Here is a 72089-nt window from a genome sequence, read left to right as displayed (position 1 = left end):
GTGTTTCATCTTGAAGTTATAACATGAGAAGCATCGTGTCTGTCCGCTGATACACACCGTGTTGTTCTTGTTGAGCTGAGATTCTTTGTTCATGTTCACAGAATGTTCACTGAAGTCAGTAAACACGTGTTGACGCCATGTTTCATGTATTTGGTAAACAGGTGTTCAAATGTGTATTTTCTCCACCTAGTGGTATGACGTGTGAAGTTCAACACAATATTAGGGTTTATACATTTGTATAATCGATGATATTAATATATATAGGACATTTAATTATTAATTCTCATCAAGATTTGTAAAAATGGAAATAGTAGTTTTCATAGTTTACATAAATTTGTTTATATTTATTCAGCTCTATTATTGATTAAAAACTAATATATTGCTGGTTAAAAACAAAGACAAAATGTTTGAAAATAATAATATGATAAAAAAATCACAGACTATTGCCAACAGTTAAAATCAAAAGGTGATCATTTATTAATGAGAAATAACATTGAATAGCAAGACAAGGAATTCATATAAACAATAAAAAATCATAAAACATTTTAATTACATTTCTGTTATGTAAAAATAACATCAGTAAATGACATTAAATCCTCTTCATAAAAGCCTCTCTAAATGTTTATATGAACAGGAAAGTTTCTAGACTAATACATATAAACTCACATAACATTTTATATAGGCTAAGTTAACACCGAGGCTTTGAAGCTTGTATCAAAAAAACAATTAATCTCACAGTGAAGCCCTTTATCAGAGCTTGACTTGTTTTATCATAACCACGTGAAGCTTGTTTTTACACACACTCACGTGAATGCTTAGTATTGTGATTCAAGACAAGGTAGGGAGTGAAAGAAGTAAATATTGAACCAGAAGATATAACATGTTTATATCTGGGCTATGTATTGGGCACACCAGACTAAACCAACATTTACACATGATAGAAACGGGTGTGAGCAGTGTGGGGTGACAGAAACAGTGGAGCATGTGTTACTACATCGTGAGTATATATTAGTGAGAGAACTCAACTTGTTGAAGATCTTAAAGAACTGAAAGTCCAACTAACAATTAAAGAATTATTTCAGATTGAATAGAAAGAATCTAAATGATACCTTATTTTATTAAGCTTTCTGAGAGAGTCACGTTTGTTAAATATACATATGTATAAGGGTTTATATATATAATTTTTACGATTATTAAGCCTGCATGGTAGTTTTTTCCACTTCCTCCTCCTTGGTCTTCACATTCAATCCCAGTAGATGGTGGATATGTACAGTAAAACTGTACAGTAAAATGACTTGCAAATAAATACAGTAATAGTCAGGGTCAGTCTGAAAAGGAAAGTATTGAAAGAATGAGCAAACCTATGAAGGAACACCTTTTATGAGTGTTTGAACATGTGACATGGTGTAAGTCACAGAATGCACTTTGATATTTGGGATGAGTTTGCCTTCACTTTTCTCCAAAACTGTACAGTAAAATGACTTGCAAATAAGTACAGTAATAACCAGGGTCAGTCTGAAAAGGAATCTATTGAACGAATGAGCAAACCTATGTAGGAACCCTAACCCTATCAATTAATCTAATTATGGTCTCAGGATTGGATTAAAAAAATCGATTAAATCACCCCCCCCCCAGAAAGATAAAGACATTCCGTTTAAAAACCTTTTTATTCAAAAAGTTATTTTTACCAAATCAATCTTACTGAAACTTGGCTTGCCAAAATCACTTCAGAATTAAAAACATCAAACAGAGCAATCAACGGTAATGTTACTGGCTAACGTAACTGTACAAAAAAGCTGGCTCCACCGTTTCCACTGTGTAAGGAGATGATAGTGAGTGCGACAGTTTGAAAAGCGCGCGTTCGGTCAGAGAATTCGCCCAGTGTCCGTCGCGAGTCCGCGGGTTGACAGTGCGTTGTGCGGAGGTGGAGCATGTTCTGTGCGTATGACTGAATTGATTCTGAGAGAAGTCTTTTGCTATGTGGGCAGACTCTAGTACCAAAAAACGAAAATACAAATAGACAAAGACCAGTCTAACCCCTAACCCAAAAAAAAATATGCCGTGCTACATGACCCGCATGCCAAAATACTGCCAGTAAGACATAGCAGGGCATGTTGTCACACTTTTGACACTTTCAGACCCCCTTAAATTTTTCACTCTATGTTGTAGTGCAGCAATTTGCTAAAATCATTTAAGTTCATTTTTTCCCTCATTAATGTACACACAGCACCCCATATTGACAGAAAAAAACACAGAATTTTTACATTTTTGCAGATTTATTAAAAAAGAAACACTGAAATATCGCATGTTCCTAAGTATTCAGACCCTTTGCTATGACACTCATATATTTAACTCAGGTGCTGTCTATTTCTTCTGATCATCCTTGAGATGGTTCTACACCTTCATTTGAGTCCAGCTGTATTTGATTATACTGATTGGACTTGATTAGGAAAGCCAGACCTGTATATATAAGACCTGTCCAAAAGGAGTAAACAGGGTTTGTATGTTCACTGAAATGTTACAGGAAGTCAACAAAGTGGGTGGTTGTTTCCTATGTGATTGCTCTGTTCTGTTGAAGTGATAGTGAAACACTTGGCCTATACAGGGTTTTTAATAATACATGGCCTTCACTACGCATATGTGTTTCATGGAGAAAAATAATATCGGAGTTCAAATTCTTAAGATGAGAAAACACTCTTGAACATTTAATTGGTCCTCACAAGCCTTCGAAGATTCCAACTAACCAGTTTAACAGACAGTCCCCTACTACTTATGCTCGTGTTAAACCCAGATATTTCTATAATTTAAAAAGAAAAACCATAAAGAAATCAATGCAAACTGAAAAGAGAAAAGTAATCGTTTCCCTCCATACAGGTATAAACTCAACTCAACTTTATTTATATAGCGCTTTTAACAGTTTTCATTGTAACAAAGCAGCTGTACATGAGACACATTTAATACAAGTAAAACAGCTACAGACACATACCTGTAAAAACAAGAAAAAGGTGAAAACAACAAAAGACAGACATACAAATGCTCCACACACACAATATGCACACATACTTACACACATTGACATAGACGCACAAACACACTCGCACACACAAACAGTGAAAGCACACATTTGAAATAAAGGAGAGAGAACCACAGGTCAAATATGAAATGGACTATAAATTCTTATATGCAATATTCATTATGTAAAACTTCTGAATTCTAAAGCAGCCCCCCCGGGCAGACAAATAGTGCAAAAATAAGCAAACAGTGACGAGGAACCCAAAACTCCAATCAAGAAAAAAAAAACTCAGGAGAACCCAGGCCCAACCAGGGGATTCCAGTTACCCTCTGGCAAAAGCTGCTGCCTCTGCACAAGCTCAACAGTGCTTGCACAACAAGGCTAAATAAAAAATAAATAAACTTAATAAGGTAAATGATGTATGGAGGGTACGGTGGCTTAGTGGTTAGCACGTTAGCCTCACACCTCCAGAGTTGGGGGTTCGATTGACATGCATGGTAGGTTGATTGGCATCTCTGGAAAAAATTGTCTGTAGGGTGTGAGTGCGTGAGTGAATGAGTGAGTGTGTGTGCCCTGCGATGGGTTGGCACTCCATCCAGGGTGTATCCTGCCTTGATGCCCGATGACTCCTGAGATAGGCGCAGGCTCCCCGTGACCTGAGGTAGTTCGGATAAAGCGGTAGAAAATGGATGGATGGAGGTAAATGATAGATTTAAGATTATCATTAAGAATCTAACAGCATTTGAAATGTTGTAGGAAAACCGTGTCAAGTCTCTGCGTCCTTTATCCAGCTCTATCGTCTCAGGTCTTGTCAGGTCACCGGCATGAACTGCCTCCTGTGGTAACCTTGGCACAAAGAGACAAGACTGGCTGAGAGTAGAGTACTGTTCTGCACTCTTTGATGCAACAAGTACATCATTTGTTGTTGGATGTGTTCCTGATTCTGGTTGATCTAAATAATGCGGCCTAAATCCTCTAAGGATTAATATTATGGAGGTGTAGTGTATGCAAGATTAAACAAATTAGTCTTTAGTCTAGATTTAAACTGACAGAGTGTGTCTGCCTCCCGGACCGTGCAGGGAAGAATATTCCAAAGTTTAGGCGCTAGATAAGAAAAGGATCTACCACCTGCACTTGATTTTGAAATTCTAGGTATTACCAACTGACAGGACGCCTGAGAGCGTAATGCACGCGGAGGTCTGTAACACAATAGAAGTTCATTCAAATACTTCGGCGCTATACATGGCGCTATAAAGCCATGTAGGGCTTTATAGGTAATAAGCAAGATCTTAAAGTTAATGCGATGCTTTATAGGTAACCAGTGCAAGGTTGACAGAACCGGGGTTATATGCTCATACTTTTTTGTATGTGTAAGAACTCGAGCTGCCGCGTTTTGAACAAGTTGCAGTTTTTGTAATAGTCCCGCAGGGCAACCACCTAGAAGTGCATTACAGTAATCTAGTCTTGATGTCATGAATGCATTAATTAATTTCTCTGCATCTGACAGTGACAGCATATGACTTAGTTTAGATATATTCTTAAAATGGAAAAAAACAATTTTAGAGGTGTTGGCGAAATGGCTTTCAAATGACAGAGTACTATCAAATACAACGCCAAGATTCTTAGCTGACGACGAAGAAGTATTCTTAGTTGTTAAGTAAGGTAGTTTTCAGTCCAGTAAGTAACATTTCTGTTTTTCCGAGTTCAGTGGTAAAAAATTGTTACTCATCCAGTTTTTTAAGTCAACTATGCATTCCTTTATTCGATGAAACTGCTGGGTTTCATGAGGCTTCGAGGAAATGTAAAGTTGAGTATCATCAGCATAACAGTGAAAGCTAATTCCGTGTCGCTTTGCTATATCTCCTAGAGGTAGCATGTATTATGTGAAGAGCAGAGGCCCTAAGACTGAGCCCTGTGGTACACCGTACTTGAGTTGTGATTTGCGGGACGCCTCATTGTTTATTGCTATAAATTGAAAACGGTCGGATAAATAAGACTTAAACCATTTCAATGCTATTCTGTTAATGCCGACGTAATTTTCGAGTCTACAGGTATGTAGAAGTATGCTGTGGTCAATGGTGTCAAATGCAGCACTGAGGTCTAGCAGCACCAATAACGAAATACAGCCACGGTCAGACGCTAAAAGCAGATCATTTGTAACTCTTATCAAAGCAGTCTCTGTACTGTGACATGCTCGAAATCCAGACTGGAATTCATCATTAATGTCATTCTTTTGGAGGAAGGAGCATAACTGAGTTGAAACTACTTTTTCCAGAACTTTAGATATAAAAGGTAAATTCGATATAGGCCTGTAATTCACTAGTTCTTTAGGGTCGAGTTTTTTTTTTTTTAAAAGAGGCCTTATAACAGCCACCTTAAATGCTTTAGGCACATGTCCTAATGTCAGAGATGAGTTAATAATACTAAGAAGAGGATCTATAATTTCTGGGAGCATTTCTTTCAGTAGTTTTGTAGGTATAGGGTCTAGCATGCATGTTGTTGATTTGGATGATCTAATGATTTTAGACAGTTCATCGTGATCTACTGTAAAAAATAATTGCAATTTCTCCTTAGGGGTGCTGTAGTTAGTTTGTTCAGCTGATTTCACTACAGGTTGCATTGTTATAATTTTTTCTCTTATATCTTGTATTTTACTAGTGAAGTAGTTCATAAATTCATCACTGTTATGATGATAATTAGAATCTGAAGTTGCTGACGACTTATTTTTTGTTAATTTAGCCACTGTGTTAAATAAAAACCTAGGGTTGTGATGGTTTTCCTCTATTAGTGTTGAAAAGTAGCCGAATCTAGAAGTTTTTATGGCATTCCTGTATTTTCGAGTACTATCCTTGCCTGCTGTACGTAATACCTGTAATTACTTTTCTTAAAGTTTGTGTGTAAACTGTGTCTAATGTCTCAGAGAAGGTAGAGTTAAAATTTTCAATAGAAATGCCAATATCGTCAACGTTTTTACTCATGCTAGATATTTGATACAATTCAGGCAGATTATCGAGAAACGCATCTTTGGTAGTTGAAGTAATCGTTCTACCATATTTGTAACAAGGAGTTTGATTTGCAGCCGTAGGCCATTGAAGCAAACATAATATCACATAATGATCCGAAATGTCTTCACTCTGCTGAACGATTTTAACATCATCCACATTTATACCATAAGAAATTGTTAAATCTAAAGTATGATTACGAAGGTGAGTGGGTCCTGACACATGTTGACTAACGCCCATTGAGTTAAGAGTGTCTTTGAAAGCCAGTCCCAAGGCATCGGTATCATTGTCTACATGGATATTAAAGTCACCGACGACAAGGACTCTATCTGCAGCCAGTACTTGTTCTGATAAGAACCCACCAAATTCTTTAATAAAATCTGTGTGGTGCCCTGGAGGCCTATATACAATAGCTAGAATAAATTTTAAAACTGTTTTGTCCTTAGTATTAGGTGTCGATACGTGAAGTACCATGACTTCAAAAGAATTGTATTTAAAATTAGACTTCTGAGAGGTGATAAGATAATTATTGTTAAGTGCAGCGACACCTCCCCCTCTACCTTTTAGACGAGGCTCGTGTTTATAGTAATAATCTTGGGGAACGGATTCATTTAGAGTAATATAATCATCTGGCTTTAGCCATGTTTCTGTCAAACAGAGCGTGTCTATTTTATGATCAGTTATCATATTGTTAACAAAAAGTGCTTTATTTGAGAGAGATCTAATATTAAGCAATCCGAGTCGTAACAGTTGATTATCTGTATTTTGTTCATGTTTGATTTGTTTAACGTTTATTATCATAACCACCTGTACATTAATGTTCACAGTATATAGCCTTCTGTTTATATTGTTCATAGTACATACCGACTGTCATATTTTCATAGTACATGCCCATTGTAAAGTATTTCCCTAATATTGTATTCTGTATTTATTCACACTGTATATCTGCACTTGCTAATTGCACTTCTGGTTAGACCTAAACTACATTTCGTTACACTGTACTTGTATATGTGTAATGACAATAAAGTTGAATCTAATCTAATCTAATTAAATTACTTTCAAGAGGTTTACGCATTATTATTATTTTTTTTTTTTAAGTGAACTATTTGTCAGATATGGTAACCCATACCCGAAATGTGACCTCTGCATTTAACCCATCCAGTGATTAGTGAGCACACACACAGCAAGTGGTGAACACACGTAGACCCGGAGCAGTGGGCAGCTATCACTGCAGCGCCGGGGGAGCGTATAGGGGTTAGGTGCCTTGCTCAAGGGCACCGCAATCGTAACCTGCCGGCCCTGAGGATCGAACCGGCAACCTTCTAGTCACAAGTCCGACTCTCTAACCATTAGGCCACGATTGCCCCATTTGCTTATGTTTGCTAATCCGGGGGACAGACACAGTCTCTATTTTATGTTGTTTGTAAGAAGGGATTTTTACATGTTGTATATTTTGTGTATTCGGTGACGCGAGACGGCAAGCAGACAGTTGGTTAAGCCATTCTGTCTCCTTCCTGACCTGGGCCCTAGGTAGTCAGACTTTAGCATTATTAAGACTATGTACCAAATATCTAGAGAGGAGGTAAAAACCATCCCAGGAGGGATGGAGACCATCTCGTTTCAACAGGTCAGGTCTGCTCTCAAAACTCTTCCAGTTATTTATAAAATCTATATTATTCTGCAGGCACCACTCAGACAAACAGCCATTTAGTGATGATAATCTGCTATAAATCTCATCACCACGGTTAGCAGGTAGGGGACCAGAGAATATTACAGTGTCTGACATCCTGCTTGTGAGCTCACACACCTCTTTAATATTATCTTTAGTGATCTCTGATTGACGGAGTCTAACATCATTTGTGCCGACGTGAATAACAATCTTACTGAATTTACAACAAGCCTTAGCCAGCACATTTAAATTTGACTTGATGTATGGTGCTCTGGCTCCTGGTAAACATTTGACTATCGTGGCTGGTGCCTCTATGTTAACGTTCGAGACTTTAAACGGAACAGTTAAGTGACCTTTTGTCTTGCGACTATGCCGTCTCAGCGTGACAAAGTTTCCCAGCTGCAGGGGATATTCAACCGGAACTGAAATGTGTGCGCTAACATTGCTCGCATCCAAAGTGTTTTCTACTGTCCTCACAGTCTTACTATCCTCAAATAAAGATTGGATGCAAGACTCTAATTCTAAGATCTTGTCCTTCAGCCTAACTACTTCCCTGCATTTATTACATGTAAAACCCTCGCCGCTAAACATGTGACATGAGTTGTAAGTAACAACAAAAGGAATACAAGCCATGACTCACTGGGTATGAGGTGCAATCCTAACTTACCAAGGTTGCTTGATGAGTCTCAGTATATACGCTTAAAGAGAAACAGTTAGCACACAAGACAAATAGGGGGAGATGATATTCCACAGTGTAAACAGAAGGAAAGCTAAAACGCTAATACTATGCTACCGGCTTTAGGCTCTTTTTCATGATATTGGGAAGAAGAGATTATTACATGTACATTTTGTGTATTCTATTGTATTACTAAGATTTGTTATTAGGTGTTCGAATGCAAAGCGTCAAATATCTTTTGCATTAAAACTATTTTTATGAGGACCACGAGGGCGAAAATGAAAGGCGACAATAGGAAGCAAAAGCCGAATCCCGGATATTTTGGGCGATCTCGAAATCCCTGAAAAAGAGTACGTATGGTCACCCTAACTAACGTAGTACCCTTCCTTCACTGTTTTTCATTTGCAAAGGTAAATGGCTCCAGTCTCTATATCACCATGACAGCAACATAGCCTTATTTCCTGGGCCTAATGGCCGTTTTAGCACTTTAGACCTCATTGCAAGAGGACATTACGAGGTGCACTGCGAAAGCAGCGTGGAAGACTCATCTACCGGCAGTGTGCCAGCAACACACCCTACCCTCACTCTTAGTCCTGCTTGACCTTAGTGCTGCCTTCGATACTGTAGACCATAAAATACTACTAGATCGTTTACACCATTATATCGGTATTAGGGAAAGGCACTGCAATGGTTCAGATCTTACTTAACAGACCGATATCAATACGTCCATTTAAATGGGAAATCGTCAAATCTTACGCAAGTCAATTATGGACTACCTCAGGGATAGGTTTTAGGACCCTTGCTTTTCTCCATATACATGCTGCCCCTCGGCAACATTATTAGAAAACATGGAATTAGCTTCCACTGTTATGCAGATGATACTCCGCTATATATCTCATCAAGACCAGATGATTCCTTTAAGCTATCCAAACTGGCAGAGTGCATCGAGGACATAAAACATTGGATGACTAGTAATTTCCTCCTTTTAAACTCTAGCAAAACAGAAATATTACTTATAGCACCAAAATCAAGTAAACAGAATATCTCCGACTACAGCCTGCAAATTGAAGGCTGCACTGTTACTCCAACAAATACAGTTTAAGACCTAGGCGTTATATTAGACGGCAACCTGTCATTTAAAAATCACATCTCAAATATCACAAAAACAGCCTTCTTCCACCTTAGAAATGTTGCCAAATTACGAAATAGTTTATGTGTTGCAGACGCAGAAAAGCTTATTCATGCATTTGTGACCTCACGGCTTGACTATTGTAATGCTCTACTTAGTGGTTGTCCTGTATCATCAATAAACAAACTACAGTTAGTTCAGAATGCAGCTGCCAGAGTTCTTACTAGGTCAAGAAAATACGATCACATAACCCCAGTTTTAGCATCGCTTCACTGGCTACCCATTAAGTATCGTATTGATTTTAAAATTCTTTTAATTACTTACAAAGCCCTGAACGGTTTAGCACCTACTTACTTAACTGAGCTTTTATCACATTACAACCCATCACGCTCGCTAAGATCTCAAAACTTAGGACTTTTGATAACACCTAGAATAACTAAATCCACCAAAGGGGGACGAGCTTTCTCATACGTAGCACTTAAACTCTGGAATAGCCTTCCTGATTCTATTCGAGGGTCAGACACACTCTCCCAATTTAAATCTAGATTAAAGACACATCTTTTCAGCCAAGCTTTCACTTAATGCATAGTTAATGAACAGCAGCTACGCTAATTATTCTCTTTATTCTCTTTCTGCCTCTGCCTCGGGATGCCCATCCCGAGGTAGGAAGAAGTTCCACCATGTCCAGGCGACCGACAGATGCCCATCCCCAATCTGAGATTACACCAGATACATCTGCAGACTGACTGACCATCCCAGCTCCATCTAAGGCAATTCCACCAGCTGTCAAGAGAAATATGACCATCGGACCATCCCAGCTCAGACCACTACATCCCCAACCAAGAGCAAAGACGGACTATTTGTCTTATTAATGCTGAAGTTACAATATTTGGTATTAAATGCTAAACCTAAACCACACGTCAGCAGTCTGAGTGCAGCTATGACACGTCAGAGGGGATCTGGCCCTCCCGGTTGAGCCTGGTTTCTCCCGAGGTTTTTTTCTCCATTAATCAATCATTGGAGTTTGGGTTCCTCGCCACAGCAGGGCAGCGTTGGCCTGCTCACCGGGAGACTGCATTCATTCATTTATTTATTTACTTAGAAATTACATGTTATTTATTAGAATGAACTTACTCGTTGTATAAATACCATGCACTGTGCTGTGTTTTAACTTTTCTGTTTTTCCTTTTTGCCCCTGTAAAGCTGCTTTAAACAATACACATTGTGAAAAGCGCTATATAAATAAACTTGAATTGAATTGAATTTTACATTTTGCATTAGAAGCTAAACGTCCTCTTCAAATTGAAATAAGGAGACAGGACATATAGTGATGCCCAATTAGTTTCAACATGTCACAACCTGATGGAAAGTGAATCATCAGGACACACATAGCCCACGAATATATAATATAAATGTTAATAATTAGTGCCGTTATTGTGTACTGTCTGAAGATCTGTCAATTAAGCACATTTAATTAGCAAAAAAAACTTAGAGAGGGGTAAGAATTATTTATGTAAATAACTTACATCAATAATGTTATTTATTTACATGTTACGGTGTCTTAAATTAGGATTAAAAAAAACCCTATCAAATCCATTCCAGACTTGATGATAACTGACAGGGACGGGAGGGTAAACTGATCCTTCTCCTGGTTAGACTTCAAATTGGCAGAAAATACATCTCATACTCGCACAGAGAGACACGTTTTAAAACTGTTACCGATGTAAGGCAGTGTATTGAGTTGCCCACCAGATGTCCCCATAACAATGTTTTCTTAGAATAGTTCCAAGTGCCGTTCGCGCTATTTGAGCTTTTTGATGTACCGTAGTGTTGATACATGAGTAGTGCGCCATCTTTTCTTCAGTTCATGTTATCAACACTACAGGTAAGCCACGTTAACGTTAGTGGAAGAGGGGCAATTTAAAATATATTTGTTTTTATCGCACTAAAGTTCATTTTATTGAGATACTTTGTGTTTTAAACTGCTAACGATCTAAATGCAGCATAATGTAGAGGGTTAAAATGTTTTGTTTTGCCTTTGAAATGTGATTTACCCATGTTGGCTAATGCAAAGCTATGTATGATAATATAAGTAGCACGAGCTTGCTGTCGAATTGCCTGTGCATTGTAATGTACTTTGCTAGTTGAAAACTTAAGTTGAGTTCATGTTATCAACACTACAGATGCCGTGCTGTGGAATAAACGGTCGAGCCACGATCCCGAACCCCTTTGTTTCTGAGTCCCCGCTCTCTACCACCACCCACGAACACACACAACACAACGCAGAGTAGCAGAGGCGGTGCTAGGGCCCAGTAAGCGTGCGGAGAGAGAGAAAGAGGGTTACACCTACAACACTTTGATTGTTCTACATGAACAATAACACTTTATAACTGAAAGAATGTAAACTTCTTATGTCCCCTTGTCTAAACAATATTCTACGGTTGAAGAGTCTAATCGATGGAACACACAGAGTTTCTGGATCCTGGAGACAAAGTTTGACACAGACACAAGTGCTTGTTCAATCAGAGTCCCAAGTTTATTATTTTAGGACTTATACTTATAAGTTTGCCTCAGGAGGCATCATATAAAACCACCAAAACAGTGGAAAATCACGAGACTTTCTGTTTAGTCTTATTCCTCCTGAACAATCAGATATGATTACATATTCAATATTACAATAACAGAACAATCGTGTCATGACTTGTAGGGGAAACAGAGGGTCGGAGACTCAAATGCAGGAAATCTGTTTATTCTTGTACAGTTCACAAACAATGTTAGAGGAGAATGAAGATCTGAGTCTCTTCGTGAGTGTGTGGGGAGAAGCCTCTACCCACAGACACTCACGGTAAGAATTCGAGGATAATCCGAATTGGATCTCTTGAGTCCTCCAGGGTGAACACTCAGCGGGGAGGAGTCTCGACCCGCCGGTAGAATCCAGATGCCTCTGATGTACTTTAAAGAAGAGGTGCTGGTAGTGTGAAAAGCGGAGATCCGGAGCGCCAGAGAACACTAGGAGATATAGATAGTAAATAATAACGAGACAAAAACACTGGAGCTGTGACGAATCCGAGGAGCGGAACAATAGAGAAACTAGATAATATAACAAGACTTTAACAGCACTAGACACGCTAGACTGAGGCAGTCAGAGCTGGCATATAACACGCAACGGTCTGACGCTGGACGAGAGCACAAGAGGGATTTAAATAGAAGGGAACTATAAGCGGGAAATAATGATAAGACAGTAAATAATTAGAAACCAGGGGAGAGTACTAATGGGGACAAGCTACAGGAGTGTGGGTGATGAGGTGATGGAAACCCGGTGAGGGGAAAGCCTGATGAGGAGACACGGGGGGCGGGGCCAGTGACGTAGATACCAAACACGTGGAGGATGACAGAACGATTCTCCACGAAAAGACAAAACAAAACACACAAGACCATGACAAAGACTGGGATCCTGACAAATCGTCCATAGACATCATTAGGAACCTTGAGATGGAGAACAACAGATGCTTATATCAACATAAGACATAATACAAATTTCAACGAGGTTAAACAACAAGAAAGTAAGGAGCAAATATTATGAATAGAAGTGAATAATAAGATAAAGGAATGAATACATATGATGAATATTGGAATAAACACAGATGCAGTATTTGTGGAGGACAGGACGAAATCCAGATTCTCACAATAACCTTTACAGTTAACTGAAATATACCTGTAGATTAAACCATTTTGTTGTTTGATGAGACTTAAAACAGATATATTTATTATATTGTTGTACCTTTAAGAGCTAGTGCACACAGAGCACATGGTCACATGCTCCACTGTTTTTATTTAAAGCAAACAAAATGGATTTATTATCGTGATGTTGAGCCTATTCGCTAATTAACTACATAAAATAAGTTAAATTGGTTCAACGTGTGTCAGGAGTATAGTTTAAATTTGAGCTTTAAAGCTTCAGTGATGTCTAAATGGAGGTTTTTGTTATTTTCATGAAATACGACTCAAGATGTCCAGGTTATGTTTAACAGCCTGTGCTTTGTATTAAGTACATTTATATTATTCTAGGTGTATGTATAAACATGATGTCTGTATGCTCTTGTGGTTATTGTGTTCTAGTTAATGTTGTTAATTTGATTTGTTAGGTTAGTATGAATGAAGTTCCAAAGTTGGTACCAAGATGGTGGATGTCCGGGGCTCGAATCTGAGACGCAGACGGGATACTTTGATGTCAAGTTATGGGAGAGCCACATTGTAATGGTGCAGCCTGGTCACTCATGAATACACATGAATTTGGAGGATCTCTATATTTAACAACAAGCACTTCTACTGAAATGAAAGAAGAAGTGTGAATCTGAAGTAGGGTCATTTCCACCAGCTGAAGTTGAGAAGGAAGTCGTGACTACATTGACTTCCCAAATCACTGGAGATGAGATTGTGGTGTCCAGAAGGTGCACGAGATGTCTGCCTACTTAATTTAAACACAACACCGCAATTCCATCGTTGTGAAAGGTGTGGCTTCCTTTAGAAATCTGATATGTACCAACGTACAGCAAGTGTCAGAGTGGCGTTTGTGGAATCTGTGGATGAAATGGACGTGGTTGTGTCCAATTTAGTCACCAAGCAGTATTTGTAAAAAGAGGGACTTCTTGATTTACTTGCTGAAAGTCAAAATATTGAGGAACATTTGCTTTCTGTAGACATCTGGAAAGTTACAAATTGAGAGTGATGTGGTTGTTGTCATTGGACATGGAAGAGGTGTAGCACCACAAATGTTTGTGTCAGATGAGGAGGAAACTCATGGTTGTGTTAAATGTTTCTGATACCAGATTGTCATGAATAGTAACTGTTCATGATTGTGGTGTTTTAGTTACAAATGTTGGTTTTGAATTTCAAAAGCTGTATTTATTAATGTAGTTAAAAGAATACTTGTGAGTTTTACAATTAGGTTGTGAGTATTGAGTAGGTTTTATTTGTGTTGTATCCTCTTCTGAAAGCACTACAATTATTAAGAAAAGTCATTTTTGTATTCTATGGAAAATGTTATTCTATGCATGTATTCTTTTTTAATGCAAAAGGTTTAATTTAACAGGTACATGATTATTTTTTACTGTAACGAATTGCTGTAAAAACTACAGCGTTATTTTACAGAAGCTGACTGTTTTTTAAATAATACAGAATATTGCTGTAAAGGTCACGTGACGGATTAACTCATATGTACAGAATATTGCTGTAAATTTAAAATCTACGATGGCGGGATGATCTTCATTAGTCGAGATTGGGGTAGTGAGCAAAATGAATGATTCACACCTGTTGTAAGTGACTTATTAAGTATTTTTTTCCATATTTTTTAACTATCATACTGGTAACGTCATATAGAGGTATCTATATTCGTGTTTCATATTGGTAACCCCGGATTCAACCTCCATCCGCGGTGACCGAAGGAGTCTTGCGCGGGGTTTCAGCAGCGCCGTCGCGGTAAGATTTCAAATGTTCTCCGTTTCTATAGCACCTGAGGACAGAAGTTGTTCATGATTTTTAGAGTTTTTCTTCACACCAGGAGCGAAGTCGGTATGTGACGAGCTACACTTCATTGTATTAGTAAGTTGACGGATGTTTTTTTAATGTTGAACATCGCGCCCGCCGTAAAAACGGTAAAAGTTACATGCTTCGACTGTTGGGATTTACTGGAGTTTAGTGTTGAAGATCACACTCGGTCATGATTATTTTGTGGTGAAATTCAAATGTGCTAATGCAGTTATCCGTTAAATCGACCGCCCAAATTAAAACGAGTCACCAAAGCTTCCGGTAAGTCGATGTTCACGGAGGATAGCCCGGTAAAATGATTAATGTACGTTACCAGATAGATATACAGTATATGTAACGGAGGCCAGATGAGAGCCAACGACGTTAGCGACACCCTCATTGTATAGCAGGACTGTCTCCCAAATAGGACCCTTCAAGGGTGGGAGTGAGACGGCCCGTTACAAATACCAGTGTGACAATTTCTTGACCGTGACATCCCTAACGTTAATGGCTTACATTTCTGTATAAGTACGGTTTTAAGTGTAAGTTACTCTGTGTAATTTGCTTAGAGTTTGTTTGTAGAGTCACTTATACTAAAATGTAGTTTAAAAGTAAAAAGCGTAAAGATAAAATTGTATAGTCACTATTAATTATTGTTACATGTGGTATTGTTTGTTTTAGGACACAGTTTGGGCCACTGGATGCTGACTACTGAAGGTTAGGTTGTGTGTGACGGTGTTCAGCACAGCTTCATGTCTGGCCTTGTCACTCTGTTCATAGCATGTTACATATTCAATCTTGAGTACCAGGATGGGTTAGCGTGTATCTTGGAGTCCACTGTAAGGTATAAGTTGAACAACTTCCTTACCTGCATTTTATAGATATGTTAATGTTATATACCTGTCAAGAATATTAAAAAAATATTTCTCAACGAGAGATGGATTTTTTAAGTGCAAATTATTTAGAAGTCTCCCCTATTTAACACTAGCAAGCTGATGATTTAATTCATGTGTTTTAATATAATAAATTTTGTACATTTAATATATAACATTTAGTTTTTCCTGACTCTTTGTAGATATTAATCCAGAGAGTTGAACAAGAAGAAGCGTAATCTAAAATGCAAGGATACAGAAGAAACAGGTTGCAGTGAACCCATATGTTGCCGCTCTTCTAAACACAATGATGAATTTTCAGTGAAATCGATGAAAAGTAAGAAACACACACACACACACATACAGATCTCATCTTTGAATTACATTTTAATATTCACTGTCTTTGACTGTATATGTTGTCCTCTGTTTTTCCTCTGACTATTAATATCTTACATTATTCTCTTTTTTCTTTTCCATAGTTCCAGCTACTTGTTGTGCTCTGATGGGTCAAGATGTGGACCGTTTTACAGACTCACTTGGGCCTTGTTTTGCTATGTTGTTACATGATGGTTATGTTGGTTAACGTGTTGTTTAAACATTCCTTGTTTAAAGAGCCATGTTGGCTACTATGACGTTGTAACTGAATAAAAATATTTCATGTACAAGAAGGTACAAAATTTGTCTGTAATGTATTTTTGTATCAATTAAAAAATAAATAAACACTGTATATCCAGTATGCAAAACATGATGATTATGTATTTCTTCTAAATATAGTAAATTAAAATCAAGCAATTGGTTGTAAAAAATACAGCATTATACTGTTGCTATTCAAAATTACAGTTTTTTCCTGTATTATGCAATTACAGAAAATGCATGTAAATTAAATTACAGTACTGTGGCTGTAAAATTTACAGTAACTGGCTGGGAACCCTGCTGCCAGTAATTTACTGTAAATTTTACAGGATTTTTTTACAGTGTAGTTTGTGACAGTGTTCACGAAGACCAAGTCTTATTTTAGTTTGGTAGTAGTGCAAGATTTATTATTATTATTACATATCTTCATCTTTGTTCTTGTCTCTCTCTTATATTTAAAGTGTTCTTAAAATACAGTTTCTTAGTTGGTTGTTTACTACATGTTTCATTGTTAAATATACTTTCTTTGACAGAGTTTTGATTGAATACTGTGGTTAGACCTCTAGGCTGTCTGTCCGGTTTCTTCTCTAGTTGTCACAGATAGAACTATTATAAATAACTGACATTTGATTACATTACATTGTGTCTTTTGACTGAATTAATAGATAAGAACAAATGAGTGGTTGATTTTTCTGGTTTTAATGATATAATGAGTTTATAATGTTTGTCAACCTTTGTAAACAATATTATTTTTGATTTAACGAGCCAAGGAGGGTTTTATTCTATTAATTAATGTTATAACAGTTCAATCATTTTATTGTAAAGATATTAAGAATGCATTTGAACACTTTTAGTCAATATGGTTTAGTGTGTTTAGCTTTAATGGGCCTTGTAATGGTTAAAGCAGCAGATAGACACACTTTTACATTTCTTCATTTGACAGACACTTTTTCAACAAGCTAAACAATACTGTTAGTCTACAAGGCCATGATTAAACAATTTAAACAATTTGTTGCGGAATTTTCATGATATTTAACCTTATCTTTTTTAAATCATTGAACTCTCATATATCTGGTTATATTTGGAATAATAAACACCAGCGGGTTGGACTTTATAAACTTTGTAATCCAAAGGATCGAGTGGGTCTTGCGTTGCTCATTTTTCAGTTTTATTTCTGGTCAGCTCAATTTATTTCCTAGATTTATGCTTTATTGGAGTATTCAGATTCTTCAGTGTAGGATTCTTTAAAACCACTATGAGAACAAGATTTAGGGGTATCATTCAGTCCAGCAGAGTGGATCATGATCTGTGATGGTATTTTCCTACATGAACTTCAATATCTTTACATTAACAAAATAAAAAAAATCCACAGTATTTACTTTACTCCTGCGACCTGTGACTTGTCTCACACTCTCTCAGATTTCGTCTTTGATCATTTACAATGTGTGAACAAGAACAGATTTCCCCTGATTATGGATATTTGTCTGTGATTTCTTAAAACCTGTCGGCGACTGAAAATCAGGCCCAAAATCCTTCAGTGTGAACTCTCCATTAGAGACCTTCTGCACATTATTTGGATGAAGACTTTTGTAAAAACAATAGCAACAAATAATTCAAATCATTTTTCAGGAACTCATAGATGACTTCTAGAGTATTTGTTGTGCTTGAAGATACACAGCATAGAGCTGATGTCTGTAGTCACAGGACATATGTGACCCAGTCTGAGAAACTCATGCAATTGAGAAACAAAGTTTGAAGTTCAAAGTAAATGATTCATTCAATAAATATAAACAATAGAAAGATTATATTGTGTATATTTGTTTGTGACTAAAAGAGTTGTGTCAGTGTATTTAAGTGCTGAAGTACAAGATCTTCTGATTGTGTACAGCTGCTGCTCATCATCATCATCATCAGATCTTCTGTGTTCTCATTGGTGAAGGAAGAACTGATGACGTCACACATTCATTTCCTCATTAAACTGGACATTGGAGAGCAGCTGTGTCTCATACAAACACTATTAGATTGAAGCTTTATAAGGACACCTCATAGCACATGTCTGGTTCTTCTGAGAGCACATCATTCAACCAGAATCTATAAGTTGTTCCTCTGTGTCAGAATACCTCACAAACAGCTTAAGAAAGAAAACTGTGGGAATATGTGATTTCAGTAGTGTCATAAAACACATGAGCAGTGGGGTAGAAATGAGAGTTACAAGGTTTCACCATTATGAACTTTTTCCAAAATCAGTATCTTACATAAGTACATTTTCCTATTTCAGTGTATGCCAACACATATAATGAAGTCATTTTGTATTTATTTATATCAAATGGTCACTGGGTTCACTTCTAATAAAGAAACTCTGAGAATTGAGAAGATATACTTGTAGAGAACTAAAGCAGAAGGTGGGCTGGGTCTGTCTCATCATCCAACATTAAAGGAGGAATATCCATCGTATGTCATAAATGATCACAGATAGAGTTTAAAGTTCTGGGGTTAAAGCAAAAACCAATCCTGAGCCTGAACTTTCTTTTGCAGGGTTATGAGAGTAGACACATACGCAGGATTATTTCTCAAACAAAACAGAACATTATTTAAACATTATTTCCCTTCAAACTAACTAGTAACATGATGTTTTTGAGCTTCTCAGACAGACCTTTGATAAACTGGTGGTGTGTGTATGGATCACAGAATGAATCTAAAGAAGTGAGGGGGAATTAAAACCCATAAAACCATAGTTTTAATGCATTTAGGATGTGTAAAAACATATATCTCAGTATATCAAATTCATCATAATAAAAATCCTACTTTTAAAAAGAAAACATAAGAGTATCGAGGGTGGGATTTTGATAGCAAAATAAAGTGAGCAGATCTATGATGAATTTTGTACTCCACTAAACTGTTTTGTGATCTAGTAGTAATTTAATCATTAGTTTCATAGATATTAATGATGATGATTCGGCAGAAGTCATATCCACACACATAGAAATGAGATCACAGCTGGTCAAAGCAGGTTAACATAAATTAATCCTCAAAAAAGCAAAAGTGATCACCTTTATGAGCTTGTTTTTTATAATGATGAGTTAAGGCGGATTTATTTTCCATTTTAAACTCCCACTGGCAAATGTTACACTACAAACTGTGAGACGATATAAATTCTTATTAAATCTACAAAAGTTACGGAGTCCTCAGTGAGTGCTTCTCTTTTCATTTGTTTGAGTCATGTCAACCACACAGAATAGCAGGAGCCTGATGTCACTAATGTATTGACATCTGATTTCTTTCTCAGCTTTTTACACTCACTTCAGACAAATGGACCATGTTTATGACTTAACTCTGAGTGAGGTGCAATAAACTGTGAAAAAGTTTGAAAATAATTAAGATGTTTTCTTCTGTGGACCCTTAATGTGAAACATGTGGTATATCCCCAGCACCATGAGGACATGTGTTCTGGAAGTGCCATAAAATATAATAATTATTAGAATTCTGTCTTTCAACTATAATCAGAAGTGCTGGATAAAGCACTAAAAGTTGACATTTAAAACCTTTAACAAAAAATCTTGTCCAGTTTAAGCAATAACACTTTAAATATCCCAAATATAAGTTACAATCGAGATGCAGAACTTATTTTGATCTTCAAAGTTTTACATTAAGATGATTGCCTTTCCTTCAAAAAAAAGTATTGATAACATTATTTATTATCAGAATAAGATGTATCACATGATATATTCTCGTTGTATAACACAAATAAAAATGTTTTTTTTTCCACTTAGGCCTACTTTAATACGAATGCTTAGTTTGTGGTTCATTAATATTTCATAAAACACAATAAAATAGCCTATGTTAAACATAGTTGTACTGAAACTTTATAATTAAACTTTTATTGAAAAACTAAATAAGATGATTTTCCTGGAGCTCCAGGATTTTTTAAACGTTTTTTAACGTGAGGCATGTGTGTGGGGTAATGCCGCCCCCGAGGTCCGTAGAGGGACCGCCCGGGGTTCATAGTGGCAGAGAAAAGACAACGGAGACGGATATAATTCAAAATGAAACAGGCTTTATTTGCATTTAATGGCAACCACTGCTCAAGGCGAAAAACCTTGAACTGCGAGCCACATCAATGGTCTGATCTGCCACGTAGTACTGTAGAGCCGTGTGCATGCTGTGACATAATGCCCGAGCTAGAAGATGTGCCACACATTTCGAGATCACTCACCGTCGGTGGGTCTGGGAAAGTCTCCCTGAGCGCATGCAGCTCGTACAAGATCGCCTGTCGGCTGGCCATGTTGATGAGACCCTTACTCTCGTGTTTATCCACTTTGTGGATGCGGCACAAATGTCTGTCGAGCCTAGCCGACTCTAAGCTATCCACGGAGCTACCAACGCTAGAATCTTTTGGGCGGTCGCCGAGAAAGAGACGCTTTTCTCGAATCGAAAAACACTCATTCACCGGTCCGTATCATGTGTGTGGGGTAAGACCGCCCCCGTGGTCCGTAGAGGGACGGCCCGGGGTTCATAGTGGCAGAGAAAAGACACAACGGAGACGGATATAAATCAAAATGAAACAGGCTTTATTTGCGTTTAACGTTACCCACTGCTCTCAAGGCGAAGAATCTTGAACTGCAAGCCACGTCATTTGTCTGATCTGCCACTTAGTACTGGAGAGCCGTGTGCATGCTGTGACACAATGCCCGAGCTAGACATTCCCCCCGTGTGTGGGCCTGGATGAAAAAGAGACTAGGTTAGGCGTTAGTTGTGAAGCAGTGTGTAAAGTGGTGTGTGCGATTAAATGCATACGTGGGATGTTGCGTATCATCATGAAGTCCGGGTGTTCGGGCAATCTCATATGTGTCCATGTCTTCCTGAAGTGTGAGAGAAGCACCATGCACCTATTGCCTTGTGCGGTGCAAAAAACGTAATCCGATACAACGAATCTGTGGTTGATAGTATCTGTGATCCAGGACTATTTGGCCGGGCTGAGAATGATCTTTGCCTTGCCAAAAAAAGCTGCGGTCTTGTGGTGCTTGACCGAAATGACCCGGAATCCGTCCTGCGAGGTGCCCGCTCTGCTCACCTCCACTGCTGCCATGTTGATCAAGACACAACGAATGTAGCCCGATATTATGCCTTGCAAAAGCAACATTATTCCGAAAGTCGGTTCTCTGGCAAAGGCTTTGATCAGTTTGGGGATCTTGCTACAAGCTCCTTTCAAATATTTGCACAGGGACTCATGTGAGATGATCCTTGCCGGTTTTACAGCCCTGTTCTCGGCACGATGAGCTTGTAACTTTCCCCTCATCTGCTTCATCTGGTACAGGCAGGCTTTTTTCAGGTGACAGAGTTTTGCTTCTGTCACCGAGGGCTCTCTCTCTGAACTGTCGGCTGCGTATGATACGTATAGGTATGTCGATCAGATAATGTCTCACGTGGATACCGTCAACGCATCTGCAGGTGGCATGGTGTCAAAGAAGTGTGGCCCATAGGTCCGTTTGCAGAATTCAAAGAAGCCCTCGGTCCGTCTTGCGCGTTGCCACGTCGCTTCGCAGAAGGAAGAGGCCTGCAGCTCTCCTGCTCGAAAGTGCTTAACATGTGGGTGACGTTGTGCATGTGATTCGCTGGTGAGGTGGAAAATGTGCCGCACATATCGAGATCACTCACCATCGGTGGGTCCGGGAAAGTCTCCCTGAGCGCACGCAGCTCATACAAGATCGCCTGTCGGCTGGCCATGTTGATGAGACGCTACTCGCTAAGCACCCCTGTTTTGCTAAGCATTTCCGGACGACCAAACAGCTGGTCAACCCGAAGGGACTTTGTTTTTTTGCGGACCTGCTTTTTTCCCCTCGGCTGGCCAACCCGAAGGCACCAGCACTAGGCCGGGCCTCTGACTTATTCTACACCCCTCATGTCTCTTCACGGTGCCCGACTAGAGTCAAGCTCAACAGGGTCTTCTTTCCCCGCTCATTCCGCCAATCCGTTCCCTTGGCTGTGGTTTCGCTAGATAACAGGTAGGGACAGTGGGAATCTCGTTCATCCATTCATGCGCGTCACCAATTAGATGACGACGGATTTGGCTATTTATCACTAGTTTTCGAGTAGACGTTCGTCCAATCGAACCGCTGCCCCATAGCGCTATTGTGATGACTACGAATCTGGATCGTCGCCGTTATTCCTAACGGTTTCATCGTGCTTGCTTCTCTTAATTCCCCCTCATGTAGGTGTCATAGATGTTTAGTGAACCTTGGATGGGGCATAGGCAGAGGTCCATAATATCCCTTGATGTGAATTTCAGGCCTCTCAAACCTCTCCCCGAAGGCCCATACATCAAACCCCTGTTAGATATTACCACCGGCAGGTGGTCAATCCCCAGACTTGACCCGGTCCAGGCATTGATTGCTTCTCTGATGTCTTCCCCCCCCCGTACTTCCTGACTTTGATGTCCCAGGACTCCCTCATGCACAGTCCCGACACCACCGTGATGTCCATCACTGTGAGCCTGCCAGTCCTATCAATGATTATGTCCGGCTTAATATGCGTTTTATTAAATGGGATGATGGGTTTGATAGATGTAGAGAAGTCGTTACGGTGTAATTTCTTGCACACCAAGCGCATGCCTGGCACATCTAACATCATGGGTCATCATGGGTCGACAGGGTAAACGTTAGCTTAATCGTTTCATGATGACTGTTCAGCCTATCCACGAAGTCGTGAAATTCCGGCTCAATGTCCCCATAATCCCCAGATATCATCCAAGTATCTAAAATACTGAACCAGTTTAATAGGACACTTTGCCAAGGCCATATTTTCCCATTGTGTCATGTAAATGTCTGCATAAGCTGGCGCAAACTTCTTGCCCATTGCCGTACCTTTAACTTGCAGATAAAATTCCCCATTGAACATTTTGGTTTAGACTCCGACGCAGTAGGTCAATCAGTGTGTCTTCCGGTCTATCAATGCTTGGGTATTTATGGATAAGGCTCTAACTGCATTCACCCCTTCCCTGTCTCTATATTAGTGTAAAGACTAGTAACATCCATAGAAAAGAACCATACCGGGTCTTTGTTTACCAAGGCTTTAATTTTTGACACGAAATCCCAGGTATCTTTTATATAGCTGCTGTGTCGAGTGGACAAAGGATTGAGATAGTAATCTATGTACTCTGCTACTCGATAACTCTTGCTCCAACAATCCGCCACAATAGGTCTACCCGGTGGCATATCCTCAAAAGGCCATTTATTTCTAGGTTTGTGAATTTTCGGCAAGAGATAAAAACGCCTGGGTCTAGAAACCTCAGCCCCCACGAGTTAATCTCTTTGCCTCGGCTCCAGGTAGTGCTGAGCCACAAGATTATCCAACAAACCTCTGATCACTGGGATCGAATTTAGGTAGATCGCTGCATCAAGCTTTTGATAGTATCCCGTGTCCCCTAACTGTCTCAACGCTTCCTTGACATATTGTGCCCTAAAAATGACAACCACAACAGCTCCTTTGTCCGCAGGTTTAATAATAATAGAAAAATAAATTAACAGTCTGTCCAGGGCATCCTCCTCCCCCTGGACAGAAAGGTTAGAAAGCCGTACCGTCAGATTGGTGCTGGTGGGCTCCTCCGTAGTTCAAAACCTCCAGCCAAAATTTCGCCATGGCCATGGCCGTCTCGAACGTCCAGTGAGTCAGGTCCCGCTCGACTCTGAACTGCGACCCTGGCAGAGAAGGGAGAGACAGTCCAGTCTCCTGGATGTAGTTATTAAGTGACCTTAGTATATCCCGTTGGGCTTTCGGGTGCCTGGCCGAGAAGTTGATCACTGGTGTCCCACTCTGGCGTTGGGAAAGCGCTTCTCTGCCGTTGTTATGGCCCCCATGACCGTCTTGCGGAGGGATAAAGACGCCCTTGCCCCCCTATCATTAATCCCGACCGCTATGATGACCACTTGGGTGTCTGGGGACATTGGTATATTTTGGTGCAACATCCATAAGATGTTGGACCACTGAGCCCCTGGGTAGGACACCAGTTGTATTTGGCTGTCCGCCAATTCCGTGATCCTGCCAACGTTTGAATCCCCCAGGATCAGAATAGGCCTCATGGGGTTCAGGACCCATCTTGTCTCCTTATTGCCCTGGTGGTCCATTGTTATGTGCAAGCTCTGCCTCTGCCCCCCTTCCTGGACTACTATACCATCGGGTTCGCTCTGGTCGTCTGGCAACCGCTCTACCCTTTTCTTGGCCCCTCTTTTACTTGGGCCAGGCAACTCATCATCCCCCTTCCTCTTGTTCCCCGGTTCTCCATTCCCCTCCTCCCATGAGTTGCTTAATAGAGCTTCCCAATCCAGTTCTTCCTCAACTTTCTTTGGGTCCCTCCTTGTCCCGGCATCCCCAGTCTGAGGTTCCTGATCAGCCATTCCAGCCTCCACTTGGGGTAAGTTTCCCCTTGTGCTGGGGTCTCAGTACTTTCCCCCATCTTTCCGCTTGGAGGGCGTCTGTTGTTTCCTTGAACGCTGGGCAATGGTGTCTGTGTTCCCAGCAATTTAGCCCTGACCTCGGACCGCACCTGGTCCACAATCTCGGCCCTGAGCTCCTGTTTCAGGTCCTCCCTCAGTTCTTGCCTCAGCTTTTCTCTTTGTGCCTGCTCGGCCTCACTCTCCGCAGCTGTGGTCACCTCTATCCCGGTGCCCCCGGCCTCAGCCGGTCCCCTCCTGGCCACCACCAGAGCCCGTATGTCTGCCTCCGCCCGCTGCACCACTCCCTCCCGTAGATGATGGAGGTTTCTTCGTAGCCATCGGTTGGACACCTACCAGGCTCTCTCTGCCTCTGAGAGGTCCAGAGCGCCCAGCTCCCTATGAAGGCCCCTCAGGGTCTCCTCATAATTCTCTGCCAGGATTTGTCGGCTGGTTCCCAGCCAGTTCCTGGCATTACCCCAGATCATTTGAGCCGTACCCTCTGTAGGCTGTGCTGGTCTTACCAGCTGTTCCAGCCATGCTTCGGCCCTATTTAGCGACCTTAGACCCGGGTCCTTTTCCGTCTCCCCACCAGATAGTGCTTTGTTTTCAAAAAGCGGAAAAGGAACCGCTTATTTTTCTTTTTTCAAGAAAAATATTTCAACAGTCTGTCCAGGGCATCCTCCTCCCCCTGGACAGATTGCCGGTAGGCACCGCGTGCCTTCCCGGCAAAGAAAATATGAACAAATTGTCCTGCTTCATGATGTCCCACGCCATCCTGGGAACCTGATCCGGCGGTGGCTCCCACTCGGACGGGGGTTTAAAAAAGGGAGTTCCAGCTGCCGGTCATCAGTCTCTCCCCCGAAGAAGGCCACCAACCTAAGTCGCCGGTGATAACTGGAGGCCTGCACCTGTAGTACCGGCATATTAAATTCACTCACTCAAGTGCTAGGAATAAACGTCAACCCTTTCTGTAATAAACGGAGTTCCCCTCTACTTAGCTGAATTAGTTTAGAAAGGTTAACTACCGTACCGTCAACTTGGTGCTGGTGGGCTCCTCCGTAGTTCAAAACCTCCAGCCAAAATTTCGCCATGGCCATGGCCGTCTCGAACGTCCAGTGAGTCAGGTCCCGCTCGACTCTGAACTGCGACCCTGGCAGAGAAGGGAGAGACAGTCCAGTCTCCTGGATGTAGTTATTAAGTGACCTTAGTATATCCCGTTGGGCTTTCGGGAGCCTGGCCGAGAAGTTGATCACTGGTGTCCCACTCTGGCGTTGGGAAAGCGCTTCTCTGCCGTTGTCATGGCCCCCATGACCGTCTTGCGGAGGGATAAAGACGCCCTTGCCCCCCTATCATTAATCCCGACCGCTATGATGACCACTTGGATGTCCGGGGACGTTGGTGTATTTTGGTGCAACATCCATAAGATGTTGGACCACTGAGCCCCTGGGTAGGACACCAGTTGTATTTGGCTGTCCGCCAATTCCGTGATCCTGCCAACGTTTGAATCCCCCAGAATCAGAATAGGCCTCATGGGGTTCAGGACCCATCTTGTCTTCTTATTGCTCTGGTGGTCCATTGTTTTGTGCAAGCTCTGCCTCGGCCCTCCTTCCTGGACTACTATACCATCGGGTTCGCTCTGGTCGTCTGGCAACCCCTCTACCCTTTTCTTGGCCCCTCTTTTACTTGGGCCAGGCAACTCATCATCCCCCGGTTCTCCGTTCCCCTCCTTCCATGAGTCGCTTAATAGAGCTTTCCAATCCAGTTCTTCCTCAACTTTCTTTGGGTCCCGGCATCCCCAGTCTGAGGTTCCTGATCAGCCATTCCAGCCTCCACTTGGGGTAAGTTTCCCCTTGTGCTGGGTTCCACTTGGGACTGCACCGGGTTCACCGTCCCTGATGTCTCAGTACTTTCCCCATCTCTCCGCTTGGAGGGCATCTGTTGTCTCCTTGAATGCTGGGGCAATGGTGTCTGTGCTCCCAGCAATTTAGCCCTGACCTCGGACCGCACCTGGTCCACAATCTCGGCCCTGAGCTCCTGTTTCACTTCCTCCCTCAGTTCTTGCCTCAGCTTTTCTCTTTGTGCCTCCTCGGCCTCACTCTCCGCAGCTGTGGTTACCTCCATCCCGGTGCCCCCGGCCTCAGCCGGTCCCCTCCTGGTCACCACCGGCCTCAGCCGGTCCCCTCCTGGTCACCACCAGAGCCCGTATGTCTGCCTCCGCCTGCTGCACCACTCCCTCTCGCACATGATGGAGGTTTCTTTGTAGCCATCGTTTGGCCACCTCCCAGGCTCTCTCTGCCTCTGAGAGGTCCAGAGCGCCCAGCTCCCTATGAAGGCCACTCAGGGTCTCCTCATAATTCTCTGCCAGTATTTGTCGGCTGGTTCCCAGCCAGTTCCTGGCATTACCCCAGATCATTTGAGCCATACCCTCTGTCGGCTGTGCTTGTCTTACCAGCTGTTCCAGCCATGCTGCGGCCCTATTTAGCGACCTTGGACCCGGGTCCTTTTCCGTCTCCATCAGATAGGGCTTTGTTTTCAAAAATCGGAAAAGGAACCGGACTAAATTTAAAAAAAAATATTCGCGATCCATGATATCACGACAAAGGGCTTAGGGCCTCACCGGACTGGGCTTATGGCCGCTCACCCACCAAATCCCTCGGTGGAGAACCCCCAACGGAAAAGGTAGGGCAGCAAACAATGCATCTCCCTCCCCTACCATCCCCCACCCTACTCTAACCCACTCCTACAAGAGACCAGCGAGACGCACTATATACACCTCTATCCATATCACCCGCTTTGTTGATGAGGCCGATTGGAGAAGCGATAAAGTCATTAAGTCTGTAGTGAGTGTGCTATTTACCCTGTTACCTTGTTTGAACTATTGAACTGGACTGTTGTCTGTTGCTAGTTAAGATTGTTTGAACTTGTTTATTTAATCACTCTTTGAGTGATTGTTTGAGCTTGTTTATTTAATTATTCATTGACTGATTGCTAAGTTGTTAGCGTTTTTGTTCCGTCGGTACGGCTTGACATTATAAGTTTGCAATTAAAAGCACCGAGCTAGTTGATCGCTGTTTGATCCGTGGTCTATTCAAGTCGTTTCAGACTTTGTTTTGCTAATCGAGAAGGCGTGTTCCAGCTGTATTCTGTTCGCGCTAATCTCATCACATACTTAAGCAGAGTCTCTGCGCTGGCGCAATAAGCGTGAGCGGTAGCGTCAGCCCCCTCGTGTAAAGACCTGCAACTCTATCTGCGCGACTCCACCGAGCAAGGACACAACAAGGCAAATGAGTATATTTAACATACCTTTGTTTTCATTTAATTGTCTACTAACATGTGTTTCTAGTTAATTCCTGTACTCCACCGTAGGCAGCGTTCTCACCCAAGACGCAAGGCACGATGCGCTCACTCTCGTCCTATTCACATCTCCCCTTTTACATCTCTGTCTCTCTCTATGGGTCTCTGGAACTGCCAGTCAGCTGTGAACAAAACTGACTTCATCCATGCGTTTGCAAGCCAGTCTGACATTTACATTCTTGGCCTTACAGAGATATGCATTCGTCCTGAAGACTCAGCCACACCCGCTGCTCTCTCCAGAAATTACTCCTTCTCTCACACTCCCCGCCAAACCAGAAGAGGTGGAGGCACAGGATTGCTTATAAAAAATGACTGGAAATATTCCACACTATCTATGTAAAAACTATTCATTTGAATATCATGCTGTTAATATCACTTTTCCCATTCATACTCAGCGTTGTTGTAGTTTATCGTCCCCCAGGTCCTCTTCACGACTTCATTGAAGAGTTAGATGTGCTGCTCTCATCATTCCCGGAGGATGGTGTCCCTCTTGTTGTCTTTGGGGACTTCAACATCCACCTGGAGAAACCCTATGTTTCTCACTTCCACACCCTCACTGCCTCGTTCGACCTCACGCGCCTCATCACAGCCTGTACTCACAGATCAGGAAACCAGCTGGATCTCATCTACATCCGTAACTGCACCACAGATAACATTCAAGTCACACCTCTTCACATCTCGGACCTCTTCTTCATCACTTTCAACATGCTCCTTCCTACATGCACTACACCAACACACCACCATTTTTCGTTAGACTGAACCTTCGCTCTCTCTCCCCTAGCACACTCTGCTAAAGTGACATCCACTCTTCCCTCCAACTTTGCATCTCTAGATGCTGACACTGCCACCGACACCTTATGCTCAACACTTACATCCTGTCTAGATATCCTTTGTCCTCTGTCAGCCCATCCCGGTTTCCTGATTTTTAGTGAGGTTAGACAAGCGGTTCTCAATCCTGGTCCTCGCGCAACGCCACTCTGCATATTTTGTTTATCTCTCTTGTTTAACACACCTGATTTAAACCTCTAGCTCATTAGAAGAGTGTTTAATGAATGAACCGCGTTCCGATTGACGTGTTCCCTGAACTGTTCATTGGTCTCTACTCCCTGCACAAAGGAAATCGGCTTAAGAACACGAATTTGTGCAACACTACTGCCTGCAGCGTCTTCACACAGACAAAACCTACTTGGGAAGATTGAAGGGTTATTTAACCGCATTCTTGAGATTTGCGGAACATTATGCCCATTTCGAACTGAAATTATGGCAGAATATCTACTCAACTCAACTCAACTTTGTTTATATAGCGCTTTTTACAATTTTCATTGTTACAAAGCAGCTGTACATGAGACACATTGAATACAAGTATGAATTCTAAACAAACCTCAGAAATGGTAGGAGAAGCATACAAAATATGCAGAGCGGTGGGGCGCGAGGACAAGGATTGAGAACTGCTGGGTTAGACCATCTAGGTTTCTTGACCTTAGGTGTCAGGCCATCTAAAGTTTGTTTATGTGTGGGAGAGTAATTTTTACCCTATGTCCACATCCAGATGGGTCCACTAGTATTCGGTGTTCCTGTCCACCTAGTGTCCTGACCTTAGGTTTAGGTCCTCTAAGTTACCTGGCTCTTAGGTTTAGGCCTTATGTGTTTCTTGACCAAAGGTGTCAGACTCCATGAAGTCCTGGCTTTAGGTGTTAGAACTTGATGTGAGTGAGAGAGACACGTTTTCCCTATGTCTCCTACGAGCTAGGTCTCCTTGCCATACGTGTCCTGTCTACCCCCTCCAAAGATCCATGTACCTCTATATAACCTACCCGCATTGTTGACAAGGTCGACAGACGGGACTGCGTCGGTCAATCCCACCCTCGACTGACTGGGCTTAGGGTCGCTTACCCACCCCGTCCCCGAGGGAAAAGCCCCCCCCCCCCCCCCCGAGGACAAGGTAGGTCAGCAAACGATGCTTCCCCTACCCTCTTCTTCACCCTCCTCCACGACCGATGCCACTCTATACACTTCACCCGCATTGTTTACAAGGTCGACCGACGGGACTGCGTCCGTCGACCTCACCCTCGCCTGACTGGGCTCAGGGTCCCTCGCCCACCCCGTCCCCCGAGGGAGACCCCCTGAAGGACCGGGTAGGTCAGCGGACAATGCATCCCCCACCTTACCCCTAGCCACTCCTCAAATACCCCTGCATTTTTATCCCTGGATGTTAGGTTGAGATTGGTAGCTGATGTTTAACCCCTGTGGGAACAATGTATTGAGTTGTTTGATCCAGGCCCATTCTTTTTTTAGCCTATCCCCTTTCGACCAGGTTTGGTTGTGTTCTAGTCCCGTGACCCAAATATTTTTGACTTCTTGTTCAATGAAGTGCATAGTTATGTGGCCCTTTACCTGTACTCTGTGGTTGATATTATACCTATGCGCTGACATTCTAGTTCTGATAGAATTTCTTGTCTCCCCCACATATCTTTTTCCACATTTCTTGCATCGGATGAGGTAGATGCAGTTCTTAATATTCAAGGGTACCGGTTTCCCTATCTCTTTGCAGACCGCTTGCTCTCCCCTTCTTAGATATCTTTTATGGTATTCTCTCGATCTTTTGACCCCACTTTCCATTCTGCTACTCACTAACCAATCCCTACCTTTTGTATGGGGTTACCATCCTGAAATCTTCTCCAAACCACGTGTTTTTTGAGATTAAGGTAAAATTTCCTATGATCTCCCTTGCCACTCCCATATTAAATCTTGAATATTCCGGTACCAATGGTAAGACCCTCTTCTCCTCCTGTGGGTTATCTTCGTTATAGGCAGGCAAGGCAAGTATATTTATATAGCACATTTCATACACAAGTGCAATTCAAGGTGCTTTACATAAAATGATTGACATTTACATTTACATTTACATTTAGACATTTAGCAGACGCTTTTATCCAAAGCGACTTACAAAGAGTTTAGGAGCAGTAAGCGATAGTTCATACTGGAGCCATAATACATTAGGTGCCAATAAAAAGTTACTGGTTTCAACAAAAGCTAGACCACTACCTGTTGAGAGAAAGGGTTAGTGTATTTTTTTTTTTCTTGTCAAGTATTCACAGAAGAAATGGGTTTTAAGTAGTTTTTTAAATGTTGTGAGAGATGTGGTTGAACGGACAGAGATAGGAAGAATGTTCCACCAGGAAGGAGTTGTGAATGAGAAAGAGCGGGAGAGCGATTAACTGCCCTTATGGGAAGGCAATACAAGCCGCCGCTGGTTTGCTGAACGCAGGGATCTTGATGGGGTGTAGGAGTGCAGGAGAGTGTGGAAGTAAGCCGGTGCAGATCCAGTGATAGTCCTGTAGGCAAGCATTAGTGACTTGAATCTGATACGGGCTGCAACCAGTAGCCAGTGAAGAGAGATGAAAAGGGGAGTCACCTAAGCCCTTTTGGGCTGTTGGAAGACGAGGCGTGATACTGCGTTCTGAACCAGCTGAAGTGGTTTGATAGCCTTTGCAGGAAGACCAGCAAGGAGAGCATTGCAGTAGTCCAACCTTGAGATTACCAGGGCCTGGACAAGGAGTTGTGCTGCATGCTCCGTGAGATAGGGTCTGATCTTTCTAATGTTGAATAAGGCATATCGGCATGACCGTGTTGTCATTGCAATGTGATCATAGAAGGACAGCTGTTCATCAAATATGACTCCGAGGTTCCTGGCTGTTTTGGAATGGGTGATTGTGGTATTGCAAAGATGGATGTTGAAATCGTGTTGGACCGTAGGGTGTGCCGGAAACACGAGTAGTTTGGTCTTGGCAGGGTTCAGCTGGAGGTGATGGTCTTTCATCCAAGCTGAGATGTCCTCGAGGCAGGCTGTAATGCGAGCTGCTACAGTGGTATCGTCTGGGTGAAACGAGATGTAGATCTGGGAGTCGTCGGCATAACAGTGATATGAGAAGCCATGTGCCTGTATGATTGACAGAAAGAAATAAAATTTATCTTTAAAATGCAAATGATTTAAGATCACAAAAACTTTAGATTTTTAAGAAACAATAAAAAAGCAATAAAATTGATTAAAAAAATGTGAGTGTATATATAAAAAGAATAATAGTAAAATAAAAATAAATTAGAAATAAAAGTGCAGTTGATGTAAAGCAGCACAGTGCTCAGGTTGTGAATGAACAGCTAAACAAGTGTGTTTTTAATCTGGATTTAAAAGTATCTTCTGTTGGTGAACGTTTTATGTCTTCTGGAAGCAGATTCCAGCTACGGGTGGCGTAATGACTAAACGCTGACTCGCTAAACTGAGTTGATCCTGATGATCTGAGAAGTCTGTTTGGTTTATATTCAATGAGCATATCTGAGATGTATTTAGGTCCTAGACCATTGAGTGATTTATAGACAATTAATAATACTTTGAAGTTGATTCTAAAAGTAACTGGTAACCAGTGTAAGGACCTGAGGATTGGAGTGATATGCTCAGATTTTTTGGTTCTGGTCAGAATCCTGGTAGCAGCGTTCTGTATGAGCTGCAGGTGTCTGATGGTCTTTTTGGGAAGACCTGTAAGGAGTCCATTACAGTAATCCACCCTGCTGGTGATGAAAGCATGGACTAGTTTCTCTAAATCTTGGCTTGAGACAAAACATCTGATTCTGGCTATGTTTCTGAGATGGTAGTAGGCTGATCTGCTTATTGCTTTGACATGACTGATGAAACTAAGGTCAGACTCTAAAATGACACCAAGATGTTTTACCTTACTTTGTGTCTTTAGACCTCTTAAGTCAAGGTATGTGTTTACCTTGTTAGTTTCATCCTTGTTACCAAAAACAATGACTTCAGTTTTGTTTTATTTAACTGAAGGAAGTTTTGACATATACAGCTGTTAATTTCATTGATGCATTTGCAAAGAAAGTCAATAGGCCTGTAGTCATTGGGTGAGAGGGCTAGATAGATCTGAGTGTCATCTGCATAGCTGTAGGCAATTTGGTACTTTTTGATAATTTGGCCAAGTGGGAGCATATATAAATTGAAGAGGAGCAGAGCAAGAATTGAGCCCTGCGGAACACCACAAGTCATGGGTGTCCAGTCAGATGTATGGTTGCCTATGTTCACATAGTAACCTCTCCCTTTAAGGTATGACCCAAACCATTTAAGTACCAATCCAGAAAGCCCTACCCAGTTTTCCAGCCTATGTAGGAGTATGGTGTGATCTACCGTGTCAAAAGCAGCACTGAGATCTAGTAAAACCAGAACTGATATTTTGCCTGAATCAGAATTCAATGGAATATCATTAATTATCTTTATGAGCACTGTCTCTGTGCTATGATGCTGACGGAAACCAGACTCATGATTGTCCAGGTAGCCATTTGAGTTCAGGAATTTAGTCAGCTGATTGAAGACAACCTTTTCTATGATCTTGCCTATAAAAGGAAGATTTGATATTGGTCTGTAGTTAGACAGTAAGGTTTTGTCTAGATTGCCCTGTTTTAGAAGAGGTTTGACAACTGCATTTTTTAGGGACTCTGGGAAAGTTCCTGAGAGCAGTGAGGTATTAACTATTTTTAGGAGATCTGCTTCCAAACAGTTAAACACTCTTTTAAAAAAGGATGTGGGAAGTGTGTCAAGGCTGCAAGTTGATGCCTTAAGATGCTGTACCGTTTCCTCCAGGGCTTTGAGATCAATTGTCTGAAATTCAGACAAAGTAACTAATTTCTGATGTACTGAAGTCAGACGGACCGAAATACCGCATGGAGCTTTGCTGATTTCCATTCTGATATTACTGATCTTTTGAAGGAAAAAAGTTACAAACTCATTGCATTTGTCATCAGACAGCATTTCCCTCGGAACTTGACTAGGGGGATTTGTTAGTCTCTCTACAGTAGCAAAAGGGTGCGAGTGTTATTAATTTTGGAGTTTATAATGTTAGAGAAAAAAGTTCTGTCTAGCTTTGCCTAAGTCAACATTGAATGCATGCAGACTGTCTTTATAGATGTTATAGTGAACTTCAAGTCTGGCACATACGCTCAGCCTTTCCGCATGTTCTTTTCATGCTTTGTACTGCTGGTGTGTTTCTCCAGGGTGCTTTACGCCTGTCAGTTATCGCCTTGACCTTTACTGGAGCAATGGCATCTATAGCATTTTTGACTTTTGCATTAAAGCTATCGAGAAGAACATCCATAGAGTCTGCAGATATACTCAGTGACAGAGACATAGCATTCATAAATAGCTCACTGGTGTTCTCATTAATGAATCTCTTTTTTATAGAGACGGGTCTGTCCTCAGTGGCAGGACTGATTGATATATCAAAGAAAATACAGAAATAATCAGACAGTGCCACATCTCTAATAATAGTGGATGAAATGTTTAGACCTTTGCTAATGAGCAGATCCAGAGTGTGTCCACGATTGTGTGTGGGATCGTGCACATGCTGGATCAGATCAAAAGTGTTTAAAACATTTAAAAGTTCATTTGCAGTGTTGTTTTCTGTCTATTCTACATGAATATTAAAATCTCCAGCAATAACAAAGCAGTCAAATTCTGAGGAAATAGCTGATAGCAGTTCTGAAAAATCATCAACAAAGACTGGGGAGTATTTGGGAGGTCTGTAAATAATTGTAAACAGAATGCGTGGTGCACCTTTTAAAGCAATACTCAAGTATTCAAAGGACAGGTAGTCACCAAGTAATACTTGCTTGCAGTCAAAGAGATCTTTAAATAGAGCAGCTCCTCCACCTCTCCTAACAGCTCTGCAAACATTTATAAAAGTAAAGTTTGGGGGGGCAGATTCATTGAGGATTGTAGCACTACAACCGTCATCTAACCAAGTTTCATTTAGAAACATTAAGTCCAGTTTGTTACTGGTGATGATGTCGTGACCAAGAAGGATTTGTTTTTTAGTGAACGGATGTTTAAAAGTGCTAATTGAATAGTAACTGTTTTTAGTTTTTTACCCCTGTCATTCTCAGAATGACGTCTAAAAGGTATTAGATTAGATAGCTTTGCCGTACGACTGGAAAGGGCCTTAGTTTTGCGTTCACTTATCAGGACAGATATAGGGAAAACTAAAGGAACACTGGGTTCCTTTAGTTTTTAGTTTTTCGTTAAGAGCAGCACCCAATTCACATCTCATGCAAATCCGAACATTGGAATGCGGACTTTTTTGGGAGCTTCAGGCAAATGAATGAGGAAAGAACTGAATGTGTAAAAAATTCCCCTCACACACCAGAATTTTTACTGTGCTCTCCTATAGAAGTGAGATAATATCATCGCATCATGACACTTACAACATGAGACAGTTTCAAGCTGCTAGTCCAGACTAAGACCAACACAGCAATACATTACTCACCAACATAACACGCAATACAAATACAAAAAATCAATATTATAAAACGGTCAGTATAAAACACCCCCATTTATAACAGCTGACCGCATTACATTGCCTAAACATTATCCATCAGAGACTACTTCTCAGCAACTCAGACCTCTGTGCACACCACCCTCACTTCAACCATCAAACTCTCCTCACAACCCCACTGACTGACACTGAAGTAACCAGACTTCTCTCCAGCCATCCCACCACCTGTCCCCTTGACCCAATCCCCTCCAATCTCCTTCAGGCCATATCCAGCACACTCGCAAACATCAACACCTCACTACACAGACAGCATATGACATCCTGCAACTGCTCCATGATCTTGAATTAGTCTTGTGATACTTTGAAATCTCACGTGGATAGAGTCTGCATCCATCCAGGAAGTCAATATTCAGTCAGGACCATAAATATTGGGACATTCAGTATATACTGTATATTATATATAGTAGTATATTTATATAATCACAACAGATGGCCAGATCAAGAACACTCTCCAGGAGGTAGGTTTATGTGTGTCAAAGTCAACAATCAAGATTAGACTTTACCAGAGTGTATATAGAGGGTTCACCACAAGATGTAAACCATTGGTGAGCCTCAAAAACAGGAAGGCCAGATTAGAGTTTGCCAAACGACATCTAAAAAAGCCTTCACAGTTCTGGAACAACATCCTATGGACAGATGATACCAAGATCAACTTGTACCAGAGTGATGGGAAGAGAAGTTGACGTTCAGAAGACATCATAAACAGACGTTGTAAAAACTTACATTCTGGCTCCTCAGGTGACATCTGTCAGGATCTGTCATGGTTTTGAAAGAGAAAACCCAATTGCAGGCATACACGGGGATGAAGGGGTTAAACAGATATTTATTAAGACACAAAACACCTCACTGCTCTCACCGGCACTTTTCCATCCACATTCAAACAGGCCCAGGTCACACCCCTTCTGTAGAAACCCACATTGGACCCCTATACTCCTGACAGTTAAAGACCTGTCTCTCTCCTTCCATTTATAGCAAAAACACTTGGATGGGCAGCTTTCAACCAGGTGTCTCACTACCTATCACAGAACAAACTACTGGATGACAAGCAGTCTAGCTTCAAAACAAACCACTCCACTGAGACTGCACTGCTATCGGTCAGCACACATTCTACTGTTTGCAGCATGCGCAGGTTATACAAAAGTTAAAACAAAACCCACGAGGGAGAAAACAAGACAGGGTAAAACTATTAACTAAGACAAGGACACGGACTGACTAAACTAAGAAAATAAACAATTAGGACAACAAGTAGCACAACGCAGACAAGGCTTGATACGGCATAGACAAGCCATGAAACACAGACAAGGTACAGCTTATACGTACAATGAACGAGCACAGGGCAATGAACACGAGGATGTTTTAAAGGGGACTAACGCAGAATAATTAACGAGGGGCAGGAGTGGGTAATGAATCACTAACGATACAAAAGGGCGGGAAACACCCACGAGAACGCACATGAAAGCCAATATATTAGCAAAGACATGTCCTTCTCACTCCAAACCCAAGGCTATGCCATGACGCTGCAAGAACAAGAATAAACATGACTAAACATGACATGATAGCGGAATCATGACAACGTCATCAACGACATTGGAAAGACGTCTTTTAGAATTGTTTTGTTTGGAGGGGAGCTGCACCAAAGCTGTACTTTTATTTCTGTTGGGTTTGGGTTAGTTCAGAAAAAACATATCAGAACATTCCAATTTATTTGTCTGACGTCAACTGACACAAAATATGCAAAAAAGAAAACTGACCTCAGAAATATGGAAATAAGACTTTCTGAAGCAAACGGCCGAATGGACCCAAAGAAGGAAATGAAATATGAAAATGACTCATCTAGTGAAATGAACAAATGATGTGATGTGTTGAAGATATAATATAATGACATATAAACACACACAGAGAGACAAACAGCAGCACAAGAGATGAAAAGTAAGAACTATTTACATTCTCATTTATAATAAAATCATTCTTTTCATCATTCTGTTTTATAAACATTGTGAATTCATCTGAAAATAACTTCTAATAAAACTTTATTAAGAAGAGATACATTTACAAAACACGACAGACAGACACGTAACAAAAGTTCATATCACATTCACACATTTCTTTGTGACATTTGACATTCTTTGAAAGAATCAATGATGCTTAACAAAACTGTGTTTGTTCCTCAGAAATGGCTCAAAATCTATATTTCAGTCTTCTTTTCATCGGTGAGTTTGTGTTTCTGCTTTTATGTTTGTTTTATAATGTCATTACAATAGATTCAGTGATTTAATAAAGACTTAAACTCTCTCTTTCAGCTCTCTGTTCAATATCTGAATGCTCTCAGCGCCGCTATCACTATATAAACATGAAGAAGAACTGGACTGAAGCTCAGAGATACTGCAGAGAGAACTATAAAGATCTGGCCACAGTCAACAACATCTATGACATGAACGAGCTGAAGAACACTGAAGAACTGAAACAACTGATGAAGGGTATCAAGAACAATGTGAGTGTCTGGATTGGACTGAAGAATACAGGTGTTTATAAATGGAAGTGGTCTCTGGGTGATCCTGTGAACTATACAAACTGGGAATCTGGACCATCAAATGACCGACATGATTGTGCTGTTATGAGAAATGGAACATGGCGTCAGCAGAACTGTAATGAGAACATGAGATTTATCTGCTACAACGGTGAGTGACAGCAAACCTTCACTTCACAAATCATTACATGACTCTAATCTCACATGGATGTGTTAATCTAATGGTGTGTGATGAACTCGATGCTGTAACCTGATTGACTGAGAGAAATCCAAACAGATGTAAAGAGAGAATCAAACACATTCTGCATTAACTGAAGATATTCAGAAGAAAAGAGTTTCTGAACATTCACCCCTAAACTGTAATTGAAGTAAGAATGAATGAAAATCATGAGACTTGAATCTTTATTTTCTTCAACAGACAACAGTAAAACATACATCATCTACACTTCTACTAAAACATGGAGAGAAGCTCAGAGTTTCTGCAGACAGTATCATACTGATCTGATCAGTGTGAGGAACCAGACTGACCATCAACTGATCCACAACATCATTAATGATCCTCACACATCTGTCTGGATTGGTCTGTTCAGAGACTCGTGGGAGTGGTCAGATAACACTGACTCTGGCTTCAGATACTGGAGGTCTGATGAACCTAATGGTGGATCATCTGATACAGGTTTCTGTACACAGATCAGAATGAATGATGAATGGAGGGGTCAGTGGAATGATGCTGGTTGCAGTTTCTCTAAGCCCTTTGTGTGTCATGATGGTGAGTAACAAAAGTTTAATTGTGACAAAAGTTTCTTCATTATTCAAATCTCAGTTCATTCACATCTTTTTTTAATTTCAAAATGTAGCTTTATAAGTAATCGCTCAGAATTCTAACTCCACCCTGTTAGAAACCACTCCTGCTGATAATGGGACACTAAAGAATGTAAGCGAGGCAGATCGTGCACTGTAAAAAGTAAAAATTATGGAAACAGATTACAAGCATTTTTTTTAATAAAAAACAATTTATTAAAAGTCAGTAGATTTCTGTAAATTTTATTGCCTAAAATGTATACAATATAATTGCGTAAATGCAAATATTGACTTTAAGATAATAAGGTCTATTTAATTAGTACTGAATAACAAATAATCATAAAGAATAATTTAACTTTAAAATATTATTCAGAGAAGGTATAATTTACCTAAAAATTATCAGTCACAAAAGGGTCTGAGATGAATTTATCTTGGTCAAAACTTTTGGAAAAAAATGCCAGAAACACGGAGACATTAAATGAAAGAAGCATACAGAAAAAAAACCACACATATATATTTCGTAAATGAGAATAAAACAAATGAATTCCTTCCCTTCTAAAACTGTGACCTTACCAGATGACGCAAGAAGCCACGACTATTAAAAAATATTCTTGCCTTTTACTTTCTGGAAGAAGTGATGGACAGAGCCTAAGGATGTCATGTATACAGAGAATAATAACGGGCCAAGCACTGAGCCCTGAGGCACACCTGTGTCGAAATGTTGGGACTCAGACGCCTCTCCAGGATACACTAAATGACCTAGCTGAGACGTAAGACCTGAACCATTGTAGCAACATTCAGGAGACCCCCATAGCCTTGAGAGTGGACAGGACGATGTGATGGTTAACAGTGTTAAAGTCGGCAGATAGATCCAGTAGGATGAGAACAGATGAGTTAAGGAAGCTCTTTTCAGTCTCTGCGCTTCAATAACAGAGAGCAGCGCAGTCTCAGTGGAATGACCTATCTTGAAACCAGACTTGTTGCAGTCCAAGAGGTTGTTCTGGGTGAGAAAGGATGAGAGCTGGTTACATACAACACTTCTTGGAGTTCTCTCCTCCAGGCCATGCAGAGATGGCCTGGAGGAGATGAGTTGGGATGGGATCTAGGGGGCAGGTAGTCGGATGGTTAGAAGAAATGACCTTGGAAACGTCCTCTTCAGATAGGAGAGAGAACAAAGGGAACAAGCATGTGTCTGGGGGTTGGGCGTGGTCAAGAGGCGGTGGTGCAGAGAATTGATTGCTGATGGTGGTCGTTTTCTTTACAAAGAACGACGCAAAATCGTCAGCTGTTAGTCCGATGGAGGTGAGGGGATAGTGGGGCAAAGTAGAGCAGAAAAGGTTTTAATGATTGTACGAGGGTCAGGAGAGTTGTTGATTTTAGTGTGGTAGTATTGGGTTTTTGCCGAGGAGACATCCGCAGAGAAGGAAGAGAGAATAGACTGATAGAGAGAGAGGTCAGCAAGTTTCTTTTGATTTGCGGCACTTTCTCGCAGCAGACCTGAGAATGGCACGATGTTCAAGGAGAACATCAGATAACCAGGGGGCAGAAGGAGATGCACGAGATGGCCTAGATCTAAGAGGGAATAAGATGTCTAAGCAGGAGGTTAGTGTGGAGCAAAGGGTGTGGGTGACGGTGTAAGCATCAAGGAGAGAGATCTGTTCTCGGGGAGGGAAAGTGGCAGACAACGCAGAGGATAAGTGGAAGGGAGAGAGTGATCGTAGGTTGCGTCGGAATGTGACCAGTGGGGAATCATGTGTAGTGTCTGCAGAAGTTAAGTCGAGATCAAGAGTTATGAGGAAATGATCTGACTTGTGCAGTGGGGCTACCTGGGAGTGATGGGTGAAGCAATAGCGTGTGTAGATAAGATCAAGTTGATTACCAGATTCATGAGTCGCTGAAGTTGGAACCCGCTTGAGGTCAAACGATGCAGTCAGGTTGTTGGAGTCGGCAGCCTGTGGTTTTTTTAAGGTGGATGATAAAGTCTCCAAGTACCACCAGAGGAGTACCGTCCTCGGGGAAGGTTGACAAAAGTGCATCCAACTCCTCCGAGAAAAGTCCAAGGTGCCCTGGGGGACGATAGATGACTACAACATGTGTTTTAACAGGGTGAATGACAGGAACAGCATGAGACTCAAAGTTGGTGTTGTAATTGAAATAATTTGTAATCTGTGCTTGTAGTCTGTGGCCATATAAGGTATTACTTTTTACAATGTGAGTTTATTTTTATTAATTAATTTTACAACATTTCATTTCATAGTTTAATGTCAACATGTGTTATCTCATATTGAATATATGACAGTATTTATGCATCATCCAACATAACAACACTCATTATTTATACAATGTGTGATTTGGAATCATTGTCTGCAATGTTGAAGTGTAGTTTCATGATGAAACTGATCTCAGTTCAGTCTCAGTGTTTATGTTTTGTTCTTATATTCAGTTGTTTGTGTTTATTGTGTTCAGATGAGCTGATATTGATCCAGAAGAATCTGAGCTGGACTGAAGCTGTGAGATACTGCAGAGAGAATCATGTGGATCTGGTTTCAGTGGATTCACAGGAGATTCAGCTCATGGTGACTGATGTTCTTCATGAGGCCTCGACTGCTGAGGTGTGGATGGGGTTACACTATTACTGTCTCATGAATCTCTGGATCTGGGTACGAGGAGAGGTCGTCTGCTATCAGAATTGGGCTCCATGGGTTCAGATTCAACTGAAGGACTGCAGCGGTGAACACAGAGCTGGAGCGATTCAGTCTGGAGGAGATCATCTCTGGATCAGCCTTCCTCGATCTCACAAACTCAACTTCATCTGTACCAGACATGGTTCAACATGAACAGATGTGTGTCTGCTACTATCTGTGATACACAATATTGTTATTTCTGACACAATTTAGTTTTCTTAGTAACAGTTGAATGACAGGACGTATAGGTGTATTTTTAGAGTTCCTGATTTTAGCACTTCTGTGGTGTGATAGTGATGTGTGTTTGTTTAACTCTTTCAGCACATCTTTCAGCTTTAAAATTGTCTGCCTGAATCTGATTTTTTAAACACAATAGTCTGTAAGTAAAATGAGAACACGAGGGAGAACAGAACTTGTGTGTGTGTGTCGTTTTTCATATGTGTCAGCTAAAGAATTGAATCATTCTCCATTGTAAGTCTATAGGATGTTTGCTTTATGTCTGTTGTTCAAACACTGTAAGTCTGATCACTCAGAGAAGTCCCAGCACATGTCGTTTCAATAAGCCAGTTGATTCAAACACTCATTTATGAGACTCTCTGCATCACAGACAAATGAAACAAATATATATATATATATGTATATATAACCCTCTCTCTTTCTCTCAACAGGTAGTGCTCTAGCTTTTGTTGAAACCAGTATTGTAACAGCACCTGTTGTATTACTGCTCCTGTATGACATATTAGTGATGGGTCGTTCGTGAACGATTCGTTCATTTTGAACGAATCTTAAATGTGACTCGGGAAGAACGGGTCGTCTTGGGAAGTGATTCGTTCAGTCGCGCATGCGCATTGCGCAACACGCTCCGGACGTTTAACAAATGCAGTTGGAGCCGGAAAGAGAATTGATTAGTTCACCTCTCGAGTCTTCGGGTTTGAGTCGTTCGTTCATCACGTGACATCCCTGCACGCCAATCAAATGCAGTTAAAAGCCGGAAAGAGAATTGATTAGTTCACCTCTCGAGTCTTCGGGTTTGAGTCGTTCGTTCTTTTGTCACGTGACGTGACAGCTTTTTGACAGAGAAATTAGTTCATTTACAACATTCCATTCAAACTGGTGCATATGCACAGTCATTTCCGGGCTCTAATTATTGTCTTTATGTTGTTATGTCTCGATGGTTCTTTTCCATAACACTGAATTGGAAATAAAGATATTAAAGAGTTGGTTATGCTTTAAAAACAATAAGTCTAATCTTCATAAAATACAATAACTTGTTGAATTAATTTCCTTTGAGTTAGCCCTTTAGATTAGACTTTAGTGTTACTTACTATACTTTTGTAACATAAGATACTTTAGACATTAACACTGTGTACACACTCTTGAATGGTATTTATTTTTTATTTTTGTTTCAGAAAAGCTTAAGCAAAGAGGATTACTATTCCAAAATAAATTAAAACAATTTAAATAAAAAAATACAAGAAAATGCAAATAAACTAAATCCACAGAGCCTTAAGAAAAACTAAAACAAAATATTGCACAACAAGCTAGGCTTTTTATAAAAATAAAATAAATAAGCTTAAATAAATAACACACTGTGGCTATATTTTTGAACATTCTTTAAGCCATGTTTGCATTCAAAAATACAAGCTCCCGGACCTTGGATGGGCTGAGTCTGTTTCTTCTTTCCGAGATAATCTGCCCAGTTTTAGAAAAAATTATTTCAGATGGAACAGATGTGGCCACAATGCAAAGTCTTGCCTTCATGACCTCAGAAAGGGTTTTGTATACTGGTAAACAGCTCCTCCACCAGGCCAGGGGGTCTGATGTGCGGGATAAGAGGGGCTCTGCAAGGTAGGCCCGCATCTCCATCATAGCATCTGACGTCTTAGAAGTGGTAGCAGAAGGCCTCAAGCTTGCTACCCTCTCGTCAAAGTCTTCCCAAAACATGGCCCCTGCACTGGCAGTCGCACCAGTGACACCTTCTGAAGTATTCTCTTCCTCACTCTGAACAGTGTTCATAGCTCCTGCAGCTGCTGTAACCCTCTTTACTGTCTCTTCTGCTGCCTGCTGATTGACAAAAGCTTGCTTTTTGAACCTTGGGTCCAGGCAAGTAGCATCAGCAAGCTTCTGAATGTGTTCTACTTTGCCAAACCTCTTGGTCATTTCCAACATCAGGGAATCCACTAGTTTTTTAACATGCTCAGAGCTGGAGGGATTTCTTTGATATCGGGTGACAATCCTTTGAAGACCTCTTATCATCAAAATGACTTTGGAGGCAGTCACAAACCTATGAAGATTACAAATAGTTTATAAATTAATTACAGTCAAATCAAAACCAGTACTTCATATACTTCTCTGTTAGGAATAAGGATACAGAAAAACATGGATCATTAAGAGAGTTTAAAATGTTTTAAAATTAATAATAATAAAAAATGTTGAACTGTACTTACTTTTCTGCACTCACTTCAGTGGTGACCTCCTCAAATGGCTTAATAATGTCCAAAATTTCTCCTGAAATGTTCCATTCCTCTGGCGACAAGGTTGGCAGAGATGCATTAGTAAGTGCCAGGGTGTAGATGATTGGATCTTTGATTTCAGTAAATCTTTTCAACATGTAATATGTTGAATTCCACCTTGTGGCCACATCCTGTTTTAACCGCAACGTCTCTTGACCCATCTGTTTTTGTGTGGCCTTGAGCTTGTCTGAAGCAACTGCACTTCTATGGAAGTATTCAACTATTGTCTTGACCTTTTGCAATATTGCTTGGACCTCCTTTAATGCAGCTCTGACAATGAGGTTCAGCATATGTGCGAAACAAGGTATGTGGTCCCAGTGAAGATGGTCTTTCAGGGCTGAAACAATGTTGCTGGCATTGTCTGTAACACAAGCTACAATTTTGTCGCCCACACCCCATTCATTTGTAACTCTTGCCAGCTCACTTGCCAGGTGAGAAGCAGTGTGTCTCTCCGTCAAAACAAAGCAGTCTAGAAGATAGGAGGTCATCTGAAAGTCCTCTATGAAATGACATGTCACAGTCATGTAACTCTCTGTAGTCAAAGAGGTCCAGCAGTCTGTTGTGAGACAAACAGCAGAGGCACTCTTGATTTTGTCCATTAAATTACCTCTTAACTTGTCATACAGCCTAGGCATTACAGTTTTTGACAATGTTTTTCTGCTAGGTAGACTGTATGATGGGTCCAGAAGATGTGAATATTCCTTAAAGCCCTTGTCCTCCACTATAGAAAATGGCTGAAAGTCACAAGCAATCATTCTCACCAGAGCCTCATCAAGTTTGCTTTGTCTTAATGGATCCATTGGTCTTGTTACAAAACTGCTCAGTGAAGTTTGCTGTTGTGGCCTCCTTGACCTAACTGGTCCTTGGATGGTGGTGGGTGCTGCTGGTGTACTGGATGCGGTAGATGTGGTCAGCATGCCAGCCAAAGCTGTCGAAGGTCCTGCTGAAAAAGTGGTGGTGGTAGAAACAGCTCCAGCTGCTGCAGGGCTATCATCTTCATTCTCTGTTCTAACATATGCTAACAGCACATGAGGATGTGAGGATTTAAGGTGCCTCCTCAAATTAGAGGTGCTTCCTCCTTTTGTTGAAAAACATTTTTTGCATATGTTGCATTTTGCTTCAATGGCTGAAGTTGCCACAAAATGAATCCAAATATCACTCCTTTTTCTAGTGCTCATTCTCCTGAGGTGTTAGAATATGTCTGAGGCTCTTCTCCTGCCCTCACCTAGTGGGGGTGGGTGTGAAATGGTCACCCTGGTGACAGTCCAGAGTGACAGTTGTCCTTCAGTTGAACTTTGTGTGACCCAAGCACACTCTTTTTTTAAGTAAATCACTTTAACTCTCCAGTTTTATGTCAGTTTGGTTACAAATGTTGAAGCTGCAGTCATCATAACCTTAATATGTTAAACTAACATTAATCATTCAAATTCAAAATGTTATTTGCTTCCACTTTATGTCACTGTGTCCTTTTTGACAAATTTTCTTATACAAATATTAAACCAATATGTCAAGCCTGCCTATTTAAAATGGTCAAAATTGGAATAAAAACTATAAGTGCTTTGTAATTTTAGGCTTGGATTTTTTTATTATATAGCCTAGTCATAGTGTTTGTTTATTGATGGACAAAGACAGTGAAATGACAAATCAATCAATATATTATTTTTTTATTTATATATAAAATAACACAGATCCTGAAGAAACAGTAACAAAAACATAGTGACATAAATGAGCAGACCATTTTTATTTCTAGAAAAATGATAATTACACATATTTTTATTATTTTATGATAACTCCTTAAATAAAATCCAACATACAAAAATTACATGTTTACTTTATAGTATTTTATACTGATACGGCAAGTGGTCACGTTACAAAAGAACGAACGACTCGAACCCGAAGACTCGAGAGGTGAACTAATCAATTCTCTTTCCGGCTTTTAACTGCATTTGATTGGCGTGCAGGGATGTCACGTGATGAACGAACGACTCGAACCCGAAGACTCGAGAGGTGAACTAATCAATTCTCTTTCCGGCTCTAACTGCATTTGATTGGCGTGCAGGGATGTCACGTGATGAACGAACGACTCAAACCTGAAGACTCGAGAGGTGAACTAATCAATTCTCTTTCCGGCTCTGGCTGCATTGGTTTAGCTTACGAAGCTGTCATGTGATGAACGAACGCGTCAGACCCGAAGACTTGTTGTCAGATGAGGTGAGGTAATCATAGACTAAAGACCCAGGTTAACAATTAATTCATCTTTAATGTTTCTTATAACATTATCGTTTTGTATTGTTTGTAATGTAATAAACGTTTGCATAAGTAGTAGATGTGTTTGGAAAGTAACCTGTAATATTTGAATTATATTTTGCTAAAATGAACGGTATGACTCGAAAAAAGATTCGTCCATTTTGCTGAACGAGACTCAAAGGTCCGAGTCAGTAAAATGATCCGAACTTCCCATCACTATGACATATTACTTATTGCTCCCTGAAGCTTTAGATAAAAGCCTCTGCTAAATGACTAAATGTAAATATATACAAATGTAGAGATACCACCACCCATTCTTGCACTGAAAAAAGTGAGACTTTAGATCAACTTGAAAAAAATACTTAAACCTTAAACCTTAGACAACTTAAAAATTAACATCAACTTGTTACGAGCAATTTTATTTGTTTTTCTCAAATTATTTATGGCTGGTTTCAAATAAAAAATATATAAGTTTAATACACATGGATATATATATATATATATACATTATATATATCTATATATGATTGCAATTCTATTTAGCTTAACTAGTTTATTCTTTTCAGCCATTGAAGGGCACATTTATTTTTTGAAAGTTTTGAAAGTTTTTACCATAAAAAATATGTTTCATGGAAGGTTATTTTTTGGATTTAAAAAACCTGCCTGCTAGGCTCTGGGAACGTCATTCTCTCGTTGCAAATATATATATAAAAAAACTGAAAAGAACTTTCTTAAAATGTTTTTTTTGGCTTCATAAAAAATAACCAGAAGGACCCAAAACTAACATTAGTGGAACGTTCTGTGTTTTCTGGGCAATTGTCTTTGTCACAACAAATAAAGCACACATTGATGGTTAAAGACTATCCAACTTTAGAATAAGAGAGCTCACATAAAGCAAACACTGATCACAGTAACGCTGCTTTGATGAAATGTCAATGTGACGACCCCATGTTTTAAGTTTATTAATAAAATAAAATAAGTTGTAATTCGTTTGCTGGATTGCTTACCTCTTTTATATTACAGCTTCAAGTCGTAACAGTCAACATATTTTCAACATTCATTGTTGTTAAAAAAAAATATTCAATCACATTAACATATCATGACATTTGAACACTGACTCAATGGTTGTTGCTCTCATGGTAACTTTGCTTATAGATTCTGACGCACATCCAAATAAGAACACTGAAGTCTTTCTAGAGAAATAACCAAATGATGTGATGTGTTGAGGATCCATTATCAGTATCATCTTTATCTTTTAGTTTGATTCTCTGCTCTCATCCAGTTTATAAACATAAAACACCAGAATGTTTTGCAGTTGATCTGTTTATCAGAATTTCCCTGTTGATTGTCATCAATGTTGAGATTCATTCACTGATTCCTGATGACTGTGTTCATCTAAACTCTTCTGAAATGTAAGATTAAATTTGCATCAAGTTTTTAAAAATAATAGTAGACTACAAAAATGCTAATTTCCTTCCACTATAATGTTTTTCTATAATCAGCAGCACCGCACGCAATCTAAATTAGATCAGTGATTCAAACTACAGTACGAAATACTTTTTAACAACCAACACCAGTCATTTAAATTCATTTAAAAAGGGTCAAGATCCCATCTCAAGGAAACAATGATCACCATGATGGTGACTCGAAACCAACTGAAGTGTTACCAATTGAAGTAATTTTAAGTTGATCCAACTGGTAATCGATTACACTTTTGTCAGCAGATATTTCTAAAATCACAATTAAAAAGCACATTTTCTTAATCAACAATAAAACATAAACTTTGGTTTGATAAACTTAAATTGCGCAAAAATCCCCTTTTTCAAGGTCGCCTCAAAAGATTTGTCAGTGTTTACTGATTGATGATTGGCTCCTTTAACTTCTAGGCAGTGATGCTTCTTGTTGATATTTTTGGAATATCCCAATATTACATTTCTACAACAGTTCCATGGCACAAGTGTGTTGATTTTAAGAAATCTTTCCATTCATCCAAGCCAGCAAAGATTCATGGGGCCCAGATGGGTTTGATGTGGGCTGTCTTCTGGGCTATACACAGGTTCCATGTAGGCCCCATATGGGTTAGCCCATGTGAGTCTCGTTCATCAAAATGAACGAATCTTTTTTCGAGTCATATCGTTCCTTTCGTTCATTTTAGCAAAGTCTAATTAAAATGTTAAAATGTCACTTTCCTAACAAATCTACTATTTATTCAAACGTTAATCACATTACAACAAATACAAAATTATAATGCTACAATAAAAAGAAAATATTAATTACTTGTTTACATGGGTATTTAGTCTATCATTAGCTCATCTCACCTCTTATCTTGATTAATTTGTCATTTCACTGTCTTTTTCTATCAATAAACAACAATAGAGCTGGGCTATTCACCCGTTTGTTAGGAAGGTTGTAAATTAGCTAATTTCTCTGTCCAAAGCTGTTACATCACATTACAAAAGACCGAACGACTCGAACCCGAAGACTCGAGAGGTGAACTAATCAATTCTCTTTCCGGCTCTAACTGCATTTGATTGGCGTGCAGGGATGTCACGTGATGAACGAATGACTCAAACCCGAAGACTCGAGAGGTGAACTAATCAATTCTCTTTCCGGCTTAAACTGCATTTGATTGGCGTGCAGGGATGTCACGTGATGAACGAACGACTCAAACCCGAAGACTCGAGAGGTGAACTAATCAATTCTCTTTCCGGCTCTAAATGCATTTATTTAGCGTGAAGGGACGTCACGTGATGAACGAATGACTCAAACCCGAAGACTCGAGAGGTGAACTAATCAATTCTCTTTCCGGCTTTAACTGCATTTGATTGGCGTGCAGGGATGTCACGTGATGAACGAATGACTCAAACCCGAAGACTCGAGAGGTGAACTAATCAATTCTCTTTCCGGCTTAAACTGCATTTGATTGGCGTGCAGGGATGTCACGTGATGAACGAACGACTCAAACCCGAAGACTCGAGAGGTGAACTAATCAATTCTCTTTCCGGCTCCAACTGCATTTGATTGGCGTGCAGGGATGTCACGTGATGAACGAACGACTCAAACCTGAAGACTCGAGAGGTGAACTAATCAATTCTCTTTCCGGCTCCAACTGCATTTGATTGGCGTGCAGGGATGTCACGTGATGAACGAACGACTCAAACCCGAAGACTCGAGAGGTGAACTAATCAATTCTCTTTCCGGCTCCAACTGCATTTGATTGGCGTGCAGGGATGTCACGTGATGAACGAACGACTCAAACCCGAAGACTCGAGAGGTGAACTAATCAATTCTCTTTCCGGCTCTGTTTGCATTTGTTAAACGTCCGAAGCGTGTTGTGCAATGCGCATGCGCGAATGAACGAATCACTTCACAAGACGACCCGTTCTTCCCGAGACACATTTAAGATTCGTTCAAAATGAACGAATCGTTCACGAACGACCCATCACTAAGTGGAACGCTTAGAGGTGTACAAGTGTGATGGCCGCTCTACCACTGACAATATGTATTCCATGTGCTTTGTGACGGAACCAGAGGGTTTCCTTCCCCGTTTCTACACCATTATATAAAAGTGTGCGGGATGTTTAAACCGATGGACTATTGTCTTTCTTCCTCGGCTATGGCCATCTTTTCCGTTCCGGGTAAAATTGGCCCTAACTCTCTGGCCCGCCGTTACACTGTGTCTGGGCAAGTTTACAAGATTGCATTGCACTTGTTCTACTTTAAACTTGTTCAATTTTCTCTAATGAAGCTGTCCTGTTTTTCGAAGTTATTTGAATTACTGATGTACAAGTTACTCACAAGATCAATAACTGAACCCATAAAATTACAGCACATTCACTTAAAGCTTTTACTTCAGCACAATAACTGTGATTCATAAATGATGATGGGTGGTAGTTAAGAGCATGGCACTAGCAAGGCCAAGGATTCAGAGGATTACACAGAGTCAAATGTATGATACAAAGCAATGAATGAACTCACATATTACTCACGCTGTCAAAGTATGAGAATGGTGTGACATCACATGTTGACTAGGGACGTATTAACATTGATTGATAAGAACTTTGAGTCAGCTGTCCTTTTTAACATTTACAATTTTTAAATCAACCGCTTTCCCCCAATTTTGTAGGTAAACTCTTAAACTTATCTGGGTTCACAGAGAATATGTCATTCACATTGACTAATCAACCGTGTTGGTTCAATTGATGCTTATTATCTTTGATACTATCTGAGACAATAATAAGAAATGGTAGCAGGATGATTTGGAAATTTGAATTTTAGAAGCTGACTTAGGTTCGCAGATTGTGTTAAAGGAGAGGTTGTTCGACTGGTTTCACCAGATGTTAAATAAGTCTCTGGTGTCCCCGGAGTGTGTCTGTGAAGTTTTAGCTAAAAAAACACCACAGATATTTTAACATACCAGGCGCTACATTCCCACTTTGGCATGTGAGGAGAGACGCGCTGTTTTGGTTTGTGTGTCTCTTTAAGTGCAAGTGAGCTGCTAGTCTCCGCCCCCTTTTCAGCAGAAAACGTGCTGTGAGCCTGTGCTTCCAGCGACAAATAAAATAAAGTTTAATCACATAAAGCGAACGAGAAACTAGGTCTCGTCTTTGAACACCAAACACATTGTTTTCGATAAGCACACCAACTTACCCCGGGGCCATTCGCGAAGCCCCTCCGGTCCCTGTTGGTCCGGTCACGACCACATTCGGGAGAGAGAAACGGGTTGTGTGTTAAAAACCATACACACAGTTTTCTGAAGTGAAGATACTCAAGACAAACGCATCACATTAACGTTACACAGAACAATCCAGCCGCATGTTGTCAAGCCACACACATTGCTTCCTAATAGTGACAGACAAACGTGTCACGGTGACATTTGATCTACTTTAAAGTTGCCGCAGGTCCCTGAGGTTAAAAAATACCGGTAAAGACAATGTCTTTATTTGCAGCTTTGACTCGTTCAGTGTGGATGATTTCCATTGAAAACTAAATAAATCAATATCTCTCTTGTCTCTCGTGGGTCTGGGAACATTGCTCTGTTCAGCCAACAACACAACAGTTTGTAAGTTTTGCTACTTTTGCCATAGTGTTGAAACTTCACACATGTGAAAACAACAATGGCGGGGGCGCAATGGGTGGACACATTCAGAACAAGGGGCAAAAATATTATAATAAGAACGACTTTTTATGTCAGTAAGAGAGCGATTTCTGAAGCGCTCGTTTTCTCAAAGGCTGTCAGTGTGAGAATCTGGATTTCGTCCTGTCCTCTACAAATATTGCATCTGTGTTTAATACAAAGTTCATATATCATATGTAGTCATTCATATTAGATGTGCCTTACTTTCTTGTTGTTTAACCTCGTTGAAAGTTCTATCATGTCATGCTGTCTTATGTTGATATAAGTATCTGTTGTTCTCCATCTCAAGGTTCCTAATGAAGCCTAGGGACAATTGTTTTAATATTGTTTGGAGAATTGTTTTATTATTGTAATATTAAATACGATCATATCTGATTGTTCAGGAGGAATAGACTAAATAGAAAGTCTGGTGATTTTCCACTCTGGTGGTTTTATATGACACCTCCTGTTTCAAACATATAAATAATAGTCCGAAAACAATAAACATTGAACTCTGATTGAACAAGCACTTGTGTCTGTGTCAAACTTTGTCTCCAGGCCTGAAACTCTGTGTGTTCCATCGATTAGACTCTTCAACCGTAGAATATTGTTTAGACAAGGGGACATAAGAAGTTTACATTCTTACGGATTGGGGGCTCGTCTGAGGGGAGACTCTTCTCTCATTGAACCAAAGAGAACAAAGACCTCTGGGGCGCACTGACGATCGGTCACAGACCTACATTAAAAGGGGTAAGTGTTTTTCTATACAGTTCTTTATGACTTACAGAAATCTAACGCTTACCCTGTAGGATTCTTGTGTGTTTAAATTCATGTTAGTGGGAGTTGATTCTCCCATTGTTGTACCAGTGAAGCTGGCCACAGTAATTAGTAAAATAATTATTAACAAATATCAATGGTTAATTCAGTCTTGATCACACTGTAATTTGGGATCGAAGTGTTGGCTTTGAGGAGGCTTTGTTACTCACAAACAAACAAAAAATATATATAAAAAGAATTCATAATCTGTTTAATTGTTATTCTAAAAGATAACATTCTTACAGTTAAAATTGAAGATATTATTGATATCACTGTTACTGCATGTATTGAAATATTGGTGTCAGAAAAGGACGGTGAGGTAAATATCCCCCTCTGATCACAATATAATACATGCAGTATTGTTGAAACTGTTGTTCGATTGAACACAAGGGTTTTTCTTTGTTTTGTCTGTACTGTACTGTCTTATCACCGCCGGGTTTGTGTAAGATGGGGAATTCTGTTTCGAGGCCACTGCCGGGCGAAACGCCAGTCGCATTTATTTACAGAAATTATAAGGGATTTTATACAGATCCATATGTTAGCAATCTCGCAGGATGGTCGGAGGGAATAAAACCGAAAATTGATATTCCCTATCCCAGGGAAGGTTCATTTTCTGATGAGTGTATGTTATTGGCAAAAGACATGAAAAAGGTTTGGGACCAGGGTCCTGAAAAAACCCAATATGGGATTATCCATACATGAATAAAGTTTATGCAGTATGGAAAGACATGAAAAAGGTTTGGGACCAGGGTCCTGAAAAAACAAAAATTGTTGCGTATGCAAATTAAACCCGGTGGCCATTAGAAAAGCCGCCGGGATACACAAACCCTTGCCAAAAACAGACTTCTCCCTCTGCACCATCACTGTTGATAAAACCAAAAGAGATAAAACCGGAAAAATTAATTGATAAACCTAATGTAAGTACAAACCCTCAAAATTCAATGGTTTGGGTAAGAGCTGGGAACACGCTAAATGAGAGACCGCTAAGAATGTCTGATATGGAGGCGATTTGTAAAAGTTTGCCTTCTGCACAGGAAGCGGGTAAATATGTGTCCATTTTGTAAACCCACATGTGTTGTTTAGGAAACTTTTACAGATGTTGAAATATTTTTAGACAGATAAGAGTGTTTCTTGATAAATGTCTAGGGAGTCAACAGGTCTTATCTTTTGAAACAGGCAGCAAGAGAGACTCAGCTGCTATACTTTTTGTGTGTTTTAAGAATGAATGGATCGAAGATTCTAAATTGCCATTGAATAATGACATAAAGCCTCTGTTTGTTAACACTTTGTTAAATAACATGAATCATAAACAAGCGCAATTGATCAGAATAACGACTTCAAACTTGCATGATATGGCTTTAGAGAATGCCATGTTTATAGTCTATCCAGGGAAAAGGAACATTGAACAAACGTCTGTAAATCCACAATTGCCGCATCCTAGCCAAAGGAAGAAGTCAGAAATAATCTGCTTTCATTGCGGAAGGAGGGGCCATTACAAACGAGAGTGCAGACAGTTGCGCAAGCCAATTTCTGGTGAGACGCACACACAGTAGCACGCACCACCGAGCAAACATGAGAACACGGGTGCTCCACTAAATCTTTTAGGTCGTGATATGATGCATAAATTAGGCATGGATATTAAGTTTACTGATCACAAAGTTGTTTTTTCCTTTCTGTCTAGTTTACAGGCATCCGTCGATCCTCTGCCTACAACTGGACTGATAAAAGCAAGGGTATCTGTCTCCGGGGGCAGCATGTCTACACGGGTAGACTCCATGATTAACCCTTTGTTATGGTCTCTGTTCAGGGATGAAACTGGTTTCATGATTGCATCTTTGAACTGACCACCTCTTACTCTTCTAGGTTCGATCTGTTGGATACGTCCCTAGAGGGGGAGAACATATTTATGTTGATGGGTCTTGTTCAAAGCCCTCTGACGGTGTCTACCTTTGTGGCTATGCTGTGGTTTCCGATTCAGGAGAGGTAAAAGAAGCATTTGCTTTAGACTACAATTCGGCTCAAGCAGCAGAGTTGATAGCATTAATACGGGCCTGTGAGCTAATGACAGGGAAGAGAGTAACTATTTATACTGATTCCAGGTATGCTTGGAGTGTTCTTCACCATTATGCCAGAATGTGGGAAGCGAGAAGTTTTAAAACTGCTGATGGAAAACCAATAGCACATGCAAATCTGATAGGACAGTTGACTGAAGCAGTTCAGCTTCCGCTCGAAGTGGCCATAGTAAAGGTCAAGGGGCACGCTTCGGGGGAGGATGAACAGACTTTAGGCAACAGAAGGGCTGATGAAGCCGCAAAGGCAGCAGCCCAAGATCAGATTAAATCACCATTTCATCCAAAAAATGAAACACATGTTGCAATGACAGTGCACATAACGAATGCAAAGTTAAACAACACAGGGTAGAATAGCACTACCGAAATTAGGGTTAATTATCCTAATCATACATTACCATGGGTTATCTCACACCAGTTGTGCAAAAGTAGTTCAAGCAATTAATCAATTGTATTGTATAGCCGATGTTCATATAAAACAGCAAAGCTTGTTTTGGATGCATGCTTAACATGTGCTCAAGGTAAATCCACACAAATCAGCTAAGCACGATGCATTGACACATCCGGAAGCTCCTTTTCAACATTTACAAATTGATTTTACGGACATGACGCCGATAGGAAATCAAAAATATTTTTTGGTAATTATTGATCGATTATCAAAGTGGCCTGAAGCGACGGGGTTCACGTCAAAAGTAACACAGCTCTTATCAAAAGCGTTGTCTATTGATTGGCATTTTAATATTCCTTATCATCCGCAAAGTGCAACAGTCGTGGAGAGATGTAATCGAACACTTAAAACACGACTAACAAAAGCTGTACGCGAAACAGGGAAAAAGTGGGTTGATTTGTTGCCCGCAGTCTTGGCAGAAATAAGAATGACTCCATCTTCCACGACAAAATTGTCTCCGTTCGAGGTACTAATGGGTAGAACTTTCCCGACCCCGTGGGTCAAAGGCCGGTCTGGTATTTCTTGTTTAGGTGATCTTCAGGTGATCCAGGAGAACTACATGACTTCCCTAGTCGAAAAGTTAAATTCTATATGTGCTGATGTTTCTTTGTGCCTTGCTCTTCCCTCAGAGCAGCCTACTCATAACTTTGTTCCAGGACAAAAAGTCCTGGTGAGGAATCTGAAGCCAACAAAGGTTGGAGAACCAAAGTACCACGGACCAGCGACTGTGATTGCCGTCACACGGACAGGAGTTCTGACGGACTACCAGCCACAGTGGATACACACTTCCAGACTGAAGTTGTGTTCTTCAGGAGAGCAGACAAGCTCCAATTTAACATAGAATCTCAGGGTATTCACCTTACTACACCTCAGGGTGCAGAAAGCACTGACTAAGCTGAGGAAAGAACTACCTTTCGTGAGGTGGGGGCCACCCAAAGCAAGAAGATAGAAGGCCCATTGAGCCAACAGTGCTGACTCTGTAGCTTCCCCTGAGGTGCATTGAGGGCCAAATTCTATCCTAAAAGGCATTGAGGGCCAAATTCTATTCTAAAATGGAAAAAGAGAAAAATTGTTATCCTTAGTGCAAATTTCCATGGAATTCTTAGATATCAATTCCTATACTGCGTGCACACTTACAAAAGCCCTTATTGTGTTTGGCACAGATATTCTTAAATTCTTAAATGATAGAACCTAACAGGCCATGGCATCCGTTCAGGCAGCCAGGTAGACTGCGTAGAACAACGATTATTCTAATCCTAATAAGTATAATAATCACTGGTATAATCCTAAATTAAGAAGTAAAATTAGAGAGAAATTAACTGCTTACAACAGACATGATTTTAAATGATGATGGTAACTGCGAGATGCCAAAACAAATGTCTTTAATAGTTCAATTGACTCTGAATATTAAAGAAGGAAAACCAAACAAAAATACGCGAATGCAACTATCCTTTTATTAAAGATTTTGTATTAACACCTTGTTCTTTAAAGGGACACAGGACTGCTTGTAAGACCGTTGGTCTGAAAGTGGCCATTGTGAGAATCTGGATTTCGTCCTGTCCTCTACAAATATTGCATCTGTGTTTAATACAAAGTTCATATATCATATGTAGTCATTCATATTAGATGTGCCTTACTTTCTTGTTGTTTAACCTCGTTGAAAGTTCTATCATGTCATGCTGTCTTATGTTGATATAAGTATCTGTTGTTCTCCATCTCAAGGTTCCTAATGAAGCCTAGGGACAATTGTTTTGATATTGTTTGGAGAATTGTTTTATTATTGTAATATTAAATACGATCATATCTGATTGTTCAGGAGGAATAGACAAAACAGAACGTCTGGTGATTTTCCACTGCTTTGGTGGTTTTATATGACACCTCCTGGTTTAAACTTATAGATATTAGTCCGAAAACAATAAACATTGGACTCTGATTGAACAAGCACTTGTGTCTGTGTCAAACTTTGTCTCCAGGCCTGAAACTCTGTGTGTTCCATCGATTAGACTCTTCAACCGTAGAATATTGTTTAGACAAGGGGACATAAGAAGTTTACATTCTTACAGTCAGAGATAGACTCTCATAGAAAAGTGAATGATTGGTCTTTTTTCACGTTTTCTGAGTTGGCAGGTGCACTAGAGAACCGATTTTAGAATTTAAACCTGATAAAAGTCTGTTTTTCATGAAATCACCCCTTAAAGTAGAAGAACATTCACATATAATATTACATAAAAACATATTACTTTCAAATTAAATCATAGCATTTTATATGAACATTGTAATACATTTAAAGAAACACAGAGCGGCATCAATTATGTATATGTTATGTCAATGTATAGCGTTCACTTCAGAAAACATTACTGATACAGAATGACACGCACACGCACATGCAAATAAGGAAATATGAAAATAAGACTAAAACACAATAGAGGAGGAAGTGAAATATGAAAATGAGTCATCTAGTGAAATAACCAAATGATGTGAGGTGTTGAAGATATAATATAATGACATAAACACACACAGAGAGACAAACATCAGCAGATAGACGAGAGAAACACACAAGAGATGAAAAGTAAGAACTATTTACATTCTCATTCATATTAAAATCGTTCTTTTCATCATTCTGTTTTTTAAACATTTTCATCTGAAAGTAACTTCTAATGAAACTTTATCAAGAAACAGATCTTCACTTTCACACAGATGTTTATTTCACTGAAACTGTGTTAATGTCTGTCATGTATGGAGCGAGTATTGAAGTCTGTCAGTGTTGTGTTTGAGGTCCAAAGGTTTTGGGTTTGAGCGATAATGATTGGGATGTAATGTACATCTGTAAACATTTGCTATATGCAAACACATAAAATGACATTTTACTATTTATGAAACTATGATTTCTTCTCTTTAAACTCTACACACAACATGAATAATGTCACACAAAACCAAACTCTTGATATAAAACTATGTTCACTCTTCTTCAAATTGTGTCTTTGTTTTCTCATGAATGCGCTCGAGAGACGATACTGAAGAGAGGAAATGTTCAACAATATATATTTTGTTATAATTTGCACAGATGTTTTTGTCAAATTAAGTTTGAACCACTGACATCATATGAAATGTTTTAATGATGTCTTCACTAACTTTCTGCACTAGTGTTTTGACTGTTGTAAATGTTGCTCAACTAAACAATGATCATATTAATAGTGGATTGATGAAATCCCAGTCAACACGATGATGTCACATTGATCTCACAGTGATGTCACCATGAGTTCAAAGAGATCAAAATGTAACCTCACACAAACTTACTGTGTGCTCAAACTGTGACCTTCGAGGTTTAGATGTGACGGGTTTGTCATTTGAAGTCATCATTATGTTGAAGAGTGTTTGCTTTAGTTGAGCTCTTGTCTCTACAGTGTTTGACTTCTCTTCCTCTGACTGATGTAACTGTGTGTTTACTTTAGGGTGCACATTTGTTATATTGAGTAATGATAAAGGAGTCTTTGATGATAGTATAATCATGTGTAAATGTTGATGAGAACAGTGTTGTGTTGCTGGATGTGTGATAGTAGAGAGTGAGATTCAGCTGTTGACACATGGTGACGTCACTGTGAGATCAATGTGACATCATCGTGTTGACTGGGATGTCAACATTATTTCAATATTATTAGCAGGTTCAAAAGTGATCATCATTTCAACAAATCAATATTGGGGCATGAGGGGAGAGCTGCCCGTCTAGGGCCAGAACTAAGCGGTCAACGTTTAGCCAGTGACCAGATTCTCGGGGGCCCTGCACTGACAGCCTGATGGGGGCCCATAAAGTGCTAGCGCAAGATTGCTTGCAGGGAAGCAACATTCATCACCCATCAAGATCAATTCATATCACTTTCCTACCTGTCCAGAAGAGGGATCATCATTCATACTTTTTGACTCCAGCAGTGGTAGTCCTCGTGGAAATGCAGTACTATTTGAATTCTGCTTTTAGCTCTTTGTTGACGTTTTTTCTCAAGAGGAAAGTTAGCTTCCAGCTGTTTACCTTCCATTCTCCCACTCCATAAACCCAGTGTATGTGAGTGCGCTGCTGATGACCTGCAGGATCACTGAAACAATGAGAAACACAAGAACTACAACTGACGTCCAATCATAACAGTAGATGAACTCAACTGAAGATAAAGAAAACGGGACATCTCTCAAGATCTCAGTGAACAACAAACAGGATTAACAGCTTAAATTATTAATATATGGCCATCTTTAGGGAGCAAGTGTAATTTTATGAAGACAGGAGTGAAAGCTAAGATTTTTTTATGGAAAGGGTGGAAAAGAGATAGAAGTCAGAACTGATGGGTCAAAAACATAGTTTACAGAAAATATTACTAGTGTACATCTTAAGACAAAACAACTACACGGATATATTTAAGATGTCATTGCAAATTGTTTTAATGTTTTAATCTCGTTTAATGTCTTCTTTTATTTTCAGTTTATTTCGTCTAATGATGTAATTGGATATCAGTTTTAGTTCTTGTGTTACTCATTCCCTCAGTGATTCTGCTTGGTAACAGCAGGTGTTCATCATTAAAGCTTAATCTTCTCTTAATGAATCACTTAATTACCTCATTATCTTCAACACTACATCACTGTTACTTTAACACCCTGTGGAGTGGGACCACATCTACTCTGAGCAGAGTTGATTTAACACTGGCCATCTCACAGTGTACACACTCCACATATAGCACGTGTTCATAAAAATATTAAGACCCGTTTACTTGCAATTTCTATCAGGATCTAAAGAGGCTTTTGACAAGCATGACGGAAATGTTTCTGGAAAGGATTTTTTGCAGTTGTTTGTTTGTTGCCATTCGATTGCATGATCAGAGAATGTTGACGGTAAATTTGTCTGATTGACCCAAGTGTCTTCTTTTAGAATATGCCACTTTTGTCCGTAGGTTAAATGGTTCAGAAACTTCAAACAGTTTAGAGTGGCCATGTCACATGGCCTGAATGTGTTTCAAAACCGTTAGAAACGTCTCAGGAACATTCGTAGAACAAACATCTGTTCGCTGGGTTTACACCAATGGAGAACTGTGACAAGCTCAACAGAAATACTTTCAAACCAAACAAGCAGAAGAACATGAATATCTGATGTGTTTCTTCAACAGAAATGGATCAAGCTCTATATTTCAGACTTCTTGTGATAGGTGAGTTTGTATTTCTGGTTTAATGTTTGTGTGATGATGTTTAAATATCAGTTTATCTGAGAAAGCTCCAAATGCGATACACTAGGATTGAGCTCCAACTTGACTCGACACATCTTTCCTTTAATATAGAGTTAGTCAGGTCCAGTCTTCAGGACCTCTCCCAAAACGTTTTAGAATGTTAGTTAATGTTTAAATCAGCCTTCCCAAGTAGCACACTTAGCAGTTGATGAGTTAAATCAGGTGTTTTATACAGAGAGACATCTACAACATTCTGGGAGCAGAACTGGAATCGAAAACTCTGTTCTAGTGCAGGGTTATCCACCAAACAAAGGCCAAAAGACATCCTCTGAGGAACCAGAATGAAAGTTTTTAGCAACGGTCATGGGTTAATCCTAGTGAAGACAAATGTATAGTTTAATGCACCGTTTTGGATAAAAGCGTCTGCAAAATGCATAAATGTAAATTACATCTTCTGACCGTCTGATATAGATGTCCAGGTGATGTCTAAAATGACACTGGACAAAAATCACTTGTTCACCTGCAATTAATGTTGAAATAGAATGAAACCACCATTCTTGTGATCAGTGTTTGCTTAACTTGGGCTCTTAACTTGGGCTCTTAACTTGTATTTTATTGATAAGATACCAATTAACATAAGACGTGCAGACCAGTGGAGAAACGCTGGCTTTCTGCTCATTGTTTCTGCCGGTGATCCACTGCTGAGCTGCTGCTTTATCAGTAATATTTGCTGGCCGTCCCTGATTTACAATCTTTAAATCAAATTAACCAAAATGTCCTTAAACACAATAATTGATCAAAAACAATGCTCAACAGAATGTGAAAAGGTATTCATATTTTAACAGATCAAATACACAAAAGCTTTTGACCGACGTTCAGTTTACATTTATTTGCCATATGAGGCCATGGTTCTCAGTCGGAAAAGGGTGGCTTGCTCACTTCTGGTAGGTGGAGAGTTCCTGCCTCAAGTGGAGGAGTTCAAGTATCTGGGGGTCTTGTTCACGAGTGAGGGAAGGATGGAACGGGAGATTGACAGACGGATCGGTGCAGCTTCTGCAGTAATGCAGTCGCTGTACCGGTCTGTCGTGGTGAAGAAGGAGCTGAGCCGCAAGGCGAAGCTCTCGATTTACCGGTCAATCTACGTTCCTACTCTCACCTATGGTCATGAGCTGTGGGTCATGACCGAAAGGACAAGATCCCAGATACAGGCGGCCGAAATGAGCTTTCTCCGCAGGGTGGCCGGTCGATCCCTTAGAGATAGGGTGAGAAGCTTGGTCACTCGGGAGGAGCTCAGAGTAGATCCGCTGCTCCTCCACATCGAGAGGGGCCAGCTGAGGTGGCTCGGGCATCTTTTCCGGATGCCCCCTGGACATCTTCCCGGGAAGGTGTTCCGGGCATGTCCCACCGGGAGAAAACCCCGGGGAAGACCTAGGACTATGTCTCCCGGCTGGCCTGGGAACGCCTCGGTGTCCCCCCGAAGAGCTGGAGGAAGTGTCTAGGGAGAGGGAAGTCTGGGCATCCCTGCTTAGATTGCTGCCCCCGCGACCCGGCCCCGGATAAGCGGAAGAAAATGGATGGATGGATGCCATATGAATCGTTATCCATGTTTTTTACGGCATTTCCAGAAAGACAATAAATACAAAATCAATCAGTTTTACTCCATAATAACTTTGATAGCTGTAGTAAAACCACAGTAAATACAAAAATTACCATGTCTTTACTTTAGGAACCATATTTTAAACTTTTCCCATGGTTTCCTAAAACTACAGCTTCCCATAGCACTCCAGCATTCCTATATTATGACAACCTTAGTTTGAAAGAAGAAAACCTTGATTGCAACATGACACCACAGGAAATCCCAGCTTAATGAAGGGTTAAGCCATTTATAAAATACAAATAATTTCAAAGCAGCTTTACGGAAAATGCAGGTTTCCATATCACAATCAAAAAATATATGTTAATCACCCAGAGGGATCTATGACTCACTGAGAATCAAATCATGTTCATATCACAATAGCTCTTAGATAATACAAGTCAGCTTCAAGTCATGTTCAGTTAGAAATAACAAACATGATTATAGGATAATATAACAGATTTTCAACCCACTTTGTATTGGTATAATGTCTATAATATATGTAAATGAACAATATTTGAATGATGCGAGACACATTATAAGCCAGAGTTTTGTGGACTAATAAATGGGAATATCTCAATACAAGTAAACATTTTCTGTATACATATATTGTCATTATTGTAAAAATATATAATATTTGCCATAATCTGAAGTCTACGTGAGTGCTGGTGTCATCTGAAATCTTCACAAGTGATCCTGGATCCAAACTGGATCATCTGTAATCTTTAGTTGCTTTATGATGTTCATCCTTGGAGAGTGAAACTGTAAAGCAAAAGCAGAAGGATTAGCAAAACTGCTGTTTATATTCTTTCAAGCAAACGATGATGAGGGTTGGGCACATTACTTTACAAGAGTAATTAGTTATAGCATCTTCTCACAAATAGTAATTGAGATATGAACCCAGTTCCTGTGCTTAGGAGATTTCTCTCATTCAGACTCAAAACACAGGCTCTTTCGTTCAATGAAGGGCGTATCTGTTCAGAACCTTCAACCAATCGTGTGCTCTGTCAGATCTCAAACTCTTGGCTTGTGCTTTCAAGACTAGTAAGGCAAAACACTCTCTATGAAATCTGATTTCAGTGCATTTCGTGAACGAGAACAATTTATTCACTTAATGATTTGTTCAAAAAGAATGACTCATTCAAGATCGTAATATTACTAATTTAAAGGTCATTAGACTTTGAATGATTCCTTTTGTTGATTGTCACCTTTGTTTAGATTCATACACTGATTCTTCATGTCTGTGTGATTCTAAACTGTCATTATAAATGTAGCCAAAAGCACACAGTTACAGAATACCATATGATCCAACACCTACAAGTCAAGGGTCCAGAACACAACTCAAGGAAAGATGGACATGATGGTGTCTTTCAACAAAACAAATATTAAGTGTTAAAATAAAAAATCTGCACTCATTCAGACCCACGGTGCATACAAATAACACTACACTGAATGAAAGTATACAGAGCGTCAAGGTCCAAAACAAAGAAACACTGATCACAATCATCATAATGGAAAATCAAACATTGTTCAACATTACATGTCATGTTAGTAATATTGATTCAATGCCGTTAACATTGATGTATCAACAGTTTTTATCATTGATTGAATGGTTTCTGTTTGTTTTCTTGCTGTGTGTGGATAGCTCTCTGTTCATCATCTGAATGCTCTCAGCGCCGCTATCACTATATAAACATGAAGAAGACCTGGACTGAAGCTCAGATATACTGCAAAACACTCAACTACACAGATCTGGCCACAGTCAACAACATCAATGACATGAACGAACTGAAGAACATTGTGAAGAACAAAAAGAACTTCTGGATTGGACTGAAGAAAACAGGTGTTAATAAATGGAAGTGGTCTCTGGGTGATCCTGTGAACTATACGAACTGGGAATCTGGACCAACAAATGACCGACGTGATTGTGCTGTTATGAGAAATGGAAAATGGCGTCAGCAGGACTGTAATAAGAACATGAGATTTATCTGCTACAATGGTGAGTGACAGCAAACCTTCACTTCACTAAACATGATCATAAGACAACAATAATAAACATCATAAACAGTTAAGACACAGAACATGATCATAAGACAACAATAATAAACATCATAAACAGTTAAGAAACAGAAATAATGATCTTTGACTTATTCACTCTTCTGTCAACTACAGCAAACTACACATGAGGAACACTGAGATCAGTTTATTCTCTGAACATCAATAAAAACATTTCAAATGGATGACAAATAATCTCTCTGCTTTATTTTCAACAGAGAGCAATAAGAGTCACATCATCTACACTTCTACTAAAACATGGAGAGAAGCTCAGAATTTCTGCAGACAGTATCATACTGATCTGACCAGTGTGAGGAACCAGACTGACCATCAACTGATCCACAACATCATTAATAATGCTGAGAGATCTGTCTGGATTGGTCTGTTCAGAGACACGTGGGAGTGGTCAGATAACACTGACTCCGCCTTCAGATACTGGAGGTCTGGTGAACCTAATGGTGGATCATCTCCTACAGGTTTCTGTACAGAGATCATGAATGTTCGGGGTCAGTGGAATGATGCTGGTTGCAGTAAACTTAAGCCATTTGTGTGTCATGATGGTGAGTAATAAAAGTTTAACAGTGACAAAAGTTTCTTGATTATTCAAATCTCAGTTCATTCACAGGGTCTCTATAATTTTATAATGTTTTGTTTTATAAGTAATCCATAAGGATCCTAACTCCACCATGTCAGAAGCCACTCCTGCTGATAATGGGACACAGGAGAATGTGAGCGAGGCAGATGGTGAGGTTATTTTTATTGAGTCATTTATTACATTTCATAGTTTAATGTTAACATGTAATATATTGACAATATTTATGCTTAATTTGATTAGAATTAGTATGTCCCAAAGCATAGAACGCTGACATAAGTATTCTAAAATTACTTGTTGGTCAATCGTTTCCAATGAAATTTCAATCTGCAGATACATGAACACTCAAACGGCTGATATTACCCACAACGCACCAGGAGTAGAGTTTAGTGATGCTTCACTGCATTTATAAAATGAAATAAGAGAAGCTTCCCTGAAGGAATAACTGAAATTACAGTAGACAGTAAACATTACATACAAACTAATGCATGAATACATACTTAAATAACAAACATGATAACAGCAGCCAGGTGCACCGTTCAGAACGATTAGTTGAAAGATTTGATCATACAAGCGAATTTCGATCTGGAACTTCGCAATCAATTCACCGCTCTTTTTAGCAAGTCGAGTCAAACCTAAAACACCAAGAACCTAATACAGCAAAGAGCAGATACCCTTAACATTGCGCTAGTAGCAGCGAGTGAAAAGGTCCTAGGAAAAAGACCAAACAGCCGAAGTAGCCACTTGAAGATTTCAAGCGCAATCAATCAAGGGAATAGAGAGATTAGAGGAGAAACAAACAGTCGAGTGTCAAGACAGCTTTCAGAAACTGACAAAGTGGCAGACCTCAATACTCAACTAGAAGCTCTCGAACTGGCAAACCAAAAATACGAGTATCGCACAATGTGGTCTCTAATCGACAAAATCTCAGAGAAACCGCAAGCAAGTCTTTGAAGCAGCAAACGATGTCCGAATGCTAGACGGCTCTCAACCAAATTCAAAGACTGAGCTCACCAGCGACTGGGAAAAGGACTTCTGCAGACTCCACAACAACAAGAGTGTGAAGGTAGAAACAGTCAAATTTCCAAAACCAAGTCCAATGCGAGCGGATGTAGTGACAGGGATTGAACAGCTTAAGTGGAACAAGTCGCCAGGACCCGATTTTGCAATGACGGCAGACCTCCCGAAAGACGGAAACGAATTCATAGTAAAAGAAAACAAGCCTGCAGAGTTGGTGCAATTCAAGTGTTGCTTCGCGTCAAAACAATGGGTGTCGAGCCTGATCATCCCACTGCCCAAGAAAAAATGAATGCTTCCAGTGACAATGAACAACTTGACGAATTCAAGTATCTTGGATCCTACGTCATATCCACAGGGAAATACGTCAAAAATCCTATCTCTCTTGTACGGGAGGTCTTTACCAAGTTAAAGAAGCTGCTCACCGCTCGACCTCTTGTAAGAACAGGATGTTTGTATTTGAGTGTTCTCATGTAGAGTTTGTGTTGTGTTGTGTGTTCAGAGAAGCTGATATTGATCGAGGAGAATCTGAGCTGGACTGAAGCTTTGAGATACTGCAGAGAGAATCATGTGGATCTGGTTTCAGTTGATTCAGAGAACATTCAGCTCTGGGCCACAGAAATGGCTCTTGAGGCCTCGACTGATAGCGTGTGGCTGGGGTTACGTCACTCCTGCTCTGTGGGCATCTGGTTCTGGGTGAATGGAGAGATCGCCTGTTATCAGAATTGGGCTCCGGGGAATGAAACATTAGTGGACGACTGTGAGCGTGAAGGGAGATCTGGAGCGGTTCAATCTGGAGGACGTCATCTCTGGATCAGTCTTCCTGAATCTAAACAACTCAACTTCATCTGCAGCAGATATGATTGATCATTCAATCATGTGTGTGTTTCACTACCCGTCATACACAGTTTGTTGCTTTTTTCTATTAGTTTTAATTTGTTTCTTGGTGATGGGGTAATATTAAATACAACTGTCTCATCTCAAACTTGTTTAATACATATTCATAAACTACATTTATTTACAATGTTCTGTGGATCCTGAAGAATTCTGACACAATCGTTACATTTGGTGATCTTGTGCTGAAATGTCATGAAATGTATATGTACGCAAAATTATATATTTTGGCTCTTTTGTTCAGTGTCTTGTGTGATTTGTGAATATTTTGAGGTCGTATCAGAGGTTAATGTTGGTTTTTGGATCTTAAGATAGTTATTACCAGGAGTGTCCACACTAAGGCTTACCCAGCAAGCAAAAAGGTTTGTTCCATAGACGACTCCAGTCCACGTTCATCCCCACCCTTAGTGTTTTGGATGTCTCTCTAAATAACACATGAAGTTAATGAGTTAAATCATGTTGAGTTAAGGAATCAATCATCACTTAATTATCTCATTAATGATGAAATAACAACAGTAATCAGTGAAATAAAGTAGAAATAATAATAAGTAACCACAATAGTTTTTAGTGTTTCCTTTAGTGGGGGTCTCACCCTTGATTCAGTATGTGAAGTTTGTTTTTAGTTGTAATAGTGTGTTTCTGAAGTACATTCAAAACACCTTGACAGAAGGTGAAATGGATTGTTTCCCTTTAGGTGGTAATTGCATTAGAGTACATGATAGTCAAATGCAGATGTGTTTTGTTATTGTATGACTAGGTGAGGTAAAAAAATTTGTGAAGGATTTTTTTTTTACTATTCCAATAGTAGAAAAATCACCTGAACAATTCAGACATCAAGAATCAGCTCATGAAACTCAACAGTGGTGACACTCAATAAAAGAAAGCTTTATGCTGCAATGCATTTTGGGTAACAGCCTAGAACAGAACTCCTCCATGACTCCCAGCATGCATTGCTGCATGAAGAAAAGATGCAACTCAACTTTGTCACCATTGTTGAGATTCATAAGCTGATTCTTGATGTTTGGAAGTTTCGAACTTTTAAATTGCTGCTGTTTCCATCGAAACTGTTAAAACAGAGATGTAATCTAGGGACATATATGTCTGATAAATAACACACCAGCACTCAAAGTTGTGCAAATTTTCCCAACAACAAGAAACTAAATCATTTTTTCTTTTCTTGGTTGCTAAATTTGTGTATACACAAACTTCTTGTATAAATCAAGGGTAAAGACCAACTAAAGGAAACACTAAACACTATTATGGTGACTTCTTATTGCATTTACATTTAGTCATTTAGCAGACGCTTTTATCCAAAGCGACTTACAAAGAGTTTAGGAGCAATAAGCGATAGTTCATACAGGAGCCATAATACATTAGGTGCCAATACAAAGTTACTGGTTTCAACAAAAGCTAGACCACTACCTGTTGAGAGAAAGGGTTAGTGTAAGGGTTATTGTTCATGTTTTCTTTATTGATTGTGTTTGTGAACAGCAGCTGTTCATCATTAAAGAAATAATAAAGTGATGATTGATTACTTAACTCAACCTGATTTTACTCATTAACTTGTAGTAATGCACGTGGATTGGAGTGGTCTAATGAACGTCTAAGGAACACATTTTTGCTTGCTGGGTATATAGTCAAATCAGAATTGTCACGTCTTGTCCAAAGTCGACTGATAGTCGAATCACACACACACACACACACACACACACACATCAGAGGGCTGTTCCATAAAATAATTTTGGTAAATCAGACTTAGTGTTGGTCAGCTGGCTAACTGAAAGGCTAATCCTTAGTTGTTGCTTAACTAAAGGTCAGTTAGCCAGTTGACCCACAGTAATGTGATGATATTACCTATGATCCTCTGTCATGATGCAATATTATATCACTTTATTTAACATTATTAATACAAATTTTAATTTAATTTAATTTAATCAATTGAATAAACGATAGACCACAATAATAACTGAATATAGCGTATGTGGACATATATCTGTTAGATGATTGATTTGATATAAATGTTTAAACTAATGTCAATGAATTTTGAACTCCCCAATAAAGTGATAATAGCTAAAAACAACAATTTCAAACTTATACTGGCCAAAAATAAATAGTTTATATTGACCTACAGTTCCACAAACATGTCAAGTGAAATGTGATGTCTTGTGTGTGTTGTATATTGTCTGTGGGATGAGAGAGAAGCTGTCAGTGAAGGTTGTAGAGAAGGACTGATGGACAATAAGATGAATTTGATGACATTTAAACAGACAGTTAGAATGTGTTGGTAGCTTTAACTTTTCACTTTTCTTTCAGTGTAATAAAATGATGTTATTATAGGTTGGAGCTGCTTGCTGAACAGAAAGTATGCTATTAAATTGTGTTGAAAGAACAGATCAGGTGTCACTGTTGTATGGGTTCTTTTTCTTGCATCTTGGTCCAGTTGCTGGATTTTCAACTCCTTTTTATATTACATGTCTACATCCAGAGCTTCCCTTTGTGTGAGGAGGTAGTGCTTGTACACAGTCTTTGTCTTCTTTGCATTATTATGTGGGAACAGAAACTGAATATTCCCTTCGTCACAGTGTAAGAGGGCGAGTCAGTGTCCTGCTGACAATAATATTTAGTAAATACACGGTGATCACTTCTCCACACAAATCTAATGTAATGTACAAACAGTGATTACTGTACCTTAGATCTCTGTGAACATATATACAGACACTTTTTTCTGAATTCAAAATCGTTTTTTTGACAATAAATCAGTGCTTAAAACGCTCTATACACACAGAGTTTCTGGTTGTTTTCGAGGCTAAGATATAGTTATACGTACACATCATACCATTTCTGAAATCTTGTTAAACCTTAAGACATTTACGCAGCACACTATTGTGATGCATTATATATATATATAATTAAAAATCAGGTAATGTGCACAGCAAAACCCCAGTGTTAAATTAACAATGTTAGTGTTTATATAATTATCACTCAGAGTGTTAAAAAGTAACACTGAAGCAGAGTTAAAGTTAATGAGATAATTAAGATGATCAATGAAGTGATGATTGAGGATTATTCATGAACACCTGCTGATAACAAACACAATCACTGAAGAAAACATGAAAAATAAAATATCACCCTGATAATGTTTAGTGTTTCCTTTAGTTATGCTCTTTTCATTGTTAATTCTTTTCTTTGTTTTTGGTTAGCTGAAACAATGTGTTAATAATGTACATGTATAACAGCAAAACAAAGTTAAATATTATTGTCAATTTATTTATGGTATTTGATACAGTTAGGACTTTCTTAAACTTGCGGTTTCTTAAACATGTTTGACTGTTATAAATGTGCCTCTAAAACACACTATTACAGTAAATTATAAATAGATATTAAATTTAAGAGCCAAACTAAAGGAAACACTAAACACTATCAGGGTAAGTTCTCGTTTTTCATGCTTTCTTCAGTGATTGTGTTTGTTATCAGCAGGAATTCATCATTGATGATCAATCGTCACTTTACTAATCACATTAATTATCTCATTAACTGTAACTCTGCTTCAGTGTTACTTTTTAACTCTCTGAGTGAGAATTATATAAACTCTAATAGTGTTAATTTAACACTGGAGGTTTTGCTGTGTAGGCTTAACATTTTTGTACAATATATTTTAATAACCCCTTGATTCCCAGATAGCAAATTTTTGCGGCTCAAATCCGGCCCACACCTTAATCCCCATACCGTGTTGAATGATGGCCCTTGGGCCTTGAGCTGACCGCTCCTGTTTGCCACATTTGGGCCGCAGACATACCAAAGCTATGCCACATGTCAATAAATCAAAACAAATAAAGCAGAGCTGACCCAAATATAAACAACAGTTCATTTCAATTCTGGCTCAGATTTATCCCGAAACCAACAGCTTTCTGTGCTCCTGTTTTAAAGAATTTGTATTGAGTTTCATTATTATTATAGTGATGATTGAGTCATTAGTGATGAACATCTGCTGTTGACAAACAGGATCAATGCAGGAAAGTGATAAGAAAAACAATAAAAAAATGATTTGCCCAGAGGAACACAACAACTACAACCTGAAAAACAACCCAGCTAAAAAAAGTCTGTTATATGAACGTTCATTTTTCACATTATAAAACAATCAAAATGTCAGTTATGTATATGTTTTTAGACCAGCTGAATGAAGTCACCAGCACTGGGATCAGTGTTTCCTTGAGATGGGGCTCTTGGCCCTCGGCTTTCAGTGTGCTGCATTATTGTGCCTTTAAAGTAGTTGTAGTGGTATAAATTCAATGTCTTTCCTTATTGGTTATTTGTAATCATGTGTTTAATGGTGTGTTCACTTCCTATTCCATCATATCCGTTGTGTTTTTTGTATAGGTTGGTGATAAGAGGTGACCAATGGGATGGTTTGTTTTCAGCCAAAATGTTTGTTTTGTATAATAAAACTGCTTCATCATGTACACAAGTTTCCCCGTTTCTCAGTCTCTTAGGGCAAAATTGTTGGGTGCCGAAGCAAGAGTCAACAGAAAGATGGCGCTCGTTGTTATGGATTATCTTTGGTTTGAATGAAGCCTCGGCACCATTGGATTGGATTGGAATGCAGTTGCCAATTTGCAAAAGGATAATAACGTATATTTAAGCATAGTACCAGAAACGGTATAGGAATTACAGTACGTTATGGATTTATTGCCCTTCATCAAGATGCTATGAATACCATGCCGGGATACCATGAACTCCACGCTAATGCTATAAATACTATTTGACGGCATGAGCACGATGTTGAGCTATGAAAGCTACGTTTGTCAAGATGTAGTGACTGCCATGCTATGCTATGAGTGATGTGTTTTGCACAGGAGATTCCGGGAAAAATACATCAAATGCCCAATGTTGCCAAGTGGATGTTTGTTGGAATACTGGATGAATTAACGTTCCTGTGGATTGGAAATGCATTCCTAATGTTACATGCAGCGCTTGGACAATGTGCACAAATAATTGAATGGATTCTTGTGGAAACTTGTTTGTGCCGTTGAATTGTTTGGTGATATTCAAAAGGTTTTTTAGAGGGTTTTTTTCATAAACACGATGGAATTTTTGCTGTTAATTTTACAGACAATTTTATTGTGTTTTCCGTTTCTTTTCAGGACGCTTTCTGATAACAGGTTTTTTGTGTGAAAACAAAATATTTTCACTGTTAATTTCATGGGCATTAAGATACAACATTTTCTAAGTAGGCCTTCAACATAATAGTGTATAAAAACAAAGACTGCCATAGCCCATATGTCAACTGTAGAGGATCCGAATAGATCTCAGGGAAACGTATGCTGACAGACTCTAAGAGTGTAATTTTCATTGTTTTCACACCGTGGTCCGTCTCAAGCTCTTTGCTTAGGAGACGCATTAGTAATGCAATTACAGGAATAATGTCCGCTACAGATGCATCAAAAGACCGGTTTCTGTTTGTGACATCATAAAATTTCGGCCGTATTGTTTCGGTGATAATCGTCACTTGAGTTTGCTGAGCCTACAAAGTTTAACATTACACTTTCATTCTATCAAAACACGGAGGGCATTTGAACATATGAATGAAATTAAATCCATTGAGGAATTACATAAATCCCTAGCTGGAGTCCCATCATGAAGTAGCTAGGCTTTAAGTTACGAGAGTATAGATGGGCTAAATTAAGCATAAACATGATCAAAGTACTTATATGAAATTGTTGACCAGCAGCCTTAAATGTATAGAAATAAATTTTTGGGGGGATTAATTATTCGCTCTTAAAGTCTT

General features: G+C 39.8%; 3 protein-coding genes across 3 annotated transcripts; 2 read left to right on the top strand and 1 right to left on the bottom strand.

Moving 5' to 3' along the window:
• Nucleotides 1–37855: 37855 nt before the first annotated feature.
• Nucleotides 37856–41856, top strand: LOC130420443 (secretory phospholipase A2 receptor-like). Its single transcript, XM_056747730.1, has 4 exons — nt 37856–37901; nt 37992–38369; nt 38637–38987; nt 41486–41856. Exons 1-4 carry the CDS (start codon nt 37865–37867, stop codon nt 41854–41856), a joined length of 1137 nt encoding a protein of 378 aa, XP_056603708.1. The 5' UTR covers nt 37856–37864.
• Nucleotides 41857–43317: 1461 nt separating this feature from the next.
• LOC130420442 (E3 SUMO-protein ligase ZBED1-like) lies at nt 43318–45133 on the bottom strand. The gene is made up of 2 exons (XM_056747729.1): nt 44151–45133; nt 43318–43987 (listed from the first exon to the last, which is right to left on the bottom strand). The coding sequence occupies exons 1-2, from the start codon at nt 45131–45133 to the stop codon at nt 43318–43320; spliced, it is 1653 nt and encodes a 550-aa protein (XP_056603707.1).
• A 12315-nt stretch (nt 45134–57448) lies between these two features.
• Nucleotides 57449–66447, top strand: LOC130421151 (macrophage mannose receptor 1-like). Its single transcript, XM_056748885.1, has 6 exons — nt 57449–57481; nt 60057–60095; nt 63392–63745; nt 64020–64361; nt 64462–64545; nt 65913–66447. Exons 1-6 carry the CDS (start codon nt 57475–57477, stop codon nt 66275–66277), a joined length of 1191 nt encoding a protein of 396 aa, XP_056604863.1. The 5' UTR covers nt 57449–57474; the 3' UTR covers nt 66278–66447.
• The last annotated feature ends 5642 nt before the right edge of the window (nt 66448–72089 follow it).

Source organism: Triplophysa dalaica, chromosome 5, assembly GCF_015846415.1.
Source record: "Triplophysa dalaica isolate WHDGS20190420 chromosome 5, ASM1584641v1, whole genome shotgun sequence".
Taxonomy (NCBI): domain Eukaryota; kingdom Metazoa; phylum Chordata; class Actinopteri; order Cypriniformes; family Nemacheilidae; genus Triplophysa; species Triplophysa dalaica.
The sequence above is the reverse complement of the archived record's forward strand: the minus strand, read 5'-3'. Positions and strand labels throughout refer to the sequence as shown.

What these genes read in the sequence shown, in the direction of transcription:
- LOC130420443 (XM_056747730.1), top strand. Translation starts at nt 37,865, where the DNA reads ATGGCTCAAAATCTATATTTCAGTCTTCTTTTCATCG. An exon ending in TTTCAGTCTTCTTTTCATCG is followed by an intron (nt 37,902 to 37,991) that starts GTGAGTTTGTGT and finishes TCTCTCTTTCAG; the next exon opens with CTCTCTGTTCAATATCTGAA. An exon ending in GAGATTTATCTGCTACAACG is followed by an intron (nt 38,370 to 38,636) that starts GTGAGTGACAGC and finishes TTTCTTCAACAG; the next exon opens with ACAACAGTAAAACATACATC.
- LOC130420442 (XM_056747729.1), bottom strand. Translation starts at nt 45,133, where the DNA reads ATGCTGACCACATCTACCGCATCCAGTACACCAGCAGCACCCACCACC. An exon ending in ACTGAAGTGAGTGCAGAAAA is followed by an intron (nt 43,988 to 44,150) that starts GTAAGTACAGTT and finishes TAATCTTCATAG; the next exon opens with GTTTGTGACTGCCTCCAAAG.
- LOC130421151 (XM_056748885.1), top strand. An exon ending in GAGATTTATCTGCTACAATG is followed by an intron (nt 63,746 to 64,019) that starts GTGAGTGACAGC and finishes TATTTTCAACAG; the next exon opens with AGAGCAATAAGAGTCACATC. An exon ending in GAATGTGAGCGAGGCAGATG is followed by an intron (nt 64,546 to 65,912) that starts GTGAGGTTATTT and finishes TTGTGTGTTCAG; the next exon opens with AGAAGCTGATATTGATCGAG.